Source organism: Carcharodon carcharias, chromosome 19 (genome assembly GCF_017639515.1).
Source record: "Carcharodon carcharias isolate sCarCar2 chromosome 19, sCarCar2.pri, whole genome shotgun sequence".
Taxonomy (NCBI): Eukaryota; Metazoa; Chordata; class Chondrichthyes; order Lamniformes; family Lamnidae; genus Carcharodon; species Carcharodon carcharias.
The window spans coordinates 23,613,003-23,685,091 of NC_054485.1; the positions used below are offsets into that span (position 1 = coordinate 23,613,003).

A 72,089-nucleotide genomic window follows, 5' to 3' on the forward strand; every position below is an offset into this window, starting at 1 on the left:
GACGGATATAGATAGGTTGAGTGAGTGCCAAAAATTTGGCAGATTCCTTATAATCAGTTTTACAATGGAGCTTCTTTGAAATACTGCCATGGGGTCTTTTACACCCACCTGAGAGGACTGAAATGAACCTCAGCATTTTAAACCTGCCAACTTACAGCATAATTGCAGTTGAAGGAAAACTAGATAAACATGTGAAGGATAAATGAATAGAAGGTTATGCAGATAGGTTAACATGTAGTAGAGTGGGATTAGGTGCATGTGGAGCACAAACATCAGCATAGATAGACCTGTGGGCTGAATTCTCCAATCGGCGAGTTGGGGTGGGGCTCGCTCGTTGAAGTGTAAAATGACACGCGGTGATGTTGGGCAGGCATCCTGACGCCACCGCGCGTCATTTAGATTTTAGTTCAGGCGCGCAGCAGAGTCGGCTGCGCACCAGCTGAACTGTCAAAGGTCTATTAAGGTCTGTAAAGACAATTTAAGCAATTAAATAAGCTGCCCATCCAACCTTAGGGCTGGCGGGCAGGCGAAGAGTCAAGGCGGCCTTCGCATTCTTCATGAAACCTCATCCATGGGCGGGTGTTTTAAAGTGTTTTAAAATTCAGTAAAAAATTTTAAAATAATTCTTTGACATCTTCCAGACCAGTGTTACACGAGGGGGCATGTTTTAAAAGCTTTTAATTACTTTATTTCAGTTTTTAAATATCAAACTGATCTCCGAGGCACCTCTGTGCCTCAGGGAGATTTTTGTGCTCTTTTGCGCATATGCACGAAAGAGCACAGGTCCCAACTGAGGGAATCCCCTCCACCTGCACAGGGAGCGTCACGCTGGGTGGGGCTTAATTGGCCTGCCCACATAAAATGGCGGTGCGCCCCCCCGCCCCAACTGGGGGAAAATTTTTCCCCATATTGCTGGCCTGTTTCTGCATATACTATGTCATTTGATGCAAATGCTGGCCACACCCACAGCTTGAGGATGAATGAGAGAACATAGTTATCTGCCATTTCTTGCTGTCTAGGTTCAGACATAGAGATGCTAGAGAAAAAGTTCAGACGTAAAGAGATGCTAGAGAGAAAAGCACAAAACTAGACCCTGGAGAGACAGTTACTGTCTTAAATGGAGAGAAAAAGAAAATGCCAAATGGAAATTCAGCAAATGTGCAAAATTTGGATGATGTAAGTGTGCCAGGTAAAATGCTGATTTGTGCATTAAGTCTTCCTGTCACATCTGGATAGTAGCTTTTGGAGTGAGTAAGATGGCCCTTTTTGTCGGTATAATCCGCGTACATTTACCAGTTTGATTTTAAAGATGGCAGAGTAGATGGCAAAAAGACTTATTAGGACACAGGCAGGTTGGCAATTGTCATTAGCAGACACTGCCTCTGTATCTGCTGCATGATCTTTGAGTTAGGAGGTTAAACCAGTGTTTATCCACTAGCCATATCTGGATAATTGGAAAGCCAAATGCAGCAAATAGTAAATATGAAATAGTTGAGTAATAAACACAGTAGTTGGTCATATGATATGGGGACATGAGTATCAGGATCACATGTGAAGAGGTAGGGCGGCCAAGACCACAAAGGAATTTGAGAACAAGGATGAGAATTTGAAAATCAAGTCGTTGCTTGACTGGGAACCAATATAGGTCAGTGAGCACAGGGATTACAGAGTAATGGGACTTGGTGCAGGTTTTTGGATAACCTTAAGTTTACGGAGGGTAGAACATGAGAGAGCAGCCAGGAGTGCATTGCAATAATCAAGTCTAGAGGTAGCAAAGACGTGAATGAAGCTTCTGTCAGCAGATGAGCTGAGCTGGAGCAAAGTTAGGCCATGTTACAGGGGTGGAAATAGGTGATCTTAGTGATGGCACAAATATCAGAAGCTCATCTCATGGTCAAATGTGACACTATGGTTCATTAGTGTGCATTGGGCTAAATGGAGTTACAGTAATTGCTGGTCTCGTCAGCAATTCCTATTGGAAATTACTAGGTTAAACTTACCTCAGGACTAAAAACTAATATGTTTCAGAGAATCCGAGTTCCTGGTGTGTTGCCCAGTTACAGTGTTGGACAAATACCTTGTCCCTTGACATTATTGTGACAATTGTTGCTGAGAGATCTCCACAAAACAGTGACAAGTCTTTTAAAGCATTGTACCAGCTGATAGATTCTGTGTTAATATTAAACAAAAGTTGTATATTATACCCTGTGTGCACTTTGCATCAGTTCATACCAACCTGCATGTCTGATAATTGTCTGATTCCCTTCCTTCTCTCTTGACTGCTGCCAGAGAAATATTCTGCAGGCGCTCGTTTGCCTTTCACTGAACATTCTTAACCTGAACCAGAAACAGCGGGCATTTACAGGAAATTTGACTGCCTGAAAATTCTAACACACTGCCCAAGGCGGGGGTTGTGGGGTTGGGGGGGCTCACTGCATCACGATCAACAGCAAGAACCAAGCTCATTTTAAACACTCCCAACGTTGCCCTCACCAGAGTAGCCCAGGAATGCTGAATCTGAACCTACTCACCCTCCCACACTTACCCTCATACTCACACGCAGCTATATATCTATATATATATATATATATCAATATCAGAGAATTTGCTGAGTGCTCCAGTGCTTGCCAGGAATCTCTAGTGGGCTATCTATACAGTACCTGAGAGCTAGCACGGTTATTGCAGCTGGCCTCATTTCAGGTACAGTCAGAATTTACAATCACCTTGATCTCTGCAACTGTTGTCTCTACATAACAACAACTCTCTCCTCCTCTACTGACTCCCAGCCACAGCCAAGTAACGACCCAATGCCAGAATCAGAAGGGTGATTTATTGCAGAGCTGGGAGGAAGTGCTGATGCACCTATAGTCAACAATTCAGAGCAAGGAGAAGTTCATTTAACAAGAATGAATGTTTTACTTCTGTTGCCATTTCAAATTTGAGAGAACATGTAAAAGAGTGGGTGGGACACAAGCTGTTCACTGGCATCATGCTATCTCACACATTGACTTTTTTTTATTCATTCATAGGACGTGGGCATCACTGGCAAGGTCAGCATTTATTGCCAATTCCAAATTGCCCTTGAGAAGGTGGTGCTGAGCTGCTGCCTTGAACTGCTGCACTCCATGAGGTGTAGGAACACTCAGTGCTGTTAGGGAGGGAGTTTCAGGATTTTGACCCAGTAACACTGAAAGAACAAGGATATTGTTCCAAGTCCAGGTAGTGTGTGGCTTGGAGGGGAACTTCCAGGTGGTGGTGCTCCCATGTATCTGCTGCCCTTGTCCTGCTAGATGGTCGTGGGTTTGGAAGATACTCACTAAGGAAGAAGTGCATCTTGTAAATGGTACACACTGCTGCCACTGTGCGTCAGTGGTGGAGCGAGTGAACGTTTGTGGGTGTGGTGCCAATCAAGCGGGCTGCTTTGTCCTGGACATTGTCAAGCTGCTTGAGTGTTGTTGGAGCTGCACTCATCCAGGCAAGTGGAGAGCATTCCATCACACTCCTGACTTGTACCTTGTAGATGATGGACAGGCTTTGGGGAGTCAGGAGGTGAGTTACTTGCCACGGATTCCTAGCCTCTGATCTGCTCTTGTAGCCACAGTATTTATATGGTTAGTCCAGTTCAGTTTCTGATAACCCCTAGGATGTTGATAGCGGGGGATTCAGTGATGGTAATGCCATTGAACGTCAAGGAGCGATGGTTAGATTCTCTCGTTTGAGATGGTCATGCCTGGCACTTGTGTGGTATGGATGTTACTGGCCACTTGTCAGCCCAAGCCTGGATATTGTCCAGGTCTTGCTGCATTTGGACATGGATTGCTTCAGTATCTGAGGAGTCACGAATGGTGCTGAACATTGTGTAATCAGCAAACATCCACACTTCTGAACTTATGATGGAAGGAAGGTAATTGATGAAGCAGCTGAAGATGGTTGGGCCTAGGACGCTATCCTGAGGAACTCCTGCAGTGATGTCCTTAAACTGAAATGTTTGCCTCCAATAACCACAACCATCTTCCTTTGTGCTAGATATGACTCCAACCAGTGGAGATTTTCCCCCCTGATTCTCACTGACCCCAGTTTTGCTAGGGCTCCTTGATGCCACACTCTGTCAAATGCTGCATTGATGTCAAGGGCAGTCACTCTCAGCTCACCTCGGGAGTTCAGCTCTTTTATCCATGTTTGAACCAAGGCTGCAATGAGGTCAGGAGCGGGGTGACCCTGATGGAACCAAAACTGGGCATCAGTGAGCAGATTATTGCTAAGCAAGTGCTGCCTGATAGCACTGTTGATGATGCCTTCCATTACTTTACTAATGATGGAGAGTAGACTGATGGGGCAATAATTGGCTGGGTTGGATTTGTCCTGCTTTTTGTGTACAGGACATACCTGGGCAATTTTCCACATAGCCGGGTAGATGTGTATGTTGTACTGGGACAGCTTGGCTAGGGGCATGGTAAGTTCTGGAGCACTCGTTGTCAATACTATTGCTGGAATATTGTCAGGGCCCATAATCTTTGCAGCATCCAGTGCCTTCAGCTGTTGCTTGATATCACATGGAGTGAATCGAATTGGCTGAAGACCATTTGTGATGCTGGGGACCTCTGGAGAAGGCAGAGATGGATCATCCACTCAGCACTTCTGGAGGAAGAAAGCTGAAGATTATTGTGAATGCTTCAGCCTTATCTTTTGCACTGCTATGCTGGGCTCCTTGATCATTGAGGATGGAGATATTTGTGGAGGAGCCTCCTCCAGTGAGTTCTTTAATTGTCTACCACCATTCATGACTGGATGTGGCAGGGTTGCAGAGCTTAGATCTGATCTGTTGGTTGTGGAATTGCTTATCTCTGTCTATCATTTTCTGCTTATGCTGTTTGGCTTGCAAGTAGTCCTCTGTTATAGCTTCACCAGGTTGAAACTTTATTTTTAGGTATGCCTGGTGCTGCTCCTGGCATGCCCTCCTGCACTCTTCATTGAACGAAGGTTGATCCCCTGGCTTGATGGTAATGGTAGAGTGGGGGATATGCTGGGCCTTGAGGTTACAGATTGTGTTCGAGTACAATTCTGCTGCTGCTGCTTGTTGGTATCTTCACCACCTGCTGCAGTTCCAATCTAGCAGCTATGTCATTTAGGATGCCAGTGTTATAGCTGTACTGGAACAGCTTGGGTAGGGACACGGCAGTTTCTGGAGCACAAGTGTTCAGTACTATTGCCAGAATGTTGTCAGGGCCCATGGATTTTGCAGTATCCAGTGCCTTCAGCCATTTCTTGATATGTGGAGTGAATCAAATTGGCTGAAGATTGGTTTCTGTGATGCTGGAAACCTCCAGAGGAGGCCTAGATGGATCATCCACTCAGCACTTCTAGCTGAAGATTGTTGCAAATGCTTCTGACTGATCTTTTGCACTGATGTGCTGGGCTCCCCCATCATTGAGGATGGGGATATCTGTGGAGCCTCCTCCACCAATGGATTGTTTGATTGTCCACCGCCATTCACAACTGGATAAGGCAGTACTGTACAGCTTAGATCTGCTCCGTTGGTTGTGGAATTGCTTAGCTCTATCACTTGCTGCTTAGGCTGTTTGGCTCGTCCTGTGTTGTAGCTTCACCAAATTTATAAATTGGCTGGCCTTCAGGTAGAGAACTCAAGAAGAAGAAATAGGGACATATGTGAAAATTGGCCATGTGGTTGATAGCGAGGAAGAAAGCTGTAAACTGCAGCAAGATATCAGCGATTTGGTCAGGTGAGCAGAAAAGTGGAAAATGTAATTTAATTTGGAAAAGTGTAAGGTAATGCTTTTGGGGAGGACAAACAAGCTAAAGGAATACTTAAAAATGGTAGGATTCTGAAAAATATAGAATTATAGCAAGGCCTTTGGGCGTGTTTCTACAGATTCTTGAAGTTAACAGAACAGAAAGATAAGGTGGTCAAGAACGCTTATGGAATAGTTTATTTATTGGTCGCAGCCTGGAGCTTAAGAGCATGGGGGTTATGATAATACTGCATAAAATACTAGTTAGATCTCAGATTGAGAACTGCCTATGGTTCTGGTCACCGCATAACAGGAAGGATGTGATCATATTTGGGAGGGTACAGAAGAGATTTACGAGGATATTGCTAGGAATGGGGAATTTTAGTTATGGGGAAAGATTGGATAGGCTGGGTTTGCTTTTAGAACAGAGGAGGCCGAGGGGAGATTTAATTGATGTATATAAAATTATGAGCAATCTGGTCAGAGTAGATAGGAAGGACTTTTTGCAGAAAGATTTAGAGGAGAGGAGTAATTTTTTTCATCTGGGGGTGATGGGTGAATGGAATTTGCTGTCTAAAACACATTTCATTGCTTCAATACATTAGAAAAAATACTTGGATATGTACTTGAGTTGCTGTAAACCTACAGGGCTACAGACCAAGAGCTGGAAAGCAGGATTAGACTGGATAGCTCTTTCTCAGTTGGCAATGAGCTGAATGGTCTCTTTCTATGTTGTAAATATTTCTATGTGACCATGATCCAATTGAATAGTGGAACAGCTTTGAGGGGCTAAGTGGCTTCCCCCTGTTCCAAGAAATACAGCAGTCAAAGGCTAAAACATGATAAAATAAAATTAAACAGATGCTATCACTAGTTTATTTTAAACAGTGGTAGAAAGTGTCCACTTTCAAATTGACCTCACTGGGTACAAAGGACTATTCACCAGCTACATTCCTAGATAAACCTGTGATCTCATTGACAGTGAAATAGTTTGTGTGGTTTGGATATTTCTTTTCTAACATCATGAAGTCAATGTTTAACATAGCTTTGTGCCAAAACAGCTAAGCGCCCCACCCACGCATAAATCTCTGTTAAATCCAACATTCCTTTTAGTTTAAAATACTCAGGCACTCAATTTTACCTTTGTGTACAGTCACTCCCCATAAATAACCACACAAAGTTCCTCTTCCTTGTTGCCTTTTTGTCTCCTAAAGAGCTGGTGTTTTACGTGTTCTCTCAAGTTTGAAAAGACAAGAGAACTGAAACATTCCTTCCTGTTAAATTAACTTCTCCTTGTTCTGAATTGTTGACTAAAGGTGCATTAACAAGCAACAGATCAGCACTTCCAGCTCTAAAATAAATCATCCCTCTGATTCTGGTTTTGGCCGTTGCTTGGCTGTGCCTAGGAGTCAGCAGAGGAGGAGAGAGTTGTTGTTACTGTACAGAGTCAGACGACAGTTTGCTTGCAGAGGTCAAGGTAAGTGTAAATTACTGTACACAGAATGAAAGACAAACTGCAGTAATCATGTTAGCTCTTAGACACTGTAGACAGCTCACTAGAGCTCATTGGCAAAAACTCGACCTCAGTAAATTCTCTGATTTTAGTCATCACCTCTTCAAATTGCACACAATGTCAAGTGGGTCGACTTGTATAGGTAACTCATGGTTTTACTCCCTTTATAGCTGCTTTGTAAATGAGTGTGAGTGGAGTGTGTAGCATTTGGGTGAGTATGTTTAAAAGGTTAAATTGTCAATCTGGCTGTGTTCTGAAAACATTGACTCCGCCAGAGTCCAGGTTCCTCTCACTGAAATCCAAATGCCCTGGATATTTCACCAAAGTGACCATTTGTCATATGCAATCCTAGAGTGTAAAGAAATTTGACAGTTATCATGGTTGAGCTCCATCCTGTCCCCACCCAAATGCCACACAGCCATACACTGAGGCTGATATTATCTCAATACACGGAACTTAAGAATGTTGTATTGCACCGATAAAGATAAACTTACTTGGTGTAGGTGGTTAGTTGAATCTAGGGTATTCTTGTATCAAGCATGCCTTAGTCGGTAACAGGCTCACTGAGTTGTGTGATCAGATCCCACTGTAGGACTTGAGTGCATAATTTAGGTTAACTGAGAGTGTGTTGGAGGGTCAGGAAGTGCTGCACTATCTGAAGGGGAACACAGGAGTGCTGCACCTTCAGACACACAGTGCTGAGAGAGTTTTCGTTGTTGGATAGGCAGTACTGAATGAGTACTGAACTGTCAGAGGGGCAAGGCTGAGGACATGCTGCACTGTCAGATTGGGAGTACTGAAGGAGAGCTGTAGTGTTGAAGAGTTAGAACTGAGGAATCATTGAACTGTTGGAGGACAAGTATTGGGGAAACTACACTGTTAGAGGAGCAGCACCTTAGGGGTGCTACAATGTCAGAGGCAGTTCCAAGGGAGCCCTGCATTGTCAGGAGAGCAGAGTGAGGGAATGTTGCACTGTTGGAGGGTCAATAGTGAGGGAGTGCTGCGCTGTCAGAGAGACAGAACTGAGGGAGCGCTGCGCTGTCGGGGGCAGTGGTGGGGAGGTAATGGCAATGGAATGTTGCACTGTTGTAAAGGCTTCACTAGGTGTGGTGGGGGCACAGTGGGTGGAGGCATTGTTGGAGGGATATCACTGATGACATACACCAAAGCATTTTTGCGAGAAAGAGCAGGTAAATTCTCTGTGCCCAGGCCAAAATTCATCCCTCAACCAATATCCCCATTAACTGGTTATTTATCTCTTTGTTGTATGCATCATAACAGTGACTACAGTTCAAATGTAAATTCCTTTATGGTGAAACGCTTTGCAGTGTCTTGTGAAAAGTGTTATAGAAATGCAAGTTTTTTTTCTATCTGGTATCTATCGTTCTGTGCTACGTTAGGTGATGCCTTTATCAATCAGGCTGTGCAGAGGAGGGAGGGTGAGGGGGAGATAGGGATAAGCAGTGGATTTTGATGTCCTGTTCTTTTAGCTGATTGTGAAACTTCTTAATGTTTTATGTCTAAGACCTGGCTGTTTAAATTAACCTGGTGTAGGAGGTGGTCCACAAAAGTATTTGGTTCCAGTTGTGAGGCAAGTGAGTATCATTCTGCCAGGATAGTCTCATCCAAGAGCAACTGTTGACCAGCCTCCAATGTGACCAAGGCGATATTATTTTACCTCAAAAATATTTGACAGCTTCCACTTTCAGATAATTTTTAATTAAGATACTTCATGTTTTACCTGGTGAAGTTCCTGTGAGGCTTTAGTGAGCAAGTTTGTGGTACTCATAGAATGATATAGCACAGGAGGAGGTAATTGAAAGAGCTATCCAAATAGTCCCATTTGCCCAGCTTCTTTCCCCAAGGTCCTGCAAATTTGTTGACTTCAATATTTATCCTTACCCACAATACTTGTAAATATACTTCATGTGTATATTTACTGAATAAGTATCCAACATAATTCAGTAACAAAGGACATAAAGCAGTCAGGATGTTCAAAAATACCTAGTAATCTGTGCTTTTGTCATAATTTTAATAACACCCAAGGAAAAATTTCACCTGCATGTGCCCTGTGAATGAGACTATTTAAATTTTGTCCCATCTGGATTTCCAGTTAGCCACATGTAGTTATTGGCAAGTTTGGGCCATGTTACAAGGGGATACAGAATCTCCTTTCAAATACCACCCCTTAAAGTGATTTTTTATAGCAAAAATTAAATATTGAAAGAAAAAAACAATTTTACTGTTAGTGATTGAAGGAAACTCTGTTTATGCTTCCCCTAATCTCCCTGGTGACCAGATGAAACATAAAAAAAAAGCAGTTGGCCTTTTGGCCCTTCGAACCTACTCTGCCATTCAATAAGGTCATGGTCGATCTTCTCCCTCAATTCCATCTTCCCACGCTATCCCCACATCCCTTCATTCCCTTTATACCACAAAATCTATCACTGTCTGTCATGAATATAGTCATCAACTGAGCATCCACAGCTCTCTGGGGTAGAGAATTCCAAAGATTCACAACGCTTTGAATGAAGAAATGTCTGACTAGTTCAGTCCTAAATGGCTGACCTCTTATTTGGAGGCTGTGACATCCAGTTCTAGACCCCCAGCCAAGGTAAACATTCTCCAAACATTTACCCTGTCAAGTTCATAGGAATTTTTTTTTTATTCATTTACAGGATGAGGGTGTCACTGGCTAGGCCAGTATTTACTGCCCATCCCTAATTGCCCTTGAGAAAGTGATTGTGAGCTGCCTTCTTGAACCACGGCAGTCCATATAGTGCAGGTACACCCACAGTGCTGTTAGGGAGGGAATTCCAGGATTTTGACCCAGTGACAGTGAAGGAACGGCGATATATTTCGAGTCAGGATGGTGAGTGGTTTGGAGGGGAACTTCCAGATGGTGGTGTTCCCATGCAGTTGCTGCCCTTGTCCTTCTAGATGATAGTGGTCATGGGTTTGGAAGGTGCTGTCTAAGGTGCTTTGGTGAGTTCCTGCAATGCATCTTTTAAATGGTACTGCTGCCACTATTCTTCAGTGGTGGAGAGAGTGAATGTTTGTGGATGTGGTGCCAATCAAGTGGGCTGTTTTGTCCTGGATGGTGTCGAACTTCTTGAGTGTTGTTGGAGCTGCACTCATCCCAGCAAATGGCAAGTATTTAATCACACTCCTGACTTGTGCCTTGTAGATGATGGTCAGGCTTTGGGGAGTCAGGAGTATCTTGCCACAAGATTCCTAGCCTCTGATCTGCTCTTGTAGCCGCAGTATTTATATAGCTAGTCCCGTTCAGTTTCCGCTCAATGTTAACCCCAGGATGTTGATAGTGGGAGATTTAGCGATGGTAATGCCATTTAAAGTCAAGGGGTGATAGTTAGATTCTCTCTTGTTGGATATGGTCATTGCCTGGCACTTATGTGGCATGAATGTTACTTGCTACTGGTCAACCCAAACTTGGATATTATCCAGATCTTGCTGCATTTGGACATGGACTGCTTCAGTATCTGAGGAGTAGTGGATGGTGCTGAACATTGTGCAATCATCAACTTACATCCCAGTTCTGACCTTATGAGGAAGGAAGGTCATTGATGAAGCAGCTGAAGATGGTTGGGCCTAGGACACTACCCTGAGGAATACCTGCAGTGATGTCCTGGAACTGAGATGATGATCTCCAAAAACCAAAACCACCATCTGTGCTAGCTATGAATCCAACCAGCGGAATGTTCCCCTCTGATTCCCATTGACTCCAGTTTTGCTCTTGATCCAAGGGCTCCAGTGTTCTTGATGCCACACTCGGTTAAATGCTGCCTTGATGTCAAGGGTAGTAACTCTCACCTCATCTCTGGATTTCAACTCTTTTGTCCATCTTTGAACCAAGGCTGTAATGAGGTCAGAAGTTGAGCAGAAGTAGGCCATTCAGCTTGTCGAACTTGCTCCGTCATTCAATACAATCATGGCTGATCATCTACTTCAATGTTTTTTTCCCACACGGTCCCCATATTCCTTTGTCATTGATATTTAGAAATATGTCAATCTCTGCTTTAAGCATACTCATTGACTGAGCTTCCACAGTTCTCTGCGGTAGAAAATTCCAAAGATTCACACTCCACTGAGTAAAAGAATTTCTCCTCATCTAGGTCCTAAGTGACTTTCTCCTTATTTTGAAATTATGTCCCCTGGTTTTAGACTCCCCAACCAGGGGAAACATCTTACCTGCATCTATTCTGTCTATCCCTTCAAGTATTTTCTGGGTTTCAATGAGATCACCTCTCGTACTTTGAAACCCTAGGGGACACAGGCTCAGTTTTCTCAATCTCTTGTCATAGGACAGTCCTGCCATCCTGGGAACAAGTCTGGTGAACCTTTGTTGCACTCCCTCTGTGGTTACAATATCCGTCCTAAGGTAAGGGGACTAAAACTGCACACTATATTCCAGGTCTAACCAAGGTTCTATACAATTGAAGCAAGACTTCACTACTCCTCATAACACTTAATAAGTATTTGGATGTGCAGTTGTGATGCCATGGCATACAAGGCTATGGGCCTGGTGCTCGAAACTGGGATTAGAATAGTTAGGTGCTTGTTTGACTGGCGCAGACTCAATGGGCCGCAGGACCTTTCTCTGCGCTGACTCTATGACCACTCCTGTACCCAAATCCTCTTGCGATAAAGGCTAGCATACCATTAGCCTTCCTAATTGCTTTCTGCGCCTGCATGCTAGCTTTTATTGACTTATTGACAAGGACATCCAGGTCCCTTTGTACATCTAAACTTTTTAATCTCTCCCAATTTTAAGAAATACTCTGCACGTCTGTTCCTCATAACAAATTTTCCACATTGTATTCCATCTGCCATGTTGTTGCCTGCTCACTAAATGAATGCAAATCTACTTGAAGCCACTTCATATCTTCCTCAAAACACACATTCCCACCTAGCTTTGTGTCATCCGCAAACTTGGAAATAATACATTTGGTCCCTACATCCAAATCATTGATATATATTGTGAACAGCTGTGGTCCAAGTGTTGATCCTTGCGGTACCCCACTAGTCACAGCCTGCCAATGTGAGAATGACCTGTTTACTCCTACTCTGCTTTCTGCCTGTTAATCAATCATTAATCCATGCCAGTATATTACCTCCTATCCCATGTGCTTTAACTTTGTTAACAAACCTCCTGTGGGGGACTTTATCAAAAGCTTTCTGAAAATCCAAGCACACAACATCCTCCAACTCCCCTTTATCAATTCTGTTAGTAACATCCTCAAAGACCTCTAACAGGTTTGTCAAACATGATTTTCCATTCATAAATCCATGTTGACTGTGCACAATCAGATTATTATCAAAGTGTCCGTTTATGACAAATTCCAGCATTTTCCCTACTACAGATGTAAGGCTAAAAGTTCTGTAGTTCTCTGTTTTCTCTCTCTCCTTTCTTAAATAGTGGGGTGACATTTGCTACCTTCCATACTGTAGGAACCATTCCGGAATCTATAGAATTTTGGAAGATGATCACCAATGCATCCACTATCTCCATTGCTATCTCTTTTAACACTCTGGGATGTAGAATATCAGGTCCCAGGGACTTATCAACCTTCAGTCCCATTAATTTCTTGAATACAACCTTCTTACTAATTTCCTTTAATTCCTCATTCTCCCCATTCCCTTGGATCTCTAATTCTGGGAGAGTTATTGTATCTTCCTCAGTGAAGACGGACACAATGTAATCATTTAGCTTCTCTATTTCCCCATTATAAATTCTGGTGACTCTTTTTGTAATGGACCCACATTTGTCTTAGCCAAATGTTTCCTTGTTATATACTTATAGAAGCTTTTACAGTCTATTTTTATATTTTTTGTTAGTTTATATTCATATGCTGCTCCCTTTTGTTATCAGTTTCTTGGTCCTCCTTTGCTGCATTCTAAAATGCTCCCAATCCTCGGGTTTACTATTATTTCTGGCAATTTCATAGGCCTTTTTTAAATCTTATTCAATTCTTAACCACCTCTGTTAGCCAGGTTGACTGATTTTTTTTGGGGGGGGGTTTTGTGCCTTGAAGGAATGTATAATTACTGTAAACTATGTAATAATTCTTTAAAGATTATACATTGCCTGTGTATCATTATACCTTTTAATGTATTTTACCAATCCACCTCAGCCAATTTGCCCCTCATACCTTCATAATTTCCTTTGTTCAAATTTAATACCCTGGCTTAAGATTGAACTATCTCACTTTCAAAAATAATGTAAAATTCTATGATATTATGGTCACTCATCCCTAAAGGTTCTTTTCTAACAAGATTATTAATTAGCCCTTTCTTATTACATAATATTAGATCTAAAATAGCCTGGTCTCTAGTCAGTTCCTCAACATACTGCTCTAGAAAACCATCCCTAACACACTGCAGAAATTCATCCTCCACAATATTAGTGATCATTAGATTTACCCAGTCTATATTCAGATTGAAGTCACCCATGATTACTGTATTACCCATGCTACATGCTTCTCTAATGTCCTGATCAATACCATGCCCCACACTACCACTACTGTTTGGCCTATAAACAACTCCTACCAATGTTTGTTGCCCTTTGCTGTTTCTTAGCTCCACCCAAACAGATTCCGCATTTTGTTCTTCCGATTTGAGATCCCTTCTTACTAATGAACTGATCCCATCCCTTATTATCAGTGCAACACCACATCCTTTTCCTTTTTGCCTGTCCTTCCTAAAGTTCGAATATCCTTGAATATTCGGTTCCCAGTCTTGGTCATCCTGTAGCCATGTTTCCATAATGGCAATTAGATCATACCCATTTACATCTATTTGTGCCTGTGAATCATCTACCTTATTGCAAATGCCATGTGCATTCAGGTTGAGTGCCCTTAACTTTGTCTTTTTAACATTATTCCACATTCTAAGACAAGTTGATGCTTGCCTTCGTTTCACCTGCCTTCTAATTTTGCTTGCTGCTTTTCTACTTCCTGTTACTAGTTTTACTTCCTTCCAATTTGAGGTACCCCTCAGGATCCTGTAGCCCTTAGGTTCCCTTCCTCCTAACAAGCTAGTTTAAACCCTCCCCAACAGCAGTAGCAAATCTCCCTGCGAGGATATTAGTCCTGGTCCAGTTCCTCTGACATGTCCTCCTTCTTCCTTAACCGAGGTTTTCCACCCACGGTCGTTGACAGGGCCCTCAACCATGTCCGGCCCATCTCCCGCGCATCCGCCCTCACGCCTTCTCCTCCCTCCCAGAAACATGATAGGGTCCCCCTTGTCCTCACTTATCACCCCACCAGCCTCCGCATTCAAAGGATCATCCTCCGCCATTTCCGCCAACTCCAGCATGATGCCACCACCAAACACATCTTCCCTTCACCCCCCTTATCGGCATTCCGTAGGGATCGCTCCCTCCGGGACACCCTGGTCCACTCCTCCATCACCCCCTACTCCTCAACCCCCTCCTATGGCACCACCCCATGCCCATGCAAAAGATGCAACACCTGCCCCTTCACTTCCTCTCTCCTCACCATCCAAGGACCCAAACACTCCTTTCAAGTGAAGCAGCATTTCATTTGCATTTCCCCCAACTTAGTCTACTGCATTCGTTGCTCCCAATGTGGTCTCCTCTACATTGGAGAGACCAAACGTAAACTGGGCGACCGCTTTGCAGAACACCTGCGGTCTGTCCGCAAGAATGACCCAAACCTCCCTGTCGCTTGCCATTTTAACACTCCACCCTGCTCTCTTGCCCACATGTCTGTCCTTGGCTTGCTGCATTGTTCCAGTGAAGCCCAACGCAAACTGGAGGAACAACACCTCATCTTCCGACTAGGCACTTTACAGCCATCCGGACTGAATATTGAATTCAACAACTTTAGGTCGTGAGCTCCCTCCCCCATCCCCACCCCCTTTCTGTTTCCCCCTTCCCTTTTTTTTTCCAATAAATTATAAAGATTTTCCTCTTCCCACCTACATAAAAAAAATATATAAAAAAAAACCCCACTAGAGCTATACCTTGAGTGCCCTACCATCCATTCTTAATTAGCACATTCGTTTAGATAATATCACCAACTTTAACTTTAACACCCATGTGTTCTATTGTACTATTGTCGTTGACATCTTTTGACGATTTGCTTCTATCACTGCTTGTTTGTCCCTACAACCACACCCCCCCCTCCACCTCTCTGTCTCTCTATCTCTCCGCCCCCCACACACACACCTTAAACCAGCTTATATTTCAACTCTTTCTTGGACTCGAACTCAAGTTCTGTCGAAGGGTCATGAGGACTCGAAACGTCAACTCTTTTCTTCTCCGCTGATGCTGCCAGACCTGCTGAGTTTTTCCAGGTAATTCTGTTTTTGTTTTCCTTTTAAGGTGTAACCTATCCAACTTTTACAGGTCCCACCTGTCCCAGAACTGGTCCCAATTCCTCAGAAGTCTGACGTCCTCAATTATTATGCTTAACAATTTCATATGATTTAATTAGATTCCCTCTCATTCTTCTAAATTATAGGAAATATAAACCTAATCTACTTGTTCTCTCCTTATAGGACAATGTTCTCAACCCAGAAATCAATCTAGTGAACCTTTATTGCACTCCCTCTAAGGGAAGTATAGCCTTCCTTCTGTAAGGAGAACAAAACTGTAAACAGTTCACCAGGTGTGGGCTTATCAAGGCCCTATATAATTGTAGTAAGATTTCTTATACTCCAATTCCTTTGTAATAAATGCACCTAATCGCTTGCTGTAGCTGCATGTTAACTGTGAGTTGTGTGTGTTAAAGTCCCTCTGAATATGACAGTTACAGTTTCTGGCCATTGAAAAAATATTCTGCTTTTCTATTTTTTTCTACCAAAGTGGATAACTTCAAATATTATATTCCATCTGCCATGGTTTTGCTCACTTTATATTCTTTTGCAGCCTCTTTGCATCCTCATCACAGCTTAAATAGATGCTAGGCACAAAAAGAAACTTTTAACTCACTGCAAAGTAAGAATAAGAGATTTCTCGCACTGAAATAAAAACAGGAAAAGAAAGAATGAAGTGTATGCATTTATGTGACACCTTACCACATCATCCAACATTGATGAGAACACACCTAGAGTACTGCGTACAGTTTTGGTTCCTTATTTAAGGAAGAATATACTTGCATTAGAAGCAGTTTAAAAAAAAGTTAACTAGGTTGATTCCTGGGATGAAGGGATTGTTTTATGAGGAAAGGGTGAACAAGTTGGGCTTATACCGGAGTTTAGAAGAATAAGAGGTGATCTTATTGAAATGTTTAAGATTCCAAGGGGGCTTGACTGGGTAGATACTATGAGGATGTTTCATCTCATGGGGGAACCTAGAATTAGGGATCTCCCATTTAAGACAGAGATGAGGAATTTATTCTCCCAGAGGGACGTAAATCTTTAGAATTTTCTACCTCAGAGAACTTTGGAGGTTGAGTCATTGAATATACTTAAAGCTGTGATAGACATATTCTTGAACTATAAAGGAGTCAAGGGTCCCAGAGGCTAGCAGGAAATGGAGTTGAGGCTGCAATAAGATCAGTCTTATTGAATGATGGGACACGGCAGGGGCCATGTGGCCTACTCATCCTCCTATTTCCTATATTCTCAACATATAGTTATACAGCACAAAAACAGGCCCTTCGGCCCATTGTGTCCATGTCAGCCATCAAGAGCCAGTCCTGTGAGAACTTTTTGAACTTGCCTTCGCACTAGGCTACATATTTCCTTCACTGAGTATGAGGCCATCTCCTTACAGGGCTTTGAACATGATTAATAATATGATTAATAGTTCTGATGACAGGTCATTGAACTGAAGTGTCAACTCTTTATTGCTCTCTCCACAGATGCTGCCTGGCCTGCTGAGTGTTTCCAGTGTGCTCTGCCATTAAGTAAGCAGTTTGCTTCTGTACCAATGTTGTCCAATACATTAACTACTAATCACATGTGGCTAATTACATATATGATCAGTCAACAAAAATAGGTAATAGACAACATTGGCAGGCATTTAGTCTTAATGCTTATTTGTACAGCATATGCAGGTGAACTTTAACCTTTTTGGGCATTTTTTGCTAAGACAAAAAAGCATAGTGTGTTTTTAGATCACTGTGATTGTTTTACTCCCTTTGCTGATGAAAGGAGCTAGACATTTGTTAAGTGTACACATGTGAAGTACATTGGCTTGTATTGTGTGCAAGACATTTTCTATCAACATTTGAGTACCTGTTTAAAATGGCATCACTATTGCCTCACCCTGTGGTTTGTCAGAAATCTCCAGCAGTCAACACTTCTGTGCATAGTAGTACCAACATAAACGATGTATCTGTGGCTTTTTAACCTGATCTCTGAAAAACAAAAGAACCCCAAGTCTCTGCTAAAGGGTCGAATCAAAAGATTAACTCACTCTCTTTTACATGAATGCTGAATATAAAGAGAGAGATAGGCAAGATTACCTTTCTTACAATTTGGAGTAAAATTGTGTGTTTTTGGGGCATTTAATTAGAAATTGCAAAGACAGCAAGTCTTCCTGCAATGTCCACTAAGTGGCTAACTTAATGCCCACAGGAACTTTTCCCCCATATCAGAATCAAAAAGGAGCATGTGAAAATATTTAATTATCAGCTTAATTAGCATTGAATAAATAGTGATATGATACTGAATAAGCATTACAACACCAACAACTTACACGTACATTGCGCCCATAACTTATCAAGGTGTCCTGGAAGTACTTTTCAAAGAAGGTGGAAGGAACGGATGCTGAGCAGCAACTGGAAAAAAGTTGGGGATGTGAATGAAGGCATTAGAAGAGAAAGGATCTGAAAACATATTGGAAAATGGCAGAATGACTTAGCAAGAGAATTCCAGATTATGAGGCATGATGGCTATAGGCTCTATCTTCAATGGAAAGAGTGGAGCATGCGCTAGATTTGGGAACATAGAGGGATCCAAGCTGGGACATGGGGCTGTTCTAGTTGTGACAAAATAATACAAGAAAGACAGACTTACATTTAGACAGCATTATTAGAACCTCAGGATGTCCCAAAGTGCTTTACAACCAATTAAATGCTTTTGAGGTGTAGTCACTGTTGTAATGTAGGAAATGTAACAACCGATTTATATATAGCAAGGTCCCACAAACAGTAATGAGATGAGCTGAAAATCTGTTTTTTGTAAAGATATTTGAGGAATAAATATTGGTCAGAACACCAGGAAGAACTGCCCTGCTCTTCTTTGAATAATGTTATGAGATCTTTTACATCCACCTAAGAGGTCAGTTTGGGCTAAATGACTCATTTAAAAGACATTACCTTTGGCAGTGCAGCAACTCCCTCAGAACTGCAGTGGGAGGGACCACCGAGATTTTGTGTCCAAGTCCCTGGAGTGGAATTTGAATCCTACAACTCTGAAACAGATACCTCCATTATCCACATTTGTGATCATCAGTCTGACTTCCAGTTGGGCAAAGGCTTGCACATCACATTGTCTCACTCAGCCACACCAGCACCAATGAAGCACACAGTACAAGGAGGATTCAATTCAGTCTGCCTTCATTCCCATAACAAGGGCATTGCTTTGCCACTTCTCTTGAGGGAGATCCCTCCACTGACTCAATTTAACATCCACTTGTTGGTTTATCTCATCTGACCCATTTCCTTCAACCATGTTAACGCACCCCATGATCTTCACTTCACCTTGTTTCCCAACAACAATAAAAATACCGTTCACCATATGACCTTGGCTTCACAGCTGGTTAATTCACTCAGTGCTTTCATTCCCCAGATATTACTCTCTGATCAATGGTTCCCCAGTTCCATGAAGATAAAAGTAGCTTTTACTGAAAGTGTAAATGGCCTTACTTGAGGAGAAGGAGTGATACAATTTTCAAGTATGCAGCCTCTTATGCTTCAGCTTGTAAAGTGAAAACTGCCATCACACTTGCAAACATTCTTTTTGCTGAAGTCACATTATCTGAAGGAACTTTATAGGTATGTTCTCTCTGCAAGCAGGATATATAGAGTTGAGTACCTATTTAGTCCCTTAAATAGTGTCAAAAGAAGCCAACTTTGCACATCTTCCAGAAGCGAACGAAGTACTGCAAGGAATACTGGTTGTCAGCTTGGCTCAGCCACATCACTGAGTCAGAAAATTGCAGGCTCAACTCTCACCAAAATGCACAGCCTAAATCAACAGCCAATGTACATTCCTTTCGTGCCTTTAATGCTGTAAAAGATCCTAAGGTGCTTCACAGGAGCATGATCAAAATTTGACATAAGCCACATAGATGGTGTTAGAAAAGATGACCAAAAGCTTGGTCAAAGAAGTAGGCTGTAAGGAGCGTCTTGAAAGAGGAGAGAGAGATAGAGAGGATTACGGAGGATTCCAGAACTTAGGCAACTGAAGGCATGGCCACCAATGGTAGATTAAAATCGGACTTGCTCAAGAGGCCAGATTTGGAGGAATGCGGATATCTCAAAGGAGTGTAGGGCTGGCAGAGCTAGCAGAAATAAGGAGGGATGAGGCCACCAAGTGATTTGAAAACAAGAATGAGAATTTTAAAATTGAGGTGTTGCTGACTGGGACCCAATGTAAATCACCAAACACAGGGATGACATGTGAATGAGATATAGGTGCAAGCTAGGATATGAGCAAACTAGTATGACATTCCAATGTAGTGTAGGGTTGTGATTCACTGTTGGAGATACAATAATTACTATATGATCTCTTTTAGGTGTAGGTTGAGGAATTAATATCAGCCAGGACACTGGGAAGAACCTCCGTTCTCTTCTTCAAAACCATGCCATTAGATACCCATAAGGGCAGGCAGAGCCTTGGTTCATCAATTATTTACAACACAGAAGTAGATCATTCTAACTTCTTCTTGAATGCATCTGGGCTATTTGTTTCAACTACTCTCAGTGGTAGTGAGTTTCACATCCTAATCACTCTTGGGTAAAGAGGTTTGTCCTGAATTCCTTATTGAATTTATTGGTGATTACCTATTTTTTTCATGTCTGCAAGTGGAAATATCTTTTCTAATATGTACCTCATTATTATTTCTCCTATTACTTTTGGACCGCAGTAATTGTTATGTAGGGAAATGTGGTAGTCAATTTACACATAATGACATTCCACAAAACAGTTAGCATGTTTTAGTTAGATTACACAACCTGTATACAGTGAGTCAACCAGTATCTGAAAGTGAGGAGACAGATTTTAGGTGATTGACAAAAGAACCAGAGAAGGAAATGAGGAGAATTTTTTTTTATATAGTGAGTTGTCGTGATCTAGAATGCACTGTCTGAAATGGTGATGGACGTAGATTCAACTGGAACTATCAGAAGACAATTGGCTAAATACTTGAAGGGAAAAAAAATTGCATGGCTATCAGGAAACAGCAACAGAGTGGGATTAATTGGCTAACAAAGAGGGTGGCATGTATTGGTGCATGAAGAGGGTTAAAACATCAAAAATGCCTGGTATCAGGAAGCAGTGTCCCGCTGCTCCACAGGAGAGAGAAGAGCTCCAACTCACAGGAAGTGTTACCCCCAACACAAGGGTATACAGGCAGAGGATCACCATTTTGGACATGGCTGAGGAGGCTCAGAGTTTCTTGGCAGGTCATTGCTGACATCTGCAGGTTCCTAGAACAAGACCTCCTTCCCAGTGGACCAGGTAGGCACGAGCTGCCAGTGGCAGTTGAGGTCACCACAGCCCTGAATTTTGTCGCCCCCTTCCAGGGATTTGCTGGTGACAACTGTAGTATCTCTCAATCTGCTGCCCACAAGTATACCTCCCAGGTGGCTGTTTGCCAGAACCATCATCTACACCCACTTTTGCTGCTGATAAGGTCAGTCAGAAAGAGAGGATCCTTGGGTTTTCTGCAATGGATGGTACAGGAGGCCTTGGACTGCACACGTGACAACCAATGCACCCTCAGATTAAGTACAGTATTCAAGACTAGGATTGATAGATTTTGATGGGTAAGAACCTCAAGGATTTTGGAACAATGGCAAGTAAATGGAGTGGAGGTACAAATCAACCAAAATCTAATAGATTGCCAGAGCAGTTGTGAGTAGCTGAGTAACTTCCTCCTGTTCCTAATGGCACTATAACCTCCTGTCACGTCAACGCAGGGTCACTTGGGTGAGGTACTGAAAGGTATCCGGATATAACACTGGTGTAACTTGGCTCCTTTTCAGGAAACTAAGCATACTAGTATTGAAACCAGAAATCTAACAACATTCATAATAATTTGTTTGTATTTAACAAGGTTGAATGTGATTTTTAAAGAAACCTCAAGACATGCCGTGTGTAAACAGAATGCATAATTTTATTCGCTCATGAGTTACTCATTCTAGATCCCTTATGTTTTAAAGTTCTAAATCTTTCTAGGTTACAATGATTAAAATGGATAGGGTATATTTGAAAGGCATGTAGAACTCAAACTCAGAGGCAGACTTCTTTCCTAACTTCAGTCATGGGATGTGAGCAAGGTCAGCACTTATTGCCCTTGACTGTCATCTTGAACTACTGCAGCCCATGTACAGTAGGTACACCCACAGTACTATAGGATAGAAATTTCCAGTATTCTGATCCAGCGACAACAAAGCACCAGCAATATTTTTCCAAGTCAGTGTGTGACTTGGAGGGGAACTTGGAACCAGTGGCATACCCATGCAACTGCTGAACTTGCCCTTCTGGGCCCAGGAAGAAAAATCAGTTATCAACAGGTCCAGTTTTCAATGGAGTTGGAACTGATCCAGTTGAGCTACTCCCAGTTGAATTATTTTCAGTTAACTCGTCACAACTGGAACAAGCTTGACTAGTTTGTCTAGTTAAATTTACTACCCTAGGTGCCAACTCTTCTGAAAAGGAGCACATTGATCGTGGGACCAGGTAGGAGTGGGGTGTTGGTAACCATGAAAGCAGGGAGTGGGGATTTGGTATGTGTGATCATTGAGAGGGATGGGGCTCTTTTATTTGAGACCAGGTTGAGTCCCTCTCTTGGCCGACTCACTCAATTACATTGCCACTAAAACTCACCTTGGCAATTCCCAGGTATGCAATTGTCTGGGTTGATAATTAATTGTTTGGGTCTGTCTGCTCATTGGATTGATTGTGTCTGTTTGACTAGTCTAACTCATTCTTTGCCATCAAACAATCAACAATTTACATCAACAATTTCCAGTTCCCTGGCCCCAACCGCTTCCTCTTCACCATGGACGTCCAATCCCTCTACAACTCCATCCCCCACCAGGATGGTCTGAGGGCCCTTAGCTTCTTCCTTGAACAGAGGCCCGAACAATCCCCATCCACCACTACTCTCCTCCGTCTGGCTGAACTTGTTCTCACACTAAACAATTTCTCCTTCAACTCCTCTCACTTCTTCCAAATAAAAGCTGTGGCTATGGGTACCCGCATGGGCCCCAGCTATGCCTGTCTCTTTATGGGGTATGTGGAATATTCCTTGTTCCAGTCCTACTCCGGCCCCCTTCCACAACTCTTTCTCCGGTACATCGATGATTACTTCGGTGCTGCTTCATGCTCTCGTCGGGACTTGGAAAAATTTATTAATTTTGCTTCCAATCTCCACCCCTCCATCATTTTCACGTGGTCCATCTCTGACACTTCCCTTCCCTTCCTTGACCTCTGTGTCTCAATCTCTGGTGATAGACTGTCCACCAATATCCATTACAAACCCACCGACTCCCACAGCTACCTCGACTACAGCTCCTCACACCCTGCTTCCTGTAAGGACTCCATCCCATTCTCTCAGTTCCTTCGCCTCCGTCGCATCTGTTCTGATGATGCTACCTTCAAAAACAGTTCCTCTGACATGTCCTCCTTCTTCCTTAACCGAGGTTTTCCACCCACGGTCGTTGACAGGGCCCTCAACCGTGTCCGGCCCATCTCCCGTGCATCCGCCCTCACGCCTTCTCCTCCCTCCCAGAAACATGATAGGGTCCCCCTTGTCCTCACTTATCACCCCACCAGCCTCCGCATTCAAAGGATCATCCTCCGCTATTTCCGCCAACTCCAGCATGATGCCACCAGCAAACACATCTTCCCTTCACCCCCCCCCACCGGTGGTATTCCATAGGCATCATTCCCTCCGGGACACCCTGGTCCACTCCTCCATCACCCCCTACTCCAACCCCCACGTATAGCACCTCCCCATGCCCATGCAAAAGATGCAACACCTGCCCCTTCACTTCCTCTCTCCTCACCGTCCAAGGGCCCAAACAATCCTTTCAAGTGAAGCAGCATTTCACTTGCATTTCCCCCAACTTAGTCTACTGCATTCGTTGCTCCCAATGTGGTCTCTACATTGGAGAGACCAAACGTAAACTGGGCGACCGCTTTGCAGAACACCTGCGGTCTGTCCGCAAGAATGACCCAAACCTCCCTGTCGCTTGCCATTTTAACACTCTACCCTGCTCTCTTGCCCACATGTCTGTCCTTGGCTTGCTGCATTGTTCCAGTGAAGCCCAACGCAAACTGGAGGAACAACACCTCATCTTCTGACTAGGCACTTTACAGCCTTCTGGACTGAATATTGAGTTCAATAACTTTAAGTCTTGACCTCCCTCCTCCATCCCCACCCCCTTTCTGTTTCCCCCTTCCTTTTGTTTTTTCCAATAAATTATATAGATTTTTCTTTTCCCACCTATTTCCATTATTTTTAAATATTTTTAAATCTTTTATGCTCCCCCCACCCCCACTAGAGCTATACCTTGAGTGCCCTACCATCCATTCTTAATTAGCACATTCGTTTAGATAATATCACCAACTTTAACACCTATGTGTTCTTTTGTTCTGTTGTTTGTGACATCTTTTGATGATCTGCTTCTATCACTGCTTGTTTGTCCCTACAACCACACCAACCCCCTCCACTTCTCTCTCTCCCCCCCCACCCAAACCCCCCCCCACCCCACACACACCTTAAACCAGCTTATATTTCACCCCTTTCTTGGACTCACTCAAGTTCTGTCGAAGGGTCATGAGGACTCGAAACATCAAATCTTTTCTTCTCCACCGATGCTGCCAGACCTGCTGAGTTTTTCCAGGTAATTCTGGTTTTGCTTTGCCACCTCTGTTTGGTGTAGATTTCCCTATATGGACCAATATAAGCAATCTTGCCAAATCAGCAGAAACTCTAGAGGGGGGAGAGAATAAATGGGTTCTGAGATAGTAAAGCAAAATATAGGGGCCAGACTGAGTTTTAATACAAGTTTTGTGTGTCTGGTTTTAAAGGAGAGGAATAGGATTAATGATCATGTCAGAGTTGCTGGAAATCTAATTAAAATTCTCGTTTGTCCTTACCCCATGTGGTAAGTGTGTTCTTTTAGACTAACTGAAAGTTAAATTGATATGCCTGTTTATGAATTTTACTGGGATCATTGAGTTCTGTTTTTTTATAAAAACCCCTTTAACTATGTGCCCATGTCTTTAGACACACAAGTGGAGGGAGGAAATGAATTTCTGTTATGGCTTTTTTGTGTTATGTTCTAGAAATTGTCAGAGCCCTCTAGAAAACAGGACTGTCTACTCTAGAAAGAGAAGAATCTGGGCAAACAGAATATGCTTCAATAAGTAACCTGCCGAAGTTTGTTCAAAAATATTGTATTCTGCCTGCCTGCTTTTGTAGACACCCAGTAGGGTGCAGTGATCTATAAAGTATGTGGAGATTGGGTAAGTGTTGGTAAGGTTAGACATGCTCCTCATAATCTTTATATCAATTTAGCTTAAGTTTTTTGAAGCAGTGTTCTGACAGTTTTATATTACAGGGATCCCTCTAGTATACACAGAGGGAGAGTGGGGAGTTGCCAAAAGTGCAGAACCAGTTGGGTTTTGCAATTCTATACGTTTGTTTTTAATCACTCCTTATTCTGAAATGGCCACTTTTGTGTTTGCTGTTTTTACAATGGCAGCTGGCTCTGACTAGTGCTTAACTGACTGTATTAATTTGAATTGGACACTTGCAGATGAGGAAATTCATTATTTCCACCTTCCTTCACTCACTCAGAACGATCCTGCGCTCTGGATTAGGACAGAGGGTGGAAACAAATTGAGCCTGCTTCTGGTTGTCGTCCAGAGATCTTTGCTGGAAAGCATATGGATTTAGCTGTGATGCCCACCAAAGTTAAATAGTCTACCAGTGCCCACAGTATAGGCTCACATATGAAGTATGGGGCACTTACAGAGGTGTAGGTGCTTATATAAATCACTCTGCCTGGTTGGCAGTAATTTATACACTGCAAGAAGTGGAGGGAGTGAATGTTCAAGGTGGTGGATGGACTGCCAATCAAGCCATGGATGTTGTTGAGCAACGTGAGTGTTGTTGCAGCTGCACTCATCCAGGCAAGTGGAAACGATCCAATCACACTCTTGACTTGTCCCTTGTAGGTAATGGTGAGACTTTGGGGAGTCAATTGCTACAGAAGATTCCACCTCTGACCCGCTCTTATAGCCGCAGTACTTATGTGACAAGCAGATTTGAGATCTATGATCAGTGGTACCTACCAGGATTTTGATGGTGGGAGACTCAGTGATGATAATGCCATTTTCTTACATGGAACGCTAATTTATGGAGCTGATACTTTGATTTCTCTTAGGGGTCTCGCATATTTGGACGACACTGCAGCCTGGGTTCTTCATGGCTCCAGCTTCTCAAAGTTTGGCGATTGCCTCTGGTCTGTTGTACTTTCCTCAGTTGTTCTTGGCTGTGTCCATTGTTTTCCTACTGTTACTCATCCTGCTCGTGAGTACCTGCATTTCCTGTTGGAGGTAAGATCTTGAAGTTCTTTTTGGGGACAGTCCACATTAATAGGTCTCTCAAAAATCTATGTGCTTATCTGTATTTGTGTGAGCAGAGGTACATAATTCAGGAAAGGGAGGGGCAAGATTGGGCAACATGATGACACCATATTCAAGGCTATTGAAATAGCCTTCAATATATAAATATTTTAAGAGGACAATTTAAGTGGGGAAAAAGGCTGGTAACCATTAGCAAACAATGGAATCAGAAATTTGTCAACTTTATCTTTTAGGCTTGCCCATGTAAAAATGAATGTGAAATAAAAGAAATGAGGGAAAGGGATGTTTGTTAGCACCTTTTGGGTCCTGTGGAGAAAAGCATTTTACAACTCATACTTTTGAAGTGCAAATACTGTAATGTAAGAAACATAGCAGCCCACAAGCATGTAGCAATATCCTACAAACAACAATGTGATAATGAGCAGATAACCTGATCTTTTTCTTTGTTTGCTGGGAATAATTATTGACCCAAAACACAACGTAGAAATCCCCTACTCTTCTTCACAATAGTGCTATGTCCACCCGAGAGAGCCAAAAGGGCTTCAGTTAAGTCTCATCCAAAAGACAGCGTCTCCTTAACAGATCCAAAAGACAGCGTCTCCTTAACAGATTATGCCATTGCTTTGACGGATGAGTACCCGAGCAAAAAAAGACCAGTTTACAGTCTAAGTTAATGTCATTTCATGTGTAATGTTAGGCCAAGTCTGGATTTCCATAACTGATTGCAATTACTGCATATGAAATCAGTGTTGAAGGAGTGGATGGAAGCATTGGCTTTGCACCACACTTGCTTGTCCTGAAGGCACTTGACTCTATTCTCGTCAAATGTCAAAATCATTTGATGACAGAGACTTCTCCATTTGGGTCTGTCCAAGGTTACTTTTTCCCATGTATTGGGATCCAGCTTGCAAGCTCTCAGGTTGGCTTTCCAATTGTCCTTATATCTAAGTTTGTGATGCCCTGTGGTGTGTGGTTTCCTGTGTTCAGCTGGCTGTAGAGTACTGCTTTTGGTATGTGGAATCCTCCATGTGAACCATGTGACTGACCCAGCGAAGCTGAGCTCAGATGAGCATGCTCTCAATGCTGGTATGCAGCACTTTGCAAGAACCTCGTTGCTGAGGACTTTGTCCTGCAAGCTAATGTTGCGAATCAATCTCAGACAGCATAGAATGTTCCTAGTTGTTTTATGTGATGCCGGTAGGTTGTCCAAACTTCGCATCCATAAAGAAGTAATGTAAGAACAACTGTCTTTGTTCTGAGACAAACTGCAAGCTCTTTCCAAAGTCTGAGTGAGCATCTCCAATAGAGCAGCATCCCCTCAGTACTGCACTGGAATGACAATTGAGATTTTGTGCTCAAATTTCTGGAGAGGGACTTGAACCCACAAACTTCTAACTCAGAGGCAAGGGTGCTATCTACCACTGAGTTACAGCTTTGTGCAGGGTTGTTGATGGCTGTGGAACTGAACTGGGAGAAAAACTTGATCCTTCCTGTACTCAAACTCAACCCTCCTGGAAACCTTTCCATGTTTAGATCTCTAGACCTGATGGGTAAGCAACTGAGTCCCACTCAAATTGGCACAACAGGCAGCCTTTGGCCCCAAACTCACTCCAGCCCCAAGCATTGCCACAAGATGGCTCGCTGCTTTTTCCTGCTGGCAGCTTCGCTGTGCAGGCAGATGAGTCTTGGCACCACGCCAATTGTCCAACTATAACTTCTAAATTCAATCTAAACTGTGCATGGCCAGTCTCACAGTGTCTGGCAGGAATCCTGAGAATTTACATTGAATTACCTTCGATGTACAACATAGAAGTCAGCTTCAGAATTACCTGGAAAAACTCAGCAGGTCTGGCAGCATCGGCGGAGAAGTAAAGAGTTGACGTTTCGAGTCCTCATGACCCTTCGACAGAACTCAAGTTCTGTCGAAGGGTCATGAGGACCCGAAACGTCAACTCTTTTCTTCTCCGCCGATGCTGCCAGACCTGCTGAGTTTTTCCAGGTAATTCTGTTTTTGTTTTGGATTTCCAGCATCTGCAGTTTTTTTGTTTTTATAGAAATCAGCCTTTTGGTCTAACTGGTCCATGGTGTTTGAGCCACACGAGCCTCCTTCCAACCTCCTTCATTTCACCCTAACAGCATATTCTTCCATTCCTTTCATATTTATGCATTTATCTAGTTTCCTCTTAAAAGCCTCTAGGCTATTCACCTCAATATCATAGCGACTGCCATATTCTAACCACTTTCTGGATAGAGAGGTTTTTCCTAAATTCCTTACAGGATTTATGGCCCCTAATTTAGGATCCTCCTTCAAGTGGAAACACGTACACCATGTCCACCCTGTCATATCCTTTCAAAATTGTGAAGATCTCTATCAGGTCACTCCTCAGTCCTTTTTCTAGAGAAAAGCGTCACCCAGTTTGTTCAATTTTTCTTGATGGTCGTTACTTATCAGTCCTGGTATCAACCTAGTAACTCTTTCTTGCACCTTCTCCTATTATTTTTATAACATGGACACCAGAACTGATCACAGTACTCTTCATTTTACACCAACAGCTGTCACATTTGTAGCATTGATACTTGTGTCAGAACCTACTGGGCTCTCAGATGTCACTGGATTCCTGTGTGTGCAGGATTTTACCTGCAGAGTGCGTCTCACCTCCCTCGATAGATATGAGCTCCACAGGTTGATGGGGGAGAGGGACGGAAACTGGCTGTAAATGGCTAGTAATTGAGTATAAAGAGGTGTGGGGAGTGTCTGGTCTACACTAGCAACTACCCACAAGAGGGGTTTGCTGTATGGAAAACTGTGTTCCATCATCCCCTAAAGCAGCACATCATGGATGAGGTTTCCAGTGCTGATTGGGTGTATTCCTGGAGGTTTTAGCACATGACCTCTGCCTACTTCAACCACCCCATCCCCCACATTCTCTGCTACTGGATGCCCCAGATGTCTATTCCCATGATCCTCCAATTTCCCATAGCCAATCAGAAAGCAAACCAACTCTTCATTACCAATAGGATGATATTTAACTGTCAGACATACAGACATTTTTTCATTCCATCTCCAATATATTTTATAAATTGAAAATCACAAGAAATTGTTTTTTTAATACCCCATTGATTTTTTTCTCCCAGGATTTTGTTTGCAACAGTGTTCTAGAGATTAACCTTTAATTCCTGGAGACCCCAGGACAATCCTGGAGGATTGGCAATCCTAACTGGGGCCTCAAGTAAAAGATCAGTTGGGCTTGTAGCTCCCAATAGCTCCCGGTTGGTGGGTAACAGTGAATTGAGCCCCACACACAGTGCACTGGCCTGCCACTAAAGATTGCAGCTTAATGGTGGTGCTGCCACTTTGTACTAACACAGCATCCACTCTTTTTTTTGCTTACTAGCCTTCCTGAAAGAATAAGAAAAGGAATTAGAAGTCGTGAAGGACAACATAAAGCGGTGTCTATGGTGAGTAAAACACACTTCAAGCACGCATGCCCAGTGCAATTCCATTCAGACCTTTGATTCAGTAGATTATCTGGGGTTGAGAAAGAAAGGACTTGCATTCATATAGCATCTTTCATAATTCCAGGGTGTCCCAAACTGTTCTATAGTCAACAAAGTAGTTTTGAAGTATCATTAGGAAACACAGCAACCAAACAAACAGGAAGCAATGAACAGATAATTTGTGGTTAAGAGAGATCCCTTGGCTGAGGCACCAGGGAAAATTCCTTTGCTCATCTCCGAATAGTGTTGGGGATCTTTTGCAATCACCCAAGAGCAGACAGGACCTCCATTTAACACTTCATCAAAAATATGGCACTTTCAAATTTCCTGCATTCCCTTGGTGCTATAGTGGAAGTATCAGACTAGATTATGTGCTCAAGTCTCTGGAGTCATAGGGTCAGATTTTTGCTACCAAGGTAGGTAACTAGGGTCTGGAGATTTCCCAACTCAACAGACCCACCTTGGTTGAAAAAGCCCCAATTGACCCACTTTCACTCTGGGGAGGCAGGATCGAATTGGGCCTGCCAATCTCAGAATTAGATCCTAGATGACCATGGAGGCAGCCAAGTGCGGAGGCAGCCAAGTGCTGAGGCAGGCTGGTTAGAAAGCCTGACTCAGTTCTCTGGAACTTTGTTCCAGATGTTTTAGAAGCCATAGGCCCTATGGCACTCACCAATAACACCCCTTCATCTCCCCCACCCACCCCCAAAAACCCCGTCATATTCTCATGCCATCTCAATAGCCAGTCACCCAATGTCCACCATGAGCAGACCGCAGTTTCTGATGAAGAGTCATACGGACTCGAAACATTAGCTGTGTTCCTCTCCATAGATGCTGTCAGACCTGCTGAGTTTTTCCAGCTATTTTTGTTTTCGTTGGAGATACAGGTCTCACACACACACAAGCTTGATAGTGGGAAAAAAAACTGCCATTCATGAAACCCATTCAAAATGTTTAAATCTCCAAGTGGTTAATCTTTTATAAAAGCAAACTTTTATTCAGACCCCACGTCAAAGACAGCTAATCCTTTAATAGTCTCTTTAAACTGTCAGTCAAACTGTGAACTTAGAACCCCGTGCTAAAATAATTGTAGCTTTTGAAACTGTTTAGCATTCATAATGACATAATAGTAGCCTTTAGAGAAATGTCAACAAAGAACTCTATTGAAATTGCATGACCAGATGGTAATGCATTTTTTCTAACCTACACCTGATGGCCTGATGTCAATCAAAGCAGCCAAGCAGAGGTTTTTTAACTCTAAGATAAAAGCAAAATACTGCGGATATATTTTTCTTTTCCCACCTATTTCCATTATTTTTAAATGTATTTCCATCCATTGTTTCATCTCCACCTTTAAGCCTATTTCGATCCCTTCTCCCCCTCACCCCAACCCCACTAGGGCTATCTGTCACTTGCTTGTCCTGCTTTCTATCCTTTATGTCACCATCAGCACATTCCTTAGATAATATCACCACCGTCAACACCTCTTTGTCCTTTTGTCTATGACATCTTTGGCAATCTCTTCTTTGCCTCCACCTATCACTGGCCCTCTATCCAGCTCTAGCTGTCCCATCCTCCTCCACCAGCTTATATTTCACCTAATTTCTATATTTCCTCAGTTCTGATGAAGAGTCATATGGACTCGAAACGTTAACTGTGATCCTCTCCGCAGATGCTGTCAGACCTGCTGAGCTTTTCCAGCTATTTTTTATTTTTGTTAGAGGTTTTTTAACATTCACTAACAGCTTCAGCCTGTTTTTCATGTTTCAAGAGCCAGGGATTTAAAAATTATCAGATAATGATTCTTAACCAGACATCATCCTCCCACCAAGAGTGTTTACATCTACTCCATTAACCCGTGACTCCCACATTGCTGGTTAAGGCCCTTGCAATAGCCAAAATGAGGTCTGTTTGAACTCAGCACTGAGTTCAAATGGCTGTGCTGAGTTCAGGGTTCTCCACCTGTGTGAATTGCACCCTACCCTCTTTCTCCTCCTGGTAAAAATTGGGTCTGTTAGAAATGAGGGCAGGACTTCCACATCTGGGTCCCACCTGCCATTTTTAAAGGCCCACAGATTCTTCCCTGTGTGAAAATCTAGCCCATAGACCCAGACATAATGACACAGAGGAGGCCATTTGGATCTTTGAATCTATACTGTCTCTCTGTAGAGCAATCCTGTTAGTCTCATTACCATGCTCTATTCCTGTAGCACTGCAAGTTTATTTCTCTTGAGTGCCCATCTAATTTCCTTTTGAAATTGATCATCTCTGCTTCCGCCACCCTCATTACCATTTGCTGTGTAAAATGGTTCTTCCTCACATCTGCCTATATCTCTTTCCCAAACTTTTAGTATGTCCCTAGTTCTTGTACCATCAACCAATAAGAACAGCTTTTTTTTGTCCACCTTATCTAAACCTGTCACAATCATGTACAACTCTATCTCTTCTCAACTTCCTTTGCTCCAAGGAGAACAACCCCAGCTGCTCCAACCTAACTTAATCGCTAAATTCCCTCATCTCTGGAACCATTCTGGTGAATCTCTTCTGAACGCTCTCAAGGACCTGCCACCTTCAAAGATCTATGCACATGAACTGCCAGGTACCTCCGTCCCTACACACTGTTTAGAACTATGCCATTAAGTCTGTATCGCCTCTCCTTATCCAAAATGCATAATCTCACACTTTTCTGTATTAAATTCCATCTGTCACTTGTCTCCCCTTTCTGCTAGCCTATTTACGGCTTGGTGCAGTCAGCTGGTATCATCCTTACTGTCTGCCACACCTCCAAGATTGGTAAAATTTTGGAAATTTTACTCTGCATTCCGCTATCAGTACTGGGGGGAGATGCACTGACTCAGCAATTGGTGATAGTGAGATGGATTGAATGAAGGATCCTAGGAATCACTGCTGGGATAAATGTACTGAAGTGTAATATCCCAGGAATCAGTGCTAGTAAACTCAACTTTCTAACCCAGATGCAAGAGTGCTACCATTGAGCCATGACTGACACCATTTATGTTCATTCTTAAAAGTAATTGACTTTGTGCATTTCTTGAGATCTAATGGCCAATTTCAACAGTTGGATTAATTTAGTTATTTGGTTTTTCTGAATTGAGAAATATAGATGACGGTTCTAAGCTCAAAGTGCAAAAAATTTAAGATTATCGTGAATGAAGTGAATCAAGAAGTAGTGATTGGAACTTCTGAAAATCAATGAATTGTTGGAGGATATGAGAACTTTTAAAAGATTTATTTGTCTACAGGGTGTGGGAGTCACTGGCTAGGCCAGCATTTATTGCTCATTCCCTAATTGCCCTTGGGAAGGTGGTGGTGAGCCACACCTTTGAACCACTGGAGTTCACGTGATGCAGGTACACCCACAGTGCTGAGGGGAGTCAGGCGTTGACAATTTTGACCTGGTGGGGAAGAATGAGTAAGACCAGAGCGATGTTGATCATTGACAGATAAAATCTGATATAACACTCTCATCCTGTATATCGTTCTGTTTACTCTGCAGAAGGAGGATAATGTTCCTGTTCAACCCAAAGATGATCTAAAACTTACAAATGCTAATGAAATGATTCCAACAATAATTGGTATGTAATGGCTGTAGTGTTTTAAAGAATTAAAATCTCTTGCTGCTGCTGGCTAAAGAGTCACTTGTATCTTGATAAAGGTACTGAACTGCAGCAGACACAATGGGGAAGGTCAGCGGTATTCATCGCTTGTATTAGGTATTCACTTAAATATTGGTTCAGTCTCTAAATACATCTGTGTGCAGCTGCTTTTGCCATAAGCTGTAGTTGGAGTGCCCTCTGCTGGCTCACTAAATAAAGAAACATAAAACTTGCATTTATATAGTGCCTTTCACAACTTCAGGACGTCCCAAAATGTTTTAGAGCCAATAAACTACTTTTAAAGCAAAATATTCTGGGTGCTGGAAATATGAAATAAAAACAGAAAATGCTGGAAATAATCAATAGGTCTGGCAGCATCTGTGGAATGAGAAACAGAGTTTACATTTCAGGTTGATGAGCTTTCATCAGAACTGGAAATGTTAGAGATGTAATAGATATTAAACAAGTTTCGAGGCAGGCAAAGTGGGAAGGAGGGAGAGAACAAGAGGAAAAGTCTGTTTTAGGGTGAGAGGCAGTAGAGATTAATTGACAAAAGCAGTGATAGTGTAAGACAAAAGAGGATAGTATTGGAAAAATAAAAGAAACAAAAGATGACTCCAGCCGTGCTGAAAATGATAAAAGCAGAATCATTACCAGCAACTGATGAAAAAGTGGGAACAATAATTATGACCTGAAATTGCTGAACTCAATGTTGGGTCAGGAACATAGAAACTAGGAGTGGGAGCAGGCCATTTGGCCCTTCAAGCATGCTCCACCATTCAATATGATCATGGCTGATCCTCTATCTCACTGCCATATTTCCGCTTTCTCTCCATACCCCTTGATGCTCCTAGTATCCAAAAATTTATCAATTTCTTTCTTGACTATACTCAGTGACCTAGCCTTCTGTAGTAGAGAATTCAACAGGTTGACCACCCTCCGAGTGAAGAAATTTTTCCTTATCTCAGTCCTAAATGGCCTGCCCCATATCCTGAGACTTAAGGAAAGCCTTAGTTACCAAACAATAGATGAGGTGCTGTTCCTTGAGCTTCCACCCAGCTTCATTAGAGCAGTGTAGGAGACCCAGAAAAGAGATCAGAGGGACATTTGGACTTCCCCTCCCCCAAAGGGCACAGAAGTCAAAAGGCAAATGACCAGAGGCTTGGGGTCTTGTTTGAAAACTGAACGGAGGTGTCTAGCAAAGTAATCACCAAATCTGTGTTTGGTCTCCCTAATGTACAGGATTGTATGTAAAGCAATGTAGTGAATTGCTACATAAAAACCATCTTGCTGCAACATGAAAGGATAAAGAAAGAAACAAGTAAAGATCAACCCAGCAAAACAAAAAACAAAAATCACATTTCAAGATGGAGGCAGAGGTTGTTGAGTCCAGAAGACTGTACAGTGCTGAGTTGAAAGACGAGGTGCTGTTCCTCAAGGGTATGTTGAGCTTCACTGGAACACTGTAGCAGGCCAGGGGCAGGAAGGTCAGCATGGGAGCAAAGTAGAGAATAAGAATGACAAGCAGCCAGAAGCTTGAGATCATGCTTGCGGACGGAACGGTGGTGTTCTGTAAAGCGGTCATCGGTCTGCATTTGGTCTCCCCAATGTAGAAAAGACCCCATAGTGGGCAGCTAATAAGGTATACCAAATTGAAAGAAGTACAAGTAAATTGCTGTATCACCTGGCGTCCTGGACGGTGAAAAGGCAGGAGGTAAAAAGACAAGTGTTACATCATTTGAACTGAAACAGGAAGGTGCTGAGGGATGATTGAAGAGTGGACCAGGGTGTCGCAGAGGGAACAGTCCATTCAGAATACTTTTGAAGTGTAGCTAACTGTTGTAATGTAGGAAATGCAGCAGCCAATTTGTGCACAGCAAGCTCCCCCAAACAGCCATGTGATAAATAACAATCTGTTCTAGTAATGTTGGTTCAGTGATAAATATTGGCCTACAACAGTGAGGCGACCCATCACATTATCTTTTAATGGTGCTATGGAATCATTTATGGCTTCCTGAGGGGGCATAGAGGGCCTCATGTGAAAGACGGCATCTCTGATGATGCAGCACTGACTGGAATGTCAGCCTGGAATTTGTGCTCAAGTTTCTGGAGTTGCTATTCACTGAGTCAAGTTTGTCTCTCAATGTAGAGTACTGGGCAATACAGTCCATGCTGAGCAAGAGCAGCATTCAACAGTACAATGAGGGGTCTTGCTACTCCTGTGCCTGAGACACGGAAGGAAAAAAAAATCAGCCATTATTCTCATGCCTGATATCTATCCAGGGAATCCTGCTGGGAAGTATGGATATTGGGTGCGCAGAGGACTGGAGGTTGGCTATAACTCCCTCTGTGATCAGAAAGCTTGTCATTCACACCTTGGCTCATGTGTAAATCAACAACTTGGGCAAGGCAGGGGCCACCAAAATTGTACCCCGGCAAGAACTGGTGTCCTCGGGGAAAAGAAATGTCCATGGTGCAGAAACAGGCCATTTAATTCAACAGCTCTATGCCAGTGTCTATACTCCACATGAACCTCCAACCACACTTAACTACCTCTACCCACACTGTCCCTTATCTTTTACCTCTTGTATTTAAGGGGAATTTTGATGCATACAAAACTCTTTGCTTTAACCACCCTATGTTGCAGTGAGTTTGACATTCTCACCAATAGAGTAAAGAAATTTCTCAAATTATTTTTGATCTATTATTAACTATTTTATATTTATGTTCTCTGGTTCTGGACTCAGACACAAGTGGAACCAGCATGCTGCTGAACTCATTCATAATTCTTAAGACCTCTAACCTTTTAGTCTTCTTTGTTCCAGAGAAACAACCTCAATCTTTCCTAACAGTTGCAAGCAAGTCTTTCAGTGGAGGAAAGGTTACCTTGAGACATCTGACCTTGAAGGCTATGTCACTACTCCGTCTAATGTTAAATTTGATTCATAGGAACAGGAGTATGTCATTTCACGCATCAAATCTGCTCCACCATTCAATTAGATCATGGCTGATCTCTACCTTAATTCCATTTATCTACTTAGTTCCATATCTCTTACCTAATAAAAATCCATAAATCTTAATTTCGAAATTATCAGTTGGCCACCCCGCCCCACCCTGGCCAACCTCAACAGTTTTTTAAGGAGTGGTTCATATCCACTACCCTTTGTGCAAAGAAGTGCGTCATGACCACCCCTGAATGAACCTAGCTCTAATTTTAATACCACGCCCCTTGTTCAGGGCTCCCTATCAGCAGAAATAGTTTCTCGCTGTTCACTCAATCAAATTCTTCAATCATCTTAACCAACTCAATTAGATTACCCCGTAATCTTCTATGCTCAAGGGAGCATAAGCCCTGTCTTTGCAAGTTAACCCTTTAGCTCAGGTATCACTCTCGTAAATCAGAGCTATGTTGCCTCCAAGGCTTTCATATCCTTCCTGAGATGCAGTGGCCAAATCCACAGCTTAAGCTTGATTCAGACATTGTACTTTTGCTATTAAGAAATTTCTGAAGATGTTACATCTAGATTACAAATATTCTCCTGGTACTTCCTGCATTTTAAGGCATCTAGAATGCCTCCCAAAGATTCCCCTGATGGCTGTATGTGTGCTGAAGACAACGGTCAGGGAAAGAATTTCCAGCATCAAAGGAACAACAACCTTCGTAACCATTCTCATAACTTGTATGTGTCCATTTCTGAATCATGTGAATGACTCTTGACTGAATACTGACCCTCTGCTCCCACAGATCAGCAGACAGGAAATGTGGGCAACACATCTCTCCAACGTATCCCAAGTATTCCTTTGACCAGTCTTGCACAGATTGAAGAAAGCAATGACGACAGTTTGTATGAAGTTGTGAGAGACATCCAGCTAGATGCATGGCAGCCAGAGCAGGCATGTCCAGGGCCACAGAGCCTGGAGTACATGACACCATGCAAGGAAGTGTCTTCAACAGACCCAAGGCAGATAAATGGGTGTGGCAACGAGAACATGGATCCAGTAGAAGGACAGACACCAGCACCAATTTATGCAAACATAGTAAAACCGAGAAACAGAGAATGCCAATCTCTGGATCAGGAGAAACTTGAAGCTAAAAATGAAGTGGAGGTGGAAAAGCCCCCACCTGTCCCAGACAAGCACTTAGATTAAGAAGATTCAGCACAGTGCTGAAGATATCAGATAAAGAAATTACACAGATGGAAGTCAGTTTATTAACTGTTATATCTACCGCCCAGTAGAACAAAGGCAGGTGCATGGGAACACCAGCACTTCCAAATTTCCCTCCAAGGCTGGCATTTTTTGTCCATTGTTGCAATCTCCACAAATACTGATAACTTTTAAAAAGAGATTCAAATTTCTAGTTACTAGCTGAAAGAATGACATGGCAAGATTTCACATTTTAAAACTTTTACTGTATAAATGTCCAAAAACATTAGCGACTGAACGCTATTTTCTTTTAGTAGGCAACTTATATTTCAAACTACAGAGACATTTCCCTTTTATGCTTATCACATATTGCTAAAAGGACTAATTCCGTGGGAAGTGCAAACAGTCCATAGTTACACCCAGCTTCCAATGGGTTCCCATATCCCTGTTTCACCAAGTAGTAACTTTTAAGTGTCTCCAGGCACTTCTCTCAGTTTTTGGAGAGTTCTTTAAAATCACCAACAGCAGTAAAGCCTGTTCCAGTGATTCTTCTTTCCCCTGCCAGACCAGGAGAAATATCCCAGAATCCCTAGAAGGTTGCAGAATGTGTCTCTTTGACTATAGACCATCTTCCTCCCACATCCGTCTGTGGTAGCTCTCAAAGCCAAGCAGCCTCTTCTCTTTGCAGACCACACAGAAACTACTGCCCTTCTGAGATATTCATTGATTTGTAAGGAAGCCTGTGACGCGATCTCAAACATGGCTTCCTTTGCACTCATCCCCAGTGCAATGTGAAACACATTAGCCTTGTATCTAGGTTGAAATGCTGATTAGCTAAGCTTGACCCCAATTCTCCTTCATCTTAGAAGTAAATGGACAGCTTACGGCACAACTGTTTACAACTTGGTACCTTCCACACCTCTTGGAAGACTCAGGGCCTACTGATTGTAATCTCAAAAACTGCTGGCATTGTCTCCAAGTGTCAATTCCTTGCACCTTCTTCTCAGTAAAACAATCTAAGCCTTCCATTGATCCCTAACAATCAAGTCACCCATGCTTACTGTCAGACAGACTGCAGAACAGGTAACAGGACCTCCTTCATTTACCCTAAATTTAAAGCTACAGTGCCAAAATATAATAATCTCATAAACCTAATATTTGTAACATCAATAGTTGCCCATATAGAAGGGGTTGTGAGCTGCCTTCTTTAATTGTTGCAGTCCACGTGGTGAAGATACTCTGTGTTGTTAGGTAGGGTGATCCAGAATTTAGACCCAGCAACAATGAACAATGATTTATGTCCGAATTGGAATGCTAAAGTAAACTGGGAAATTTGGTTAAGGTGTAAGTCAGTAGAGATACGGGGCAGACATTTAAGGAGATGTTTTGAGACACTCAGCAAAGATACATTCCAATGAGAAAGAAAAGTACCAAATTGAAAGAAAAAGCTTACAATTCCACGAAGATTAATGGCAAGTTGGAATATTGGATAGAATATGAAAAACTGCAAAGAATGGCTAAAAAAAGGGAGGAAGAAATTAGAGAATGAGAGAAAACTAGCTAGAAATAAAGAAAAACAGATAGTAAGAGTTTCTACAGTTATCTAAAAAGGAAAAGAATAAAGCGAATTTTGATCTTCTACAGGGTGAGTCTGGGGAGTTAATGTTGGAAATAAGGAAATGGTGGATGAATTGAATAGATATTTTTCATCTGTCTTCATAATGGAGGATACAAATAACATCCCAGAAATAATTGTGCATCAAGAGGTGAAAAGGAGGGAGGAACTTAAAACAATTAGAATCACCAGGGAAGGAGTAGTGAGAAAATTATTAGAAATAAAAGCCGATAAGTCCCAGGTCCTGTTGGACTTCATCCTAGAGTCTTAAAAGAAGTGGCAGCTGAGATAGTAGTGGCATTGGTTTTAATTTTACAAAATTCCCTAAATTCTGGAAAGGTCCCATCAGATTAAAAAATAGTGAATGTGGCTCCTCTATTCAAGAAAGGCAGGGGGACAGAAAGAAAGAAACTCCAGGCACTTAGCTTAACATCTGTCAGAGGAAACATATCCTTCCTGAGATGCAGTGGCCAAATCCACAGCTTCAGCTTGATTCAGACATTGTACTTTTGCTATAAAGAAATTTCTGAAGAAGTTACATCTAGATATTAAAGACTGATGATAACCATGAAACCATTGTTGATTATTGTAAAAACCCATTGGTTCACTATTGCCCTTTAGGGAAGGAAATCTGCTGTCTCTACTTGGTCTGGCCACATATGACTCCAGACCCACAGCAATGTGGTTAACTCTTAAAATGCCCTCTGAACAAGGGCAATTAGGTATGGGAAATAAATGCTGGCCTAGCCAATGATGCCCACATCCCATGAACAAATATAAAAAAGTAAGTGAATATATTATCTGTTTTTAGCAGCTTGGAATAGAAAGTCACAAAACATGACTGGGGTTGAGAGGTGTAACACACAGGAGATGAAGGATGTGTTGCACTGAAAATTTGCACTCACTATATAACATTTTAAGAAAATTCAACTTTTTGAGCAACTCTTTGGCTTGAGTTTGCAATCTCAAAACCTTTGGTTTTGTAGCTAGGGATGGATTGGGAAGAGGAATCCCATGATGTATTGGTACTGCCAACTCTGGTTGGATGTATTCCTGGGGATTCTATCACTCCACCCCCTCAATTCTGCCATTGGTTGTCTGACACATCTATCCTTGCATTGTCCCATGTTTCCACTTCTGCCTCATCCCCAACATTTTTATAACTCGTAAAACTGCAGGAGTTCCTCAGGGTAGTGTCCTAGGCCCAACCATCTTCAGCTGCTTCATCAATGACCTTCCTTTCATCATAAGGTCAGAAGTGGGGATGTTCACTGATGATTACACAATGTTCAGCACGATTTGCAACTCCTCAGATACTGAAGCAGTTCATGTCCACATGTAGCAAGACCTGGAAAATATCCAGGCTTGGGCTGACAAGTGGCAAGTAACATTCACGCCACACAAGTGTCAGGTAATGACCATCTCCAACAAGAGAGAATCCAACCATCGCCCCTTGATGTTCAATGGCATTACCATCACTGAATACCCCACTATCAACATCCTGGGGGTTATCATTGACCAGAAATTGAACTGGACTAGCCATATAAATACTGTGGCTACAAGAGCAGGTTAGACGCTAAAAATCGTGTGACGAGTAACTCACCTCCTGACTCCCCAAAGCCTGTCCACCATCTACAAGGCACAAGTCAGGAATGTGATGGATACTCCCCACTTGCCTGGATGAGTGCAGCCCCTGCATCACTGAAGAAGCTGGACACCGTCCAGGACAAGGCAGTCCGCTTGATTGGCACCGCATCAACAAACATTCATTCCTTCCACCACCGACGCACTGTAGCAGCAGTGTGTACCATCTACAAGGTGCACTGCAGGAATTCACCAAGGCTCCTTAGAGAGTTCCTTCCAAACCCACAACCACTACCACCTAGAAGGGCAGCAAATAGATGGGAACACCACTAGCTGGAAGTTCCCCTCCAAGTCACTCACCATCCTGACTTGGAAATATATCGCCATTCCTTCACTGACGCTGGGTCAAAATTCTGGAACTCCCTAACAGCACCATGGATGTACCTACACCACATCGACTGCAGCTGTTCAAGAAGACAGCTCACCACCACCTTCTCAAGGGCAACTAGGGATGGGCAATAAATGCTGGCCCAGCCAACGAAGCCCACATCCCGTGAATGAATAAAAAAATTAAAATATCCAAAGAAAAAGTGGTGGGGGAGAGCACTTTCTTTTAAAGCCCCAATGAATTTTCCCCGGTTTGCAAATTCATGGAGAACCCAGGGTAATCCTGGGAAGGTGGCAACCCTAACCTTGATGTGTCCTTGGTATCAAAGCTGGGGAATTGGGGAGAAATGCTGTGATTGCTACCACATCCTTCCATGTAGGCCTTGTGAAACTAAGTGTGCTTTCTGCTTTTTCAGAGTCACACTCCCAACTGAAGAATGGATAAAGCTGCTTGTAGTTACTTTTAGTTGAGAGCATTGCAACTTCATAATGAAAATACTGTGACATTGAACAATCAGAACATTTCACTACTGGAGTAAATCACAGTAAACTCCACTCTATGGTTCACTATAAACAACATTTTAAGCACTGTTTCATAGGCTGATAGTGAGTCCCTGTACAGGATTTTTGCATATACTTTCCGTCACAACATGGCTCAGTTTGTTGGACACTCACTCTTCAGTCAGAAGGACTCGATAAAATAATCCAGGCTGATTCTCCAAGGAGTGCTGCATTGTTGGAGGCGCCTTGCTTCGGATTTTGAAGGTCGTATGTCCAGATTTTAAAAAGAGCTGGGAGTTCTACTGATATCAATGTTCCCTCCTCCCAATACAAGAAAGAACAGTGTCTTATTCTTCAAATCAATGCTGTTTATGAGATCTAGCTGCATGCAAAATGGTTGCTGTATTTGCCTACATACTAAAGTCTCTGCATTTTAATGTAATTTGTTGTGTATATGTTGGAAATGTGTGCTATATGAATGAAAATACTTTATATGCTTAGCTGCAGAATGTGTGCATACATGTATGTATGTGAATGGAAGATAACATCCACAAACTCATATTCTGTTATGTGTATATCAGCTGGTGAAGATTCAGATTATTCTGGATTTGCCCCCTGGCCTGTGTTTGATTGGCTGATCAGAAGCATGGGTGCCACTCATGGCCTCACTACCTCTGGTTTAAAGGGTACAGAGCTCTTGTCCTGATAATCAGTGTATGGAAACTGGATATGGACAGGATCAGATTTAATGCCTTTCATTCTTGAATTGTCTACCAATGTTCATTGGCCAGGCTGAGGCTTGAGAATATGATCTCTGGGCAATGCATGTGAAGTGGTACCCCAGCAGGAATTCAAACAGCTAGGAAAGAGTATGGGGGAATGGTGAGTGTTTTGCTGAATGATGTGGTTGAATCCATTCATATGTTGTCCTGTATATAAATATATTTTCACTGGTGCAGCCAGTCAGTTTATAACAGGATTATGCAACATATTAATAAAGCCTTTTGTAAATTTAGAGAAGATATTCCAGTGTATGCTTCTAAACAAACTTTCTTGTCTATTTTATTGCTAGATGAATGGCTGGCAATAGATGGGGAATGCAAAAGGGGAACATGTCTCTCTCTAACAAATATTTAAAGAAGTTAAGGAAGTGAAATTTGCTAGACATATTTGTGTCATTTGCCTATGATAAACGTCTGGAGAACAATAAACAGCAGGTTACACGAATGCATTTACTTGAGAGTTGGAGGTGCTTTACAATACTTACTAACTCGACTACTTATGTACTTACACACTAACCACACTTAATGGGAATGCACTTACATACTAATCTCATGCTTGACTGTATGATGAAAGTACCTCACACCAGTGCACTTTCGGAACTCTACCTAGTCTTGTATAGGGCCAGTGTGAGGGCAGAGCTTGCGATCCTCCGATGAGTAATTTGCACGTGAGCTTAATTTGCATTGATCTCCTGAGCACTGCATGTAATGGATGGGAAGGTCTTCACCACTTACAATGTTAATGTTTAAAACTAGCAGTCACTTACATCAGCCAAAAAGCAATTATCCATTATTCATTTGCATAAACTTCAATTTCAAAGTTGCCAGTTATTGGATCTTAAGGGCTCCGAGTATTTCGGGCAGAGCCTGCTGTGCTGACTCACCAATATGCGTCTCATTTAGGTTCACTGAATGCAAAATGTTGTTAAATGTTAATGTTCAATTCTCTATTGTGCACTTAAAACCGTTCTAATTGGTGTGGCCTTGCAGTTTGTAAATTGACTTTATAGCTTAAATACTGATACGCTGAAGGAAAATTATTTTTGCTGAAATAACTTCACCCCATTATACCACCCATCGTATATAATTGGCAAATTGCATTCATGTGAATATACCTGCTACTGTATTAGTGTGTTTATCAATAAAGGTTATATATCAGACGTTTCTCTATTTCAGCATTTGGGGAGAAGAGTCAGATCTCTACAGGACAAGTGAGCACATCACAAAGCCAGTGCTTTCATCCACCCCTCCAACACTAATTTCTTATGTAATATTTGCAATCAGATTTGCAGATTGAGATTTGGTTTAACATCACATATGAGGCAACACCAATCTAGATGGTGAACAACTGTTCTGCTTGCTGACCACTCATCCAGAGTATCCAAGAATCTCCATCGCTTGAGTCCATTAGCCTGTATTAAGACTAAAAGTTACGGATTATCATGAACTCATTAGCCTCCATTGTTGTAATCCTGCCCCCTGATGCTTTTATCATGGTGCTGCATGACTTGTTCCCTGCTCAATCTGATTTGTGCTTAATACATCATTAGTACTAAACGTATGAGGTGGATCAGGCCTTTGTGTGGTAGGCGGATTGAATGTCTTAAAGATCCACATAATCAGTCATGAGCAGGGTTGTAGTGTGTTGGAACTGTGAGGAGTGGCAACACACATGCCAACCCTACTGTTTTGGGACTGGATGCGCTGAATCCCTAATCACAACTGGTACATTGGGGAGATGTTAAATGAAAGGCAACCGATCAGGTGTCTCTTCGTTGAGGTGGCATGGAGGGTCTACAAAAAGTGATAATTAGATAATCTCTGAACCTCCATTGTGCACAGGTTTACATTTGGCAGGAGACAGTTATGGGCATAGCTGTAATTATATTCTGGCCACAAGGGAGAGTACTTCATCAGATGACAGCTATTTAGGGAAGGAAGTAGCATTACAGAGCAATAACTGTGTAGTTTCCCTATATTACAACAGTGACTACACTTCAAAAATACTTTCTTGGCTTTAAAGTGCTTTCTTTCAGACATCCTGAGACTGTGAAATATAAATTATATATAGATTATATAAATAACAAGTTCATTCTTTCTTTACAAGTCAATAATAGCACAAAACTTCTAAACTCCACAAAGTCACAGATCAGAATAGATATTGTTGAATGGAACAGGAGCATTATTCTTTGGGGAAAATCCTTTTAGTGTTTATTGCTGATATTGTGTGTTATTCTTTTATCAATATGGCAGAGTACTGAATTTCCTCTAGGGGTTTCTCGCAAAAATTGCAGTTTTACAGAAAGTTATATAACCAAACATGTGAAAGACAATAGGGATTCTTACACAGCTTGGATAGAAGGAAAAGCGGGGTGGGGGGGAGAAGAGAGGATTTGATGGCATATTGTTTTAAAAATAACATTTTAGGAATACACTGTTAGTAACTTGAGACATGATGTGGTAAGTGTGGTGTGCTTGAGAGGAAATGTTGACTTTAGGCCTTCAGTTCCTAAAGCTCTCTTAACACTTGGTGTTTTCCTCACATTATGTTTGGAAAATTTCTGTGCCTCCATTGTGCACAGGCTTACATTTGGCAGGAGACAATTACTGTAATTGTATTCTTGGCCACAAGGGAGAGTATTTCATCAGATGACACCTATTTAGGGAAGGAAGTAGCATCACAGAGCAATAATGATATGTAGTTTCCCTATATTACAACAGTGGCTACACTTTGAAAATATTTTCTTTGCTATTTGTATATTTTGTAGGTTAATTGAGAGATTGATTGCTGTAATTGATCAATAACTCCATTATTATTGTACTGTACCATGCAACTACCAGAATGGTAGAGGCGAACTAGAAGAATTTTGGTCTTTGTTGTCTAGCAATTCCTATGTGCCAGTGTTGGATGAGCAGAAAGTTCCTCCAACTAAATATTAGGAAGACCGAAGCCATTGTCTTTGGTCCATGCCATAAACTCCATTCTCTAGCCACCAATTCCATACCTCCCCCGGCAACAATCTCGGGTTGAACCAGACTGTTCACAACTTCGGTGTCGTCTTTGGCTCTTGAGATGAGCTTCTAACCACATATCTGCACCAATAGTAAGACCGTCTATTTTCATCTCTGTGCAAACACTGCTGCCTCAGCTCATCCATTGCTGAAATCCTCATCCATGCCTGTATTACCTCTAGATTTGACTATTTCAATGCTGTCTTCTCAACTTCCACCCCCTCCCCTCCCCCCAATAAATGTAAGAGCATCCAAAATTCTGTTATTCACATCCTAACTGGCACTGGGTGACAGCTCTGTGCTTGCTGGTCTATTAAGAAACCCCTCAAATTTAAAATTCTCCTCCTGGTTTTCAAATCCCTCCATAGTCTTGTCCCACTCTATGCCTATAACCTCCTCCAGCCCTACACCATTCTGAGACATTTACCTGGGTCGTTGCACATACTTGCACATCCCAAAATTGAATCACCCCACTATTGATATAGCCACCACTGTGTTCCAAAGCAGCATCTGGGACATCTTGTAAATAGATACAGCATGTGTGGTCGGAGTGTGATGCATCTGTGACGATAATAGAGGTTTTGCCCTCTGAGGTATGTGGGACCTGCTCAGGCCCCAACTCCTACCTCGCAGCAGTCAGGGAGGTTTGCCTTTTCCTGGAATGCTAATTGGGTTTTGTGGTTAGGGGTTAGAGTTTGGAGCTAGTCTATTGATTGTAATAGGAGCTAGATTTTTGGACCACTCAAAATTCCAATATTGGCCTGTAGTAGGCCTAAAGCCTGCAATCATTAATTTTTGCAATTTGATATTTTTGCATTTTATTTCTGCTTTGCTCTTGATTTTAAGAGAATTTGTGTTAAGCCTGTATTGAATTCTTAAAAGTCACTTTGGAGACCTTGATTTAAAATTGTGATTTTGATTTGAATAAATGAAGTAACTAAGCAATTTTGTAATCAACAGTAATCAGTAGTGATATTATTAACTGCGGACTTGTTCTTTTTTCCCCCAAGGATTCCTTCGCTTGTTTCATGCTGGTCAAAATAGGCCATGTTCACAATAATTGTTTTGTCTAAACTACTGTTTTTCCTCTTCTGGCTAGATTTGCTAAAATAAAAGTTGTTTTCTATTGTTTAACAGGTATCAATTCTTACTGCATTCTACGAGCCAGAACAATGGACTTGCATGTGGGGTGGTCAACTATGGTGTGAAATCAGGAGATTGATGAACAGAATAATTTGGTTTATGGCAGATGGAAGACACTATCAAAAAGGTGTGCAAACAGCCCAAGTCCTGCAAGCCTCGGAGTGCCTGTGAGAAGAATATAATAAGGACTCATGGTTGTCAGGTTGTTTTGAGAAAGTCCAGATGGAGGCCTCAGAAGGCTGGAATGGAGCCAGAAATTGGAATAAAGGGGCACAGCATCCAGCGTTCAGGGCTCCAGCCAGTGTGGAATAGTCAACCACTGAAGAATATGGAGGAAGGGACTTCAACAGAATGACTGGCCAAAGAGTCCATCCCTGTGCAAGGTTATTCGGAGACTTGGTGATGTGTACACCATGCGGAACTGTACCACTTTAGGGAAATTTCTTGAACAGACCAATTTGGGGTTACCATTTGTGCTACAATGAAGTTGTATTTCTTCCTTTCTTTTAATATTTGTGTTACTTATATATATTTTCCTTTTTTAAAATAAAGTAATCTTTCCTTTTTATCATTAATAATTGTTTAATAAAAGCTGTTGTTTTCACACATTACTTGGTACTGAGTCATTCATTCCTGTTATGTCCGAGCCTAAAAGAGACGCTGCAAGGGACTCTCACCCGCAAGGGGATATTGTGCATCCTTGGAATGCATCGTACAATCACTGTCAGATTCAGGGTGTTCAAGGCTATGGATCCATGACATGAATTAGAATTAAGATACAGATCAGTTATGAATAGCGGAATAGGGTAGAGGATGAATGGCCTACTCTGGTCCTATGCTCCTAGTATGCAGCAGTAATAGGCTGTTAATGCATTCTATAGGTATAGTTTCTAGACTGAACATTAATTTTGTAGTTTAATGTTCTAGAAGATCAGTTAGAACCGCTTTGTGATGTTGTATTGTCACTGTTATGTCATTGCTGTGGAGAAACGATTTTTATTTTCTTTCATCCACACAAGCAATGTGGGGATATGGTTAATGCACAGTTTTGTATTGGTTCAGGTTAAGCATTTTACTGTTGGCTCTAAGTTTAATTCACTAACAAATGGTAAGTCTCTTTTCCCAATATTATAAAGGCACTGTTTTCAAGCAGGAAAGTGTAACAGGTTTGTTTTCTGTTTTCTCAACCACACCATTTCCCCCATCCCCTTTCATGAAGACACTGACTAATGCTGGTTTCACACGAACCGCCAACCTTTCTGTTCTCAGTCCAAGGAATCACACTGCTCATGTGAACTTAGATGCTGAATGCTGGCAGGCTATAATTAATTGGGGACACATGAGCTGAGCATGAACCCATCTCTGCTCCTGCCTCAGCACATCCACAGGTGAAACCCTCATCCATGCTTTTGTTAAACTCAATATGTTCTCCTGGCTGACCTCCCTACTTGTACCCTTCATAATTCTGCTGCCTGTATCCTGACACACGCGATGTATCATTTCCTGACACACATGTGCTCACTGACCTACTTTGACCTCCAGTCTGGTAGCATTTTAAAATTCTTATCCTCGTTTTCAAATCCTTCCATAGCCTCACCCCTCCCTAACTCTACCACCCTCTGAAATTTGTGCACTCCTCAGTTCTGGCCTCATGTATCCTCGATTTTCATTGCTCCACCATTAGCAACCAAGGCCTGGAGCTCTGGAATTCCCTCCATTAACATCTCCACTTCTCAGCCTCTCGGTGCTCCTATATAATACTCCTTAAAACCTATCTCTATGGAGTTTTTGATCAACTGTCTTGATATCTCTTATGCTGCTTGGTGTTAAAATTTGTTTAATAATACTACAGTGAAAATATTTTACTACATTAAAAGCACTATATAAATGCATGTTGTTGTTGCGCCTGTTCTATCCTGAAGGCCACAGAAATGCACTTTCCAGCAGGTGTCAGTATAATGATTAGCAGTAACTTTGGCTGATTTATTCTCTCCTTCCAGTGATATGTGAAGACAATTGTAGCACCAGTAAAGAAAGAACAGCTTGCATTTCCATAGCGTTTTTCACAACCACAGGTCATCCCAAAGCACTTCACAGCCAATAATCAACACCAACCCCCTCCACCTCTCTGTCTCTCTATCTCTCCGCCCCCCACACACACACCTTAAACCAGCTTATATTTCAGCTCTTTCCTGGACTCGAACTCAAGTTCTGTCGAAGGGTCATGAGGACTCGAAACGTCAACTCTTTTCTTCTCCGCCGATGCTGCCAGACCTGCTGAGTTTTTCCAGGTAATTCTGTTTTTGTAATGTATTTTTGAGGTGTGGTCATTGTTGTAATATAGGAAACAATGGAGCCAATTTGCACATGGCAAAGTTCCAGTAAAACAATGTGATAATGACCCGATGTTTTAATTATGTTGATTGAGAGACAGATGTTAGCTAGGACAGCAGGGAGAACTCCCCTGCTCTTCTTCAAAATAGTGCCATGTGATAATTTACTTGAGGAGGACAGATGGGACCTCGGTTTAATATCTCAACTGAAAGACGGTGCCTCCAAGAGTGCAGTACTCCCTCAGTACTACATTAGAGTGCTAGTTTATGTGCTCAAATCTCTGGAATGGAACTTGAATTTACAACTTCTAACTCAGAGATGGCTGTACTACCTACTGAGTCGCGCTGATGGAAAGGCTGAAAATTGAACCTGGGACTTACAGGCATGCATGGCTCAGGAACACACAATAAGCGCCTTCGCTCATTAAGCCACTTGAAAACTGAGAAGCTGAAGATGTTGTCCAAAAGTCACTTGAAATTTGCTTTGGTTATGACAGATTCACTTCCATGTGGCAATTTCTCTTTCCGCATGATGGAGCTTGGGCTGTACGACGTAATTCAAACAACCATAACGCTAATTTCGATTTCACTGCAGATTATGAAAGAATACTACATTTATACTACAACTGAAGAAGTGCAGTTATGGAATAAACATTGCCTGAATCTTGAGTCAGAGCACAAGCTGCCAATGGAGAGAAATGGAATGACGGTCCCTGTGGGAGTCAGTCTGAGCCTTAATGTTCAATTTACACTCTATGTCCCGAACTGCTTCCTCCAATAACTAACCCAGCGTGAATGTACCTCAAACACAATTATAAAATCTTTTCTCACACCCCTTATGGTTTCTGAATATAATTACTGTTTTTGTTTAGCTTAAGAGAATCTCTCGACTGAGCTGTGTGGAATTAATTGCTCTCATACTTCTTGGTAATCAAAGACAATAAGTGAAAAAGGTAAGAAAGTTACACATTAATAATATAGAGGGAGGCTCAATGTACCGATAGTCTTGCTCACCTAGAACATGACTTTGATATTATATGTAAATTTATACTTCATAAATTGCCTATAACCTTACAGAAATTAGTTCTTCCCATAAAACTGGTGGCATTCCCATCATATTCTACGTAGATGAAGCAATAGTTTTTTTTTAATGGCATAAACATTATACCATGGAAGGCCAACCATGGCTCAGTGAGTAGCACACTCATGCTAAGGGAGTGTTACACAGTCAGTAGTGCTGTCTTTCAAATGAGATGTCAAACCAGGTATGCATTTGCCCTCTCAGGTTATGTAGACAATCCATACACTATTTTGAAACAGAACATGGGAATTATCCTTGGTGTCCTGGCCAATATTTATCTCTTAAGCAATATTGTGTAAGAATTTAAGAAAAAACTTGCATTTATATAACACCTTTCATGACCACCAGATGTCTCAAAATGCTTAACTACCAATGAAGTACTTTTGAAGTGTAATCAATGTTGTAATTTAGGAAATGCGGCAACCAATACGTGCACAGCAAGCTTCCACAAACAGCAATGTGATTATGACCAGATAATCTGTTTTTTGAGATGTTGATTTTTTTTAATTCATTCATGGGATGTAGGCTTTGCATTTATTGCCCATCCCTAGTTGCCCTTGAGAAAGTGGTGGTAAGCTGCCTTCTTGAACCACTGCAGTCCATGTGGTGTAGGTACGCCCACAGTGCTGCTAGAAAGGGAGTTCCAGGACTTTGACCCAGTGACTTCGAAGGAACGGCGATATATTTCCAAGTCAGGATGGTGAGTTACTTGGCGGGTGGGCGGGGTGGGGGGTGGTGGGGGGAGAGATCTACAGGTGGTGGTGGTGTTCCCATCTATCTGCTGCCCTTCTCCTTCTAGGAGATAGTGGTCGTGGGTTTGGAAGGTCCTGTTCAAGGAGCCTTGGTGAATTCCTGCACTAGAGGGTACACACTGCTGCTACAATGCATCGGTGGTGGAGGAAGTGAATGTTTCTGGATGTGGTGCCAATCAAGCGGGCTGCTTTGTCCTGGACGATGTCCAGCTTCTTCAGTGTTCTGGGAGCTGCACTCATTCAGGCAATTGGGGAGTATTCCATCACATTCCCGACTTGTGCCTTGTAGATGGTGGACAGGCTTTGGGGAGTCAGGTGGTGAGTTACTCGTCACATGATTCCTAGCCTCTGACCTGCTCTTGTAGCCACAGTATTTATATGGCTAGTCCAGTTCATTTCTGCTCAATAGTAACCCCCAGGATGTTGATACTGGGGGATTCAGTGATGGTAACGCCATTGAATGTCAAGGAGCAGTGGTTACATTCTCTCTTGTTGGTGATGGTCATACCTAGCACTTGTGTGGCATGGATGTTATTGGCCACTTGTCAGCCCAAGCCTGGATATTGTCCAGGTCTTGCTACATTTGGACATGGACTCCTTCAGTATCTGAGGAGTCACGAACAGTGCTGGACATTATGCAATCTTCAGCAAACATCCACACTTCTGACCTTATGATGGAAGGAAGTTCATTGATGAAGCAGCTGAAGATAGTTGGGCCTAGAACACTACCCTGAGGAACTCCTGCAGTGATGTCCCGGAGCTGAGATGACAGACCTCCAACAACCACAGCCATCTTCCTTTACGCTAGCTATGACTCTAACCAGCAGAGAGTTTTCCTCTGATTCCCATTGACTCCAGTTTTGCTAGGAATCCTTAATGCCACACATGGTCAAATGCAGCCTTGATGTCAAGGGCAGTCACTCTCACCTCACCTCGGGAGTCAGCTCTTTTGTCCATGTTTGAACCTAGGCTGTAATGAGGTCTGGAGCTGAGTGGCCCTGTCAGAACCCAAACTGGGCATCAGTGAGCAGGTTATTGCTAAGCAAGTACCGCTTGATAGCACTGTTGATGACCCCTTCCGTTACTTTACTGATGATCGAGAGTGGGACAGTAATTGGCTGGGTTGGATTTGTCCTGCTTTTGGTGTGCAGGACATACCTGGGCAATTTTCCACATAGCCAGGTAGATGCCAGTGTTGTAGCTGTAGCGGAACAGCTTGGCTAGGGGTGCAGCAAGTTCTGGAGCACAAGTCTTCAGAACTATTGCCGGAATATTGTCAGGGTCCTTAGCCTTTGCCGGAATATTGTCAGGGCCCTTAGCCTTTGCACTATCAAGTGCCGTTTCTTGATATCACGTGGAGTGAATCAAATTGGCTGAAGACTGGCATCTATGATGCTGGAGACCTCCAGAAGAGGCCGAGATGGATCAACCACTCGGCACTTCTGGCCGATGATTGTTACAAATGCTTCAGCCTTATCTTTTGCTGTGCTGGGCTCCTCCATCATTAAGGACAGGGATATTTGTGGAGCCTCCTCCTCCAGTGAGTTGTTTAATTGTCCACCACCATTCATGACTGGATGTGGCAGGACTGCAGAGCTTAGATCTGATCCATTGGTTGTGGGGTCGCTTATCTCTATCACTTGCTGCTTATGCTGTTTGGCACGCAAGTAGTCCTGTGTTATAGCTTCACCAGGATGACACTTCATTTTTAGGTATGCCTGGTGCTGCTCCTGGCATGCCCTCCTGCACTCTTCATTGAACCAGGGTTGATCCCCTGGCTTGATGGTAATGGTAGAGTGGGGGATATGCCGGGCCATGAGGTTACAGATTGTGTTCGAGTACAATTCTGCTGCTGCTGATGGCTCACAGCGCCTCATGGATGCCCAGTCTTGAGTTGCTAGATCTGTTCGAAATCTATTCCATTTAGCATGACAGTGGTGCCACACAATACGATGAAGGCTATCCTCAAAGTGAAGGCGGGACTTTGTCTCCATAATGACTGTGTGGTGATTACTCCTACCGATACTGTCCTGGACAAATGTATCTGTGGCAGGCAGGTTGGTGAGGGTGAGTATGTTTTACCCTTTTGTTGGTTCCCTCACCACCTGCCACAGACCCAGTCTAGCAGCTATATCATTTAGGACTTGGTCAGCTTGGTCAGTAGTGGTGCTACCGAGTCACTCTTGGTAATGGACATTGAAGGCTCCCACCCAGAGTACATTCTGCACCCTTGCAACCTTCAGTATTTCCTCCAAGTGATTTTCAACATGGAGGAGCGCTGATTCATCAGCTGATGGAGGGTGGTACGTGGTAATCAGCAGGAAGTTTCCTTGCCTATGTTTGACCTGATGCCATGAGACTTCATGGGGTCTGATGTTGAGGGCAAATCCCTCCTGACTGTATACCACTGTACGCCACCTCTGTTGGGTCTGTCCTGCCAATGGGACAGGACATACCCAGGGATGGTGATGGTGGAGTCTGGGACATTATCTGTAAGATATGATGCCGTGAGAATGACTGTGTCAGGCTGTTGTTTGACTAGTCTGAGAGACAGCTCTCCCAATTTTGGCACTAGCCCCTCAATGTTAGTAAGGAGGACTTTGCAGGGTTGACAGGTTGTGACTGCCGTTGTCGTTTCTGGTGCCTAGGTCGATGCTGGGTGGTCCGTCGGTTTCATTCCTTTTTTGTGCTTTATTGTGGTTTGTTACAACTGAGTGGCTTCCAAGGCCATTTCAGAGGCATTTTAGAGTCAATCACTTTGCTGAGAGCCCCATGTAGGCAAGACCAGGTAAGCACGACAGATTTCCTTCCCTAAAGGACATTAGTGAACCAGATGGGTTTTTACATTAGTGAACCAGATGGGTTTTTACAACAATCAACAATGGTTTCATGGTCATCATTAGATCTTGAATTCAAATTCCACCATCTGCTGTGGTGGGATTCAAACTCAGATCCATGGAGCTTTACCCTGGCTCTCTGGATAATTCCAGTATGCCATCACCTCCCCCCTAAAGAAAGATAAATGATCTGATCATTATCACATCACTGTTTGGAGTACCACCAATTTTATCACGTTATCACATTACTCACACTGAATCCCTCCAAAACCATACCCAGAACATTCCATCTCCACAATCCTAGCGCCAAAAAAGAATTGCATATCTACATGGATGGTCAGCAACTAAAATAAGATCCCAACCCAACATACTTGGGAGTGATTTTAATTAGGATTTTATCCTTCTGGGATATCTGGAGGAAACAGCAGCAAAGGTCAAAACCAGAAACAATCTATTAACCAAACTTTCTGGATCTACATGGGGTGCTGCTGCCACAACAATTCTGACCTCAACACAGGCCCTATCATATACTGCAGCAGACAACTGGCAAAGGTCATCACGCACGCACATCTAGTGAACACTTTTTTTTTGCAAAAATATACTTTATTCATAAATCTTCAAAAACATTTCGAAACATTTCAAATCACCATTACAAAAATACAAACAGATTCAACTTTTACAACATGAAACACAAGGTGTATCAGAAAAATCAATGAATATTTCAATCATTGGCAGACATACATTTTAATCTGTACAGCCTGAGGGGCTCTTTACAGTTCCCAGCCCCCCAGTGCATTGTGGCAGAAAGGTCTTAGGCAGCGACCCTTCCCCATTGCGCCTTTGCGGCGGCTGTCCCAAACTTAACTGTGTCCCTCAGCACGTAGTCCTGGACCTTGGAAAGTGCCAGTCTGCAACACTCGGTCGGGGACAACTCTTTGCGCTGGAAAACCAACAAGTTTCGGGCAGACCAAAGAGCGTCTTTCACCGAGTTGATGATCCTCCAGCTGCAGTTGATGTTTGTCTCAGTGTGTGTCCCTGGGAACAGCCCGTAGAGCACAGAGTCCTCTGTCACAGAACTGCTCGGAATGAACCTCGACAGCAACCACTGCATCTCTCTCCAGACCTTCTTTGCAAAGACACAATCTACAAGGAGGTGAACAACGGTCTCTTCCCCACCACAGCCACCTCGAGGGCAACGTGCAGAGGGGGTGAGACTCCTGGCGTGTAGGAAGGATCTTACAGGAAGGGCCTTTCTCACCACCAGCCAAGCTACATCTTGGTGTTTGTTGGGAAGTTCTGGTGATGAGGCATTCTGCCAAATGACTTTGTCAGTGTGCTCAGGGAACCATCCCACAGGATCCATCCTCTCCTTTTCCCTCAGGGCCTTTAAGACGTTACGTGCCGACCACTGCCTGACGGACTTGTGGTCGAAGGTGTTTCCCTGCATAAATTTTCCCACGAGGGACAGGTGGTATGGCACAGTCCAACTACTTGGAGCGTTCCGCGGCAGCGTGGCCAGACCCATCCTTCGCAACACCGGGGACAGGTAGAACCTCAGCATGTAGTGACACTTGGTGTTTGCGTACTGAGGGTCTACGCACCGTTTGATGCAGCCGCACACAAAGGTAGCCATCAGTATGAGGGCGATGTTGGGCACGTTTTTTCCCCCTTTATCTAGAGGCTTGTACATCGTGTCCCTGTGAACACGATCCATTTTCGACCTCCAGATAAAGCGGAAGATGGCTCGGGTGATCGCCACCACACAGGAGTGTGGAATGGGCCAGACCTGCGCCACGTACAGCAACAGCGAGAGTGCCTCACACCTGATGACCAGGTTCTTACCCGCAATGGAGAGGGAGCGTCGCTCCCACAAGCCCAGTTTCCTTTTCACCATTGACACTCACTCCTTCCAGTTCCTAACGCGCGCCCTGGTCCCTCCGAACCATATCCCCAGCACCTTCAGGCCATCAGCCCTGACAGTGAAGGGGACAAAGGATCGGTCAGCCCAGTTCCCAGAGAACATGGCCTCGCTCTTCCCACGATTTACCTTGGCTCCCGAGGCCAGTTCGAAATGGTCGCAGATGTGGATAAGTCTGTGCACCAACAGCGGATCCGAGCAGAAGACGGCGACATCGTCCATGTACAGGGAGACTTTGATCGGAGTCCCTCCACTACCTGGGATCGTCACTCCTCTTAGGCCCGGATCCTTCCTGATGGACTCAGCAAAGGGTTCTATGCAACACACGAAAAGAACAGGCGAGAGAGGGCAGCCCTGCCTGACTCCAGATTTAATAGGTAAGCTATCTGATTCCCACCCATTGATTGAGACTGCACTACTGATGTTAGTGTAGAGCAGTTGGATCCAATTGCGAATTCCCTCCCCAAACTCCATTTTGGAGAGTACATCCACCATATAGGTATGCGATATTCTGTCAAAGGCCTTCTCCTGATCCAAGCTGATGAGGCAGGTATCCACACCCCTGTCCTGTACATAGGCAATCGTATCCCTGAGCAGCACAAGGCTGTCAGAGATCTTCCTGCCTGGCACAGTGCAGGTCTGGTCAGGGTGGATCACCAATTCCAGAGTGGATTTGACCCGATTGGCGATGACCTTGGACAGAATTTTATAGTCCACATTCAACAGTGAAATGGGTCGCCAATTTCTAATTTCCTTCCTTTCCCCCTTGCGCTTGTAGATGAGGGTGATAATGCCTTTCCTCATGGATTCTGACATACTGCCAGCCAGGAGCATACTCTCGTACACTTCTAGCAGGTCTGGGCTGATCCAGTCCCACAGAGCCAAATACAACTCCGACGGCAAGCCGTCGCTTCCGGGAGTTTTACTCTTCTCGAAGGACTCAAGGGCCTCAGTCAGTTCGTCAGGAGTTAGCACTTTGTCCAGACTCTCCCGTGTACTGTCATCTAAGACCTCCATGATAGAGGACAGGAAGGACTGGGAGGCCGTGCTGTCCGTGGGCTTCACGTCATACAATCCGGCATAGAAGGATTTGCTAATCCTCAAAATGTCAGATTGCAATGACTTTACTGAGCCGTCTTCTTCCTTCAGCCTGCTGATCACAGAGCTCTCTCTGTGTACCTTTTGGAAGAAGAAACGTGAGCACGTCTCATCCTGCTCCACGGAGCGGACTCTGGAACGGAAGATGATCTTGGAGGCCTCCAAGGCAAAGAGCGAGGCTTGCTGGCTCTTCACCTCTTGGAGTTCCTCCTTGATATCGACCCCCATCGACCGCAGCCAGAGCAGATTCTGCATGTTTTTCTGGAGTCGGGAAATTTCCCTCTATTCCTTTCTAGCTTTCTGGGTGCCTTTGAGGACGAAAAACCTCTTGATGTTTCCCTTGATCGCTTCCCACCAGTGTGTCAGTGACTCAAAGTGGGGTTTCATGGTTCTCCAACTTTTGTAATCCCTCTTGAGCTCCTCAATGTTCTCTGGGGTCAGCAGTTGCATGTTTAGCTTCCATACCCCCCTGCCAACCGTCTGGTCCTTCTCCCAGTGACAGTCAGCCAGTAGGAGGCAGTGGTCAGAGAAGAACACCGGCTTGACGTCGGTGGATCTGACTGTGAAAGCACGGGACACAAACAGGAAGTCTATCCTGGAACAGACGGACCTGTCAGGCCGTGACCAGGTGTATCTACGCTGCGCTCCATCTGCAGGGTTGCTGAAGACGTCGTGCAGCTTGGCATCCTTTACTGTTTCCATCAGGGATCTGGACGTAGCGTCCAATCTGCTGTCGGCCCTGCCGGATCGTCCACCCGCATCGATGATGCAGTTGAAGTCACCACCCAGAATGACCGGTCTGGAGGTCGCCAGCAGCAGTGGGAGCTGCTGAAAAACCTCCAGCCGCTCAGCCCCTTGTGACGGGGCGTAGACGTTAATTAAACGGAGTGGAGCATTCTTATACATTACGTCTGCTACGAGGAGGCGCCCGCCCACCACCTCCTTAACCTGGGAGACGGTGAAGCTGCCTCCCCGCAGCAGAATACCCAGGCCGGAGGAACGAGAGTCGTTTCCTCCCGACCAGATTGATGGCCCATGGGACCACCATCGTGACCATTGCCTGTAGGAGCTGAGGTGCGGTATCGCACACTCCTGCAGAAACAACAGGTCAGCTTTGACCTTAGCAAGGTAGTCCAAGGTCGCAACACATCGCGTAGTAGATTTAATGCTACGCACATTTATGGATACAATCTTAACGCCCATTTTAAAGCAGTTAGTCGCTTACCAAACCTGTTGTCTCTGAGAGTTCCTTCATGCCCGTGGTGTTCTCAAATTGCTTCACTTGGGATGGGCTGAGGAAAGCGTCCTGAACCTCCCCATTTGCGGTGTTCTGCTCGGGTGGCATCTGGGGGTCTGTGCAGAGAGCGTGCTTTGAAATGTCCTCTGTTGGAGAAGCTTCTCCAATCCTCTCCTCCTCTGGGGCGTTGCTGCTCCCGGCTTCCCGAAGCTGGGGTGCGCTGAGCGCCTCACTGTTCCCAGATTCCTGGGGTTGTGGTGCACTGGCCTCTTCAGGTTGTGGGCAAAGTTGGGGTGCGTTGGCCTCCTCGTTTTCTCCAATGTTCTGGAACTTGGGTGTCTCCTCCTCCAACTCCCTAGCATTTTGCCGCTTCTTCTGTTGGCGCCGCCCTGGCACTACTTCGTCCGAAGAGCTGCTGCTCTTGTTATCTGTGTCGGATAGGAGACGCCTCTTGACTCGTCTGGGAAGAGGCTTGGTTTCTTTTTTTGCCTCTTCTTCCTTTTTGCTCTCTTCACCAGCTGCCACTCCCCCTGCTGCTTTCCCACTGCTGCCTTCTCCTCCTCCGTTGATTTGCTCTCCTGAGGAGTGGGAGGATCAGGGGGCAGTGCTGTTGATTGGCTGTCTGTTGCCCCAATCTTTTCCTCCACCTTGTCTCTCTCTGTGTCCTCCTTTGTCTCGTTGTTCTCCCTGGGGGCCTTGGTGGTTGGAGTGACACGAGGCATTTCTTCTGCTTCCCCCTCGTTGGCTTTAGTTGCCTGTGCATAAGTACGGCAACGTTTGGGGCAGGTCTTGTAGAGGTGACTTGCCTCGCTACACAGGTTGCAGCACTTAGCCTGTTTACAATCTTTTGTCTGCCCTTCCTTTTTGCAGTTCTTGCAGAGGGCAGCACTGCAGCTGGCCGCCACATGACCAGATTTGCCGCATGAGCGACAAAGTTTGGGTTGCCCAGCGTAGACAAGGTACCCACGACTTCCCCCGATAGTGAATCTGGAAGAGGGGTGGAAAACGGCTCCCTTACCGTCGGTCTTGAGCGTAACCTTAACCTGGCGTTTACATGTCCAGATCCCCAAATTATCTTTAACTTCAGTGCAGCTCCCAACCTTATCGAAGTACCTGGTAAGGAAGGTGAGCACATCAGCGACAGGGACGTAGGGGTTGTACAGATGTACCGTCGCAACCCGTTCACGATGCAACGGTAGAACAAAGAGCGGCTCCGCCGTCAGGATCTTCATTTCTGGCAGGTCTTTCTTTTCCTCAAACACCTTCAGGAGTTTGACACAAGCTGCCACGTGCTTGAAGGTCACATCAAAGAAACCAGCGCTGGGGAAATCCTGAAGGCAGTATATCTCCGCAGCCTCGAAACCACACAGCTTGAATAGGATCCTCTTGGTGAAGAAGGTCCTATCCATTCCTGTTCCTTGCTCGCTGCCCTTCACCATGACTCGGATGGTGTTAGGTACACCATGGTAAGGGGTTTGACTGGTTATAGCCATTGCTCTTTCCCTGGCAGAAACGCGATAAAGGTCTCTCCCCTGCCAGGTAAGTATCTCGTGAACACTCAGTTAAATGTAGCAATGCGCACTATAACTGGAAGCCTCTGCTCAACAACCCTCCTCTGGCTTCCTGTCCTCGCAAACAATACTCCTCACACATCTGCTGACTAACAAAAACCCACAAGTTGGTTGAAACCATCTGTGCTGCACCTCACTTATTAGTCCAGGATGACCTGTTCAACCCACCTACTGCAAACCTTCCATCTCAGCAGCCCAAATGCAGCAACGTTCCTGAGCAAGATTTAGCAGCAGACATCCTTTGTATCAAAGAATAGGAACCATGGGAAGTCACTAACAAGTTGTGACAAACTCCATCTATCGAATGGCACGCTTTGAATGACCATGGCAAGAGTGGTCCTTGCTAAACTGGTCAAGCCAAGGCCCCTGAACAGCAAACCTTCACTGCTGAACCCTCTGTACAAACCCCTTATGCACTTATGGAGAGACACAAACAATGCTGCACAATACCGAAGAGTGTCTCCTCTATAGACTAAGTGGCAGACCAAGCACCTTAAACCCAGCAAAGGAGGAGGCTATCACTTGGCTTTGGGGATTTGCATTCACTAAATAAATCACTTTGCTGCTCATGGAATCTTGCTGTGTGCAAATTGGTTACTGTGTTTCCTATACTAGAAGCACTTTGGAACATCCTGAGTTTATGAAAAGTGCGATATAAATGCAAGACATTTTGACATTAATGTGCAGCATATCAATGTCTACTAAAATGTATCTGTGTTTAATTTGATGTATTCCTTTAAGCCACAAGGTGTTTTCCTTTACCAATTAGAGGACTGATTATTCTTAGCATATCTTCATGTCATTTAGAAGTGGGTGGGGGGATTGAAAAATTTTTTTCAATATCTCAAAATCTTTACCATTAAAGCAAAATACTGCAGATGTTGGAAATCTGAAATAAAAACAGAAAATGCTGGAAAACTCAGCAGGTCTGATAGCATCTGTGGAGAGAGAAAGAAGAGTTAACATTTTGAGTCCGTATGACCCATTTCTACTTTTCTTTAGCTCTGAGGAAAGTTCATACAGACTCAAAACATTAACTCTGTTTCTCTCTCCACAGATGCTGTCAGACCTGCTGAGTTTTTCCAGCATTTTCTGTTTTTATCTCAAAATCTTTATTTGGATCAGATTTACCTACAGAAGATGGCAGCTGTTTTGGAAAATGGTGATTTGGCAACAGTAAAAGTACAAAGATACGAATGCATTAATTGGAAGGACTTTATAAAACGGTTTTGTTGTTGTGACGGAGCTCATTACTTTGTCTCTGGCTATTGCACCTTTGTGAAACAATCATTACATTTGGTCACTTAATCCTTCAGTAACAAATCTGAACATTTGAAATTAATTTATTTCAAACAAATTACTACTTTCGTAATCACTTTTGGAGATTTGAAATTTGGGTAATTAAACACTTATGCCAAAGTATAACAACGTTAGCATTAACTTGCATTTATAAAGCACCTTTAATGTAGCAAAATTCCCATATAAGATACATGTCACCCTGGTGCTCACTTTGCAGCCATATTTTATGTGGAAAAAGTCATTTATGATCTTTTTGTATAACTTAGAATTTGGGTTTGAGCTACTGACTCAACATAAAATGGTACATGAAAGTAAGAAAAAGAATTTAGTCACAGAACCAGTGAATGATCTATCTAATGAATAGGCTCTCTCGTGGTGGAAAGCTTTGGGAACCATTTAAAAAAACTGATTTATTCACCCACAGGATTTGGGCATGACTGGCAAAGCCTGCATTTACTGCCCAACCCTTTTTGTCAGAGTGAAGGTGGTGGTGTGCTATCTTCTAGAACCGCTACAGTCCATGTTATTCACACAATGCTGTTAGGGAGGAAGTTTCCAGGATTTTGACTCAGCAATGATAAAGGAATGAAGTCAGGTTGATGTGCAACTTGGAGGTGGTGGTGTTCTCATGAACTTAAACTTAGTCATTAATAACCTGCTCACTGATGCTAAGTGCTGCTTAATAGCACTGGTGATGACACCTTCTGATGATTAAGAGAAGGCTGATGGGGTAGTGATTGATTGGATTTGATTTGTCCCTGTTGTTGCGGATAGGACACATCTGGACAATTATCCACTTTGTCAGTTAGATACCTATGTTGTGGCTGTGCTGGAAATACTTGGCTAGAGGAGTGGCTAGTTCTGGAGCACAAGTCTGAAGCTGGTGCCTACACATGCCAAATTACAGCTGGCAGCTACATACCTGGAACTAGTGGTTACACGCTGATGGCTGTTCCACACTTGGTTCTGATGGTTATACCTGGCAGTTACAAAACTGGCATTGGCATTTTCCCAACTGGTGCTGCCAGGTATACATCTGTTGCCAGTGGTTACTCTTCTGAACTGGGTCTTATCATTGTGGGTGAGGAATTAGAGTGAACTTTGTGCCCTTTGATGAACCTCAAAGTAAAATGAGGCTGATAAAACATAACATAGTGCCATGTCTGTTAAATTTATCAAGTATTGCTGATATAAATGCTGTAAGTCGTAAAGCAATTCAATAAATTGTAAAATAAAAACAGAAAATGCTGGAAAGATGCATAAGGATAGGCAGCATCTGTGGAGAAAGAAACAGAGTTAACGTTTCAGATGCTGTCAGAGCTGCTTAGTATTTCCAGCATGCTCATAAAATGTTTAGGAACATAGGACTTAGGAACAGGATAAGGCCATTTGGCCCTTTGAGTCTGCTCGCCATTTGATAAGTAGATGGCTGATCTGGTTGTGGTTTCAACTCCACTTTCCTTTCTGCCCCCCTTAACCCTTGACTCCCTTGTCTATTAAAACTCTATCTAACTCAGCCTTGAATAAATTCAAAGTTACAGCACAGGAGGCCATTTGCTATGTCATAACCATGCCAGCACTCTGCAAAAGCAACTCAGCTAGTCCTACTCCCTCACCCTTTTTCATGTCCCTGCAATTTTTTCCTCTTCAGGTGCTTATTCAATTCACCTATGAAAGCCCTGATTGTATTTGCTTCCACCACATGTAGAGTTAGTACATTCCAGGTCCTAAACAATCACTGTATCAAATGGTTTTACCTCATATTGTTGGTTCTTTTGCAATTCACCTTAAATCAGTGTCCTCTGGTTTTTGTTCCTTCTGCCAAAGGGAGCAATTTCTCTGTACTCTGTCGAGACCCCTCATGATTTTGAGCGCTTCTATCAAATCACCTCTCAAACTTACATTCTCGGAGGAGAACAACCCCAGCTTCTCCAATTCATATACTTAACTGAAGCCACTCATCCTTGGAAATTTCTTGCAAATCTTTTCTGCGCCCTCTCTAAATCCTTCACATTCTTTGTAAGGTGCAGTGCCCAGAATTGAATACAATACTTCAATTGGGGCCAAACCAGTGTTTTATAAAGTTTTACCATAACTTCCTTGCTTTTGTATTTATGCCTCTGTTCATAAAGCTCAAGTTCCCCATATGGCCTTTCAACCAGTTTCTCAAACTGCCCTATTACCTATGACTTGTGCACATATACCCAGATTTCACTGTTCCTGCACCCTCCCCTTTAGTTAATATTGACTTTCCTAATTCTTCCGACCAAAAGGTATCACTTCCCGTCCCACTGCATTAAGTTTCATTAACTTCCACCAACCTATGCCCTCTTAGGTCTTATAACTATCCTCCTCACAGTTCACAACAGTTACAAGTTTGGCATCATTTGCAAATTTTGAAATTGTGCCCTGAACACCAAGTCTTGGTGTTTTTTTTGTCAGGAAAAGCAGCTTAGTACCGACCCCAGGGAAGCTCACCCCACCTTCCTCCAGTGTGAAAAATAACCATTCACCACCACTGTTTCCTATCACTTAGCCAAATGCATATCCACCCTAACACATTTCTGCTTATAGTTCAGACTTTCAACAACATTTTGGCTTTATTTTTAAATAAATAATTCCCTGCCCCCTCTCCCCTAAGCCTGACTGGGTGATTGAATCACCTCCAGTTGCCGTACCTGATTTGAATTTGCCCTCGCGTTGAGGCAGGGCGCGCGCTTGCGCGTGTCCATGACGACTATCAGGGGGCGGGGCTTGCCTGGGAGGCGGGAGCGTGGCCGGCAGCTGGCGGAGGACGGAGCCTATGCGACAACTCGTGTCAGAAGGGCTTGCCTGGGAGGCGGGGCGGTTGGACGGGGCTTAAACCCGATTGACAAGCAACTGGGGGGGAAGGGCGAGAGGGAATGGGCGGAACGTAAAACGTCACGCCCAACTAATTGAAAATGGCTGGCGGTGGTTGAGTGGGTATGGGGAGGAGGGCGGGGCTGCAGGGTGATTGACAGGGAACGGTGACAGGCAGCGAAGGTCCCGATTGGCCCTGGAGCAGAAGGGGGCGCGGTGAAGAAAGGGGCGGGAGCACGTGCGTGAGTGGCAGTTATTTGAAGCCGGCGCTCGCGCATTGGCGGCTCGCGTGAGCGAGCGGGAACGCGGGAGTGGAACAGAGAGGCAATGGCCGAGAGCAGAGTGGGAGAGCAGCGAGCACCAACCGACTGAGGTAGAAAAAAAATGCTGGACACATGTGTCCATCTACAAAGATTATAACACACACACACACTGATTAATAATAGCCGGTGTGCGGGGAGCGGCGGACAGTCGGAATGAGTCGCCTGCCTCCCTGCCCCCCCTCACAGGCCGCTCATCCCTGAGGTGAATCCCAGTCGGCGGGGGAGGGGGATTGAAGTCTCGGTGCGGCCTGCAAGCTCCTGTCCCGTCTGTTACTGATATACGGTTTGAGTTCCTCCATGTCCCCAGCCCGGGCCCAGGGTGGATTTGGGCCGGTTCGCAAGCCTCTGGTCGCATTTCCATCTGCAGGCGTTTTACAGGAGGGAGATGCAGGGTGGGGAGGAGGAGCCAGGCCACGCTTTCCCTTCTTGCGTTTCTAAGGTGTTGGAAAGATCTCCCCGGTTGCTGTTTTCCTACCTAGCTATATTGCACAACCCCCCCACCCCCCCAGCAGTTTTCCTGAACTGTTGATAATGCACTAAGCAGATCTACTTGACACTGTTAAGCGAAAGGTCTTGCATTTATATAGCTCCTTTCACAGCCTCATGGTGTCTCAAGGCACTTTATAGCCAATGAAGTACTTTTGGAATTGTGGTCATTGTTGTAGGAAATGTGTCAGCCAGGTCCTGCAGGCTGCAATGAAACAAATGACCATATAATATCTGTTTTAGGTATTGTTTGAGAGATAAGCCAGTACACACAACTCCCTTGCTCTTCAAATAGCGCTATGGGATCGTTTGTCAGTGTGGACAGATGGGCTCACGGTTTAACAATGTTTGAAAGATGGCACCCCTGACAGTGTGGCGCTCCCTCAGTACTCCATTGGTGTCAACTTGGATTATGTGCTCAAGTTTCTGGAGTGGTACTGTGAATCCACAACCTGATTCATAGGTGAGAGGTCTACCAACTGAGACACTGTTGACACCTCATTTGCTGTTGTGAGCTGGGCTTTTGCTACTGTGTAATGGTGGATATGTCCCCATTTCCTATACCTGTCATCCCTGCCTCCATTTTTTATATTCATTCGTGGGATGTAAACATTGCTAGCAAGGCCTGCATTTACTGCCTACACCATAATCCCCTTGAAGGTGGAGGTGAGCTGCCTCCTTGAAAAGCCACAGTGCTGTAAGAAAGTGAGTTCCAGGTTGTTAACTCCGATAGTGAAGCGGTAGCAGTGTAGTTCCATGATGTGTGACTTGAAAGGGAATTTGGAGATGGTGGTATTCCCATGTGTCTGCTGTCCTTGTTCTTCTCGATGGTAGAGCTTGTAGGTTTGGAAGGTGTGTCAAAGGGGCTTTGACAAGTTGCTGTAGTGCATCTTGTAGATGGTAGTACAAACAATTGCCATTGTGCACTGGCGGTGCAGGGAGTCAATGTTTAAGGTGCTGGATGGGGTACTGAGCAAGCAGGCTTTTGCCTTGGATATTGTTGCGCTTCTTGTTATGGCTTGAATTGCACTCATTCAGGCAAGTGCACAGTAAACTGTCATGTTCCTGACTTGTGGCTTGTAGATGGTGGGCAGGCTTTGGGGAGTTACTTGCTGCAGGATTCCTAACCTCGGACCTGCACTTGTACCTATTGTATCTATATGGCTGGTCCAGTCAAGTTTCTGGCCAATGGTAATCTCCAGAATATTGATGGTGGGGTATTTAGTAATGGTGATACCATTGAATGTCAAGGAGAGATGGATAGATTCTCTTGTGTTGCAGATAGTCTTTGCCTGGTATTTCTGTGGCACAAATGTTACTTGCCACCTTTCAGCCCAAGCCAGAATGTTGCATGTAGGCACAGACTGCTTCACTATCTGAGGAATTGCGAATGGTGCCGAACACTGCAATCACCTGCGAGAATTTCCATTTCTGACCTTATGATGAGGGGGATGGTTGTTGACGAAGCAGCTGAAGATTATCAGACCCAACCCTTGCAACGATGTCCCAAGCCTGAGATGATTAGCCTGCAACAAACAACTTCTTTTTGTGCTAGGTATCACTCAGCCAGTTTTTCCCCAGATTTCCATTGACTTCAATTTTGCTAGGGCTCCTTGATGCCACACTGCCTCAAATGCTGCCTTGATGTCAAAGGCTGTTGCTCTCAACTTACTTCTGGAATTCAGCTCCTTTGTCCATGTTTGGACAAAGGCTGTAATGAGGCTTCTCCCCTTTGCAGAAGATGCTGACTCTTGTTGGGACATGGCTACATGTTACCTCACCCAAATGCCCATTTTTTTTTCATTGAACTCTGAACGTTGACAGGCTTTACAAGCCTGAGGGTATTTGCAGCTGAGCTTGATTCCTATACATTATTAATATTGACATGTATGTGTAAACTCCTGTAGCCATTTAAATTGTGAATATCTGGGTTGTGCTCAAAAACCATTCGAATTGTATAATAGGGTAAACTAGTGATAATTCAGTACCTCAAATTAGTTGCAATTAAATGATCATGTGCATTGGCTGGAGTGATTACCCCCACTGCTCCATAGTGTATTGGTATTAATATGCTAAATAAGCTTATAACAATTCTGAAATAAAAACAGAAAATGCTGTAAGTACTCAGCAGATCAGGCATACTCATCAGATAAGGCAGCATCTGTGGAAGCAGAAAAAAGAGTTAACGTTTTCAGGTCAGTGATCTTGCAACAAAACATTTTCTGCTTTTACTTTAAAGTTCCAGCATCTGCAGGATTTTGCTTTTTTCTAATGATCCCACTTGAATTAGAGATGCATTTAAGTTTTGCCAAATCAGATCTGTCAATAGTAGAAATTCTGAAAATACATTTCAGTCTGAAAAGGATGGTTCCCAGCAAAAACAAGTGTATTATTTTATTTTAGTTTCCAGCATGTATATTTTTATTCTAAAACTTCAGGGAGCTGTAAGGAATGAAACTGATTAGCAAGACTGACATTATAAATTGTTTTTATTGATGTAAATAATGAAGCTATATTTAGTTTTTGGACATTGTGTACCCAAGTGAGTCATTTTATTAATCAATGTGTTGATTCCAGTGAAATGTACTAATTGAGATTTGAATTCATCTTCCTCTTAAGTAGCTGCCCTTCAGCTTTAGAAGGGTTTGGTTTTAGTTTCACAATTTTAATGCAAGTCTAGCTCTGAAATGTTTGTACTGTTAGTACTATGCCTGCTGGCATTCTAAATAAAATATGGGTTAATTGACTTTCCAGTATTGGATATGGATTTTTTTTAGTTTCAAGTGAAGTTGATTTATGTTCTGCACTTAACAGCTTCCCATAGTGTATTTGTTATATACCAGAAGTACTTTATGAAGAATCAGTGATTGTAATTGACCCTAATGCTTCAGATTACTTTGCATTAAGGAAAGAACTGGCATTGGACTGAAAACATCATGAACCATGAAAATAAAGCATGAGTAGTTTAATATCCCTCAAAATTATTGCTTTGCAATCATCCATTTATTCTTTCATGTAAGCATGATTATTTCCATGTTTTTATCTTTTTAGTGGCAGAACGGACAGGATTTTCCACAGTACTTAAGTGTATCTCTTATTAGAGTACTTTGGTTTTAGTCAAGTTATGTACGTGCCTATGGGGAGAAAGTTCTGTAAAAGCAAATACAAAGAAGAAAAGCTCTGAAGAAGAGTCTCACGGACTCAAAATGTTAACCCTGTTTCTCTCTCCACAGATGCTGTCAGACCTGCTGAGTTTTTCCAGCATTTTCTGTTTTTTTAATTACAAAGAAGAAAGACTGGTACTTATAAAGCCTTAGTCAATCCCTAAGAGTCTCAAAGCATGTTGTTCCAATTTAAGATAGCGTCATAAGGTACAATGACAAAGCTCATGTAACATATTGGTGTGATCTAATCGCTGGAATGTAATGCATCCTCAAAAAGCACATGAAGCTATATCTCGTGCAATAAACATTTTTCTGGTTGTATTTTCTTAGATAATAGCAGATATTGGGACCAATGGTAAATTATTGATTTTAAGTTGTTAAATGGTTAAAATTATATATTCCTTGTTTGTAAAGTTATTTTAAACTTTGCAAACTTGAATGTATCTATACCGTCTTTGGCAATTCAGTATGAATTCATTTCTCTTAACCCTTCACTCTTGATGACAATTTTAAATTGATGGCTCCTCATCACTGATTTAGTCAACCAGGGCAAATAACCTTTTTCTTTTCAGTTTAGTAAAATCCTAAATTTTTAAAACTTGTGTGCACATTAAAAAAAACCTCATGCAAAGTAAATACTTCCTGACTTTGAGCCTTCCCCGTTGTGATTTTTGGTCTTTCCATTGTTTACTATTGTAAGTTGCTATGTCAATATTTCCCATTCAATTTTGCTACATAGCAGATGGTTTTCAGGAGCAATTTGATGAAGCCTCCCTCCTAAATCTATTGCCAGCTTTTAAACAATCTTTTAAAAAAAAAAATCAACTGGCCATAGATTAATTATTAGCTTTTTCCTTTTCATCACTTTCAATAAATTTGGAACATTTAAGGGCCTAAATGGATGAGGTTGTTCCTATTCTAGCTGCTTTGCTGTGGGCAGTGAAAATTTTGTTTAATTGTTTTCCATCTGTCCAACTCTCTTCCATCTCCATGGCCACCCTTTAAGGGAAAACAAAGACCTTTCCTTTCATTAATTCTGTTTTATCTGGTACTGCAACTTTGGTATGTGTCTATGCTGTGTTGCAACAGATATGTAATTAAAACTTTGAGAATTGACTCTCCATATTCATCCCTCCCCAGTTCATAAACAATTTATGACCTGATTGATATTTTGAAGTGAATTATTTAATTTTTTAAGCCCAGTGTACCATTTTGGGCATTGTGCTGTACATAGCATAAGAAATAGGAGCAGAATAGGCCCCTTGCACCTGCTCGTCATCCAATACAAAGATGGCTTATCTCATTGTGGTGGCTTTAACTTCAATTTCCTGTCTGCCCCCACCCCTGCATAACCCTTGACCCCCATATTAATCAAAATCTGTCTAACTCGGTATTATATATTCAATGACCTGGCTGCCACTGCTCTCTGGGGCAGAGAATTCCAAAGATGATTAATCCTTCTAAGAGAAGAAATTCCTCCTTATCTCTGATCAAATTGTTGACCCTGATTTGGAACTGTCCCCGATTCTAGATTTCCCCAATGAGGGGAAACATCTTCTGAGCATCTATCCTGTCAAACCCCCTCAGAATCTTTGTTTCAATAAGATCACCTCTCATTCTTCTAAACTCCAAGGACTTTAGGCCCCACTTGCTTTAATTTCCTTTTTAGACAAACCCGCGCCCCAGGAATTAGCCTAGAGAACCTTCTATGAACTGTTTCCATTGCAAGTATGTCCCTCAAGTAAGGTGATCAAAAATGAGCACAGTCTAGCTGCAGTGTTGCCAGTGTCCTATACAGTTGTAGCAAGGCTTCCCTGCTTTTATACTCCATCTCCCTTGCAATAAAAACCAACATTCCATTTGTCTTCCTAATTCTTGCTGTGCCTGCATGCTAACTTCCTGTGATTCATGTACAAGGACACCCAGATCCCTCTATACTGCAACATTCTGCAGTCTCTCCATTTACATAATCTTCTGCTTTTCTATTCTTTCTGTCAAAGTGGACAACCTCACTTTTTCCCATCTGCCAATTTTTTGCCCATTTAATTAACCTATCTATATCCCTTTTGCAGACTCTTTATCCTCCTTGCAACTTGCTTTCCCACCTATCTTCGAAAATTTGGCTACCACAAGTCAGTCCCTTCGTCCAAATCGTTAATATAGATTGTTTAGAATTGTAATTTCTTGTTATGGTCATATGGACAGGGAGGAAAACCCTGAATAAACTGTAATTCTATTAAATTTCTAGTGCTAAAATTACTTGGGGTTTTCCTAAAAGCCTGGTAGTTGTTTGAAAGTTTCACTTTCCTGGCACAAGATTTCTGGGGCACTGTTTTTGAGAAGGAAAGTTGAAAGCTGCTACATAAAGACTTGGAGGGTGAGAGGATAGGTGGTTGCTGAAGCAGTTTGAATTTAGTAATAGTGGATATTTCTGATGAAACTTTATCTGACTTTTAAAAATTTTATATTTAGTGAACTAATATTTTCTCAATTGAAAAAGGGGAAGAAATTAATGTGCCAACACTTGGAGGAATGTAGGATTCAGTGGTGTAACCTGAAGAATACAACGTTCATGTGATTTGAGAGTTTGAGCTTGCAGATGTATTTAATTGCTAAATCTGTTAACATGAAAACAAACTCTTATTTGATAACTATTGGAATATGATTGCTGAAATTGTTTGCAGTTAACTTGAGAAATCAAGGTTTGGAAGAGGATTGACATTTGCTCTGTACAGACCATATAAGGACTATGAACGCAGAGTATTGAGTACTTGGTCTGATACTATACAAGAGTGGCACAGATTCATTTGAGTAATTCATGGTGTATTATGTGGTATATTGTTTTTATTTATAATTTTAGATGAAGTTGCATTAATACATTGCTATTGAGTTAAACTTGGCTCTAGAGGTTAAACCTATAACAGCTATTGGGATGGAGATTAGAGCTTAGCACTAGATCAACTGGTTGGGCAAATAGTTTCCCACAAGCCACATCAGTTTGAAATGTTAAAAGCATTTCGGTAAACATTCACACGATGTGTTGAAATGACTACATCCGTGGAAACTCGAGTTAAAAGACAGAAACCAATTTTTTAGCATAGTGGGCCATAGGTGTTTTGATCAGTAACTTAGCTGACCAATTCCCACACATGGTGAGCAGGTAAGGAAGTTAGATTTGAGATTAGCTGTATCCATAGGGCTTGGATTTGGGGCGATTACAAGTCTGAATGGTGTGTTTGGTCTGTTACTGGGGGTTAGTGTACTGTACTTCATTTTCACTCAAAGAGCATTACAAACTAATTTGAAATTATCTACACAGTTCTATTCTAGTCATGTATATCTAGGAATTTAATATTAATTTTGAATTGGCCTTGTCTCACTGAAGTTCGCCAGTCCATCTTTTGAGAAATAAAATAACGTAAGTATGGCACATGTAGGATTACAACAGGTAGATTCTGTAAGGATTTTTCATTGTTACAGCCCTAGCATTATGCTATTGTGTGAATAGTTAATGAACGGTATAGAAAACTTCTGTTTGTAAGGGCTATGCAGAATGCCAATGAAAGGAGCCAGTGATATTGGACCCAAGAGGATATCTACAGCATACCCAAAATTTATAGCAGTATGTCACCTTGCAGAGTATTTACAGCATAGCAGCAGAGCATTCGACCTAGTATATCCATACTAGTGTTTGTGCTCCACACGAGACTCTTCCCACACTTCTTTTAACCCCATCAGCATATCGTTCTAGCATGACAGCAAAAAGAATAATCTAGATTCCCCTTAATGCATCACTGTTATTTGCCTCAACTACCTGCTGTAGTAGCAGGTTCCACATTATACCACACTCTTGAGTAAAGAAGTTTCTTCTGAATTCCTTTATTGGATTTGTTGATGACTGTATTAATGGCCTCCTAGTTCTGGTCTTGCATGCAAATGGAAATATCTTCTCTACCTCTATCCTAATAACCCTTTCATAATCTTAACTGCTATTGGGTCACCCCCTGTTCTTCTCTCTTCTAGAGAAAGGAACCCCAGCCTGTTCAGCCTTTCCTGATTAAGTAAAAGCACTTTAGTTCTGATATCATCCTTGTAAATCTAATTTACAACTTGGTGCCTGTAGCTTTTTAATAATATGGAGACAGGACTGTTCACAGGAGTCCAAATGTGTTGTTACCTAGATTCTATATAAAAAAAACTCTTCTATCCTTCAAGAAATTAACTCTAGTGTTTTTTTTTAAATGCTTTTTTATTAATCTATATCACCACTTTTAGTGATTTGTATATCTTATCAAAGCGAAAACAGGGAATGTTGGAAGCACCAGATGTTAGACTTGTTATGGCAGGGTTTAATACTGAAATGTTAACTTGTCTGTTCTGTACAGATGTGGATTGACCAGCTAGTGTTTCCAGCATTTCCTGTTTCGTTTCATTTGAAAGCTTTTTTTTGCTGTTTTGCTGTTTATTTGTAATGCCACAGGAGTTATGCTGCACTCTTATAATTTGACCAGTTAGATGGTCTGAATGCCACGTATACTTAATCACATGACTAATATAAAATTGTAATAATGTAATTCTATACCCTCATTTTTAACTCTATCATAACGTGTTGGCAGCTATTTATCTTAAAGGATTCCTGGTCCTAGAGTATCTTGACCATTAAATGCCCTAGTAATTTCAGAGCTGAATCATTTTCTCTTTTGTACTTGATTTGAGCATTCAGATGAGCATAGAGTGCAGGATTCATTGATGTCAAAATGATCTTGAATCATCCGTACAGTA

The 72,089-nt window shown here is 42.9% G+C and overlaps 2 protein-coding genes across 3 annotated transcripts in view; both read left to right on the top strand.

Annotated features, from left to right (window-relative positions):
- The first annotated feature begins 6,892 nt into the window (after positions 1-6,892).
- On the top strand, positions 6,893-39,531 carry LOC121291524. Of its 2 annotated transcripts, none has more exons than XM_041212839.1 (5): positions 6,893-7,227; positions 25,881-26,052; positions 29,478-29,541; positions 33,098-33,176; positions 36,943-39,531. In XM_041212839.1, exons 2-5 carry the CDS (start codon positions 25,922-25,924, stop codon positions 37,344-37,346), a joined length of 678 nt encoding a protein of 225 aa, XP_041068773.1. In that variant the 5' UTR covers positions 6,893-7,227; positions 25,881-25,921; the 3' UTR covers positions 37,347-39,531. The 2 variants fall into 2 exon arrangements, with proteins under 2 accessions (XP_041068773.1, XP_041068772.1); XM_041212838.1 differs by lacking the exon at positions 6,893-7,227 and adding an exon at positions 24,853-24,957.
- Positions 39,532-63,589: 24,058 nt separating this feature from the next.
- pdik1l (PDLIM1 interacting kinase 1 like) overlaps positions 63,590-72,089 on the top strand; it is a 20,971-nt gene continuing 12,471 nt past the window's right edge. Inside the window, exon 1 of the mRNA XM_041213748.1 lies at positions 63,590-63,707. The gene's annotated coding sequence lies outside the window, so the exon portion shown is untranslated. The remainder of the gene's footprint in view (positions 63,708-72,089) is intronic.

What these genes read in the sequence shown, in the direction of transcription:
- LOC121291524 (XM_041212838.1), top strand. An exon ending in ACCTGCATTTCCTGTTGGAG is followed by an intron (nt 26,053 to 29,477) that starts GTAAGATCTTGA and finishes TTTGCTTACTAG; the next exon opens with CCTTCCTGAAAGAATAAGAA. An exon ending in AATGATTCCAACAATAATTG is followed by an intron (nt 33,177 to 36,942) that starts GTATGTAATGGC and finishes CTGCTCCCACAG; the next exon opens with ATCAGCAGACAGGAAATGTG.